At 46.6% G+C, this 72,089-nt stretch overlaps 7 non-coding genes across 7 annotated transcripts; all 7 read left to right on the plus strand.

Annotated features, from left to right (window-relative positions):
* Positions 1 to 22,406: 22,406 nt before the first annotated feature.
* Positions 22,407 to 22,603, plus strand: LOC111590749 (U2 spliceosomal RNA). Its single transcript, XR_004855786.1, has one exon. It is a non-coding gene; the product is annotated as a U2 spliceosomal RNA (small nuclear RNA).
* A 6,953-nt stretch (positions 22,604 to 29,556) lies between these two features.
* Positions 29,557 to 29,753, plus strand: LOC111590790 (U2 spliceosomal RNA). Its single transcript, XR_004855823.1, has one exon. It is a non-coding gene; the product is annotated as a U2 spliceosomal RNA (small nuclear RNA).
* Positions 29,754 to 31,561: 1,808 nt separating this feature from the next.
* LOC111590784 (U2 spliceosomal RNA) lies at positions 31,562 to 31,758 on the plus strand. Its single transcript, XR_004855817.1, has one exon. It is a non-coding gene; the product is annotated as a U2 spliceosomal RNA (small nuclear RNA).
* A 2,204-nt stretch (positions 31,759 to 33,962) lies between these two features.
* LOC111590783 (U2 spliceosomal RNA) lies at positions 33,963 to 34,159 on the plus strand. Its single transcript, XR_004855816.1, has one exon. It is a non-coding gene; the product is annotated as a U2 spliceosomal RNA (small nuclear RNA).
* Positions 34,160 to 42,149: 7,990 nt separating this feature from the next.
* Positions 42,150 to 42,346, plus strand: LOC111590791 (U2 spliceosomal RNA). Its single transcript, XR_004855824.1, has one exon. It is a non-coding gene; the product is annotated as a U2 spliceosomal RNA (small nuclear RNA).
* Positions 42,347 to 44,341: 1,995 nt separating this feature from the next.
* Positions 44,342 to 44,538, plus strand: LOC111590785 (U2 spliceosomal RNA). The gene has a single exon (XR_004855818.1). It is a non-coding gene; the product is annotated as a U2 spliceosomal RNA (small nuclear RNA).
* Positions 44,539 to 65,374: 20,836 nt separating this feature from the next.
* Positions 65,375 to 65,571, plus strand: LOC111590786 (U2 spliceosomal RNA). The gene has a single exon (XR_004855819.1). It is a non-coding gene; the product is annotated as a U2 spliceosomal RNA (small nuclear RNA).
* Positions 65,572 to 72,089: the final 6,518 nt, after the last annotated feature.

The following is a 72,089-nucleotide window of genomic DNA, read 5'->3' on the forward strand; positions in this document are numbered from 1 at the left end:
TTTAGTCTCAAAGGAGGTTTGAAAGGGAAAAGGTGGACTTGGACCATGAAAGACTTCCACTGCACTCCGATGAGAGGGTAACTTATTCCAAGTTCATCTCATGTACTCTTATTGTCTTTGTATTCTTATTGAAGATTTTGGTGAGGCAATGGGGTTCTGGGGCCAAGATTGATCCTGTTTTGGTGCTTGATGCCAAAGGGGGAGAAAATAAAGGCCAAAGCGATAAATGGATCAGCTACCACTTGAGAGATTTTGAAAATATAGAATAAAGCTTTTGGTTTGTCAAAACTCTTTATTGTCTCTCTTGTCAAAAGTTGGCTTCTGGTGGGGAGAAATGTTGATTATGGGAAAAAGGGGAGTTTTTGAAATCTTGAATTAATTTCTCTTGTAAGGACTCTCTTTATGTTTCAACATGTGTGTTTGACTTAGAGATAGAAATTTGAGTTTGATTTGCAAAAACAAACCAAGTGGTGGCAAAAGATGATCCATATATGTCAAAATTGAATCAAAACAATTTGAGTTATTATTTGAATGGATTTTGTATTTGTTCTACTTGCTTTATAGTGTGTTGGCATAAATCACCAAAAAGGGGGAGATTGAAAGGGAAATGTGCCCTTGGGCCATTTCTAAGTGTTTTGGTGATTTAGTGTCCAACACAAGTGCCTAAGTGTAAAATGGTGGACAAAGTACAAATCAAGGATAAAGGTATGTTTCTCAGACTTAGTACATTGTTTTAGAGACTAATATATTGTGTCAAAGTGCTGGAAACAGGAAAAATCGAATTGGAATTGTCTTGGCTCGAGCAGCCAAGACTTTGCTCAGTCTGGGAGCACCGGACTGTCCGGTGGTGCACCGGACAGTGTCCGGTGCGCCAGGCTGGCTCGAGCGAACTGGCCGCTCTCGGGAATTCACCGGCGACGTACGGCTATAATTCACCGGACTGTCCGGTGTGCACCGGACTGTCTGGTGAGCCAACGGTCGGCCGGGCCAACGGTCGGCCGCACGATCTGCGCGGGAGACGTGGCCGAGCCAACGGCTAGAAGGGGGCACCAGACATGTCCGGTGCGCCAATGGCTCTCGAATCTGCAACGGTCGGCTTCGCCATTTAAGGAAAGAAATCGGGCACCGGACACTGTCCGGTGTGCACCGGACTGTCCGGTGCGCCAGTCGACAGAAGGCAAGATCAGCCTTCCTAGAATGCTCTCAACGGCTCCTTGCTGCCTTGGGGCTATAAAAGGGACCCCTAGGCGCATGGAGGAGGACACCAAGCATTCCTACAACATTTCTAAGCACCAAGACCTCGATTCCGCGCATTTGTTTCATTGTGATAGCATATAGAGCTCTAGTGGAGTTGTGAACTCATTGAGTTGTGTTGCGAGCTCTTGTTGCGACTTGTGTGTGTGTGTTGACACTCTGATTCTTGTGTCTTGTGTGCGTTGCTAATCCTCCCTTGCTCTGTGCTTCTTTGAGAACTTCAAGTGTAAGGGCGAGAGGCTCCAAGTTGTGGAGATTCCTCGCAAACGGGATTGAGAAAAGCAAGCAAAACACCGTGGTATTCAAGTGGGTCTTTGGACCGCTTGAGAGGGGTTGATTGCAACCCTCGTCCGTTGGGACGCCACAACGTGGAGTAGGCAAGCGTTGGTCTTGGCCGAACCACGGGATAACCACCGTGCCATCTCTGTGATTGATTTCTTGTGGTTATTGTGTTTTGTTGAGACTCCTCTCTAGCCACTTGGCATTTACTGTGCTAACGCTTAACCAAGTTTTTGTGGCTTAAGTTTTCAAGTTTTACAGGATCACCTATTCACCCCCCCCTCTAGGTGCTCTCAGAACCTATCCAGTCGCTCAGTCAAAAGGATCGACCGTGAGAATCAAAGCACTACCCTTGAGTCAAAGTGAGCAGGAAAGAGGATAGAAGGAGTTATTACCATACAGAGAGGCAAAGATTCTTGGAACCAGAGACCACAAACATCATGGTCATTGACCCCACCACTCACCCATGCCCCCCGCACGCGTGCCCGCCTCTATGCGCACTACCACCGCCCACGCCCCCCTTTGCAGCGCACCCACCGCCTCCATCATCGCCGGCAACACCAGGCCCCCTTCCCCTTGTCGCACCTGCTGCCTCATGTCACCTGCTCCATCACTACCACTCCACACCCAAGCACCCCCACTCACCTATAAACCCCCCCACCAGCTCCCTCAACTCCCAACTCGCTCAAGGCAAAGCACACACCTGATAAATCCCCTCTGCCAAATCGCAAGCAACTCCGTTTTCCAGCCCCTTGCCCCTAATATCACAATGCTTGGTGATTCTTGGGTTGAAGACTGTTGCACATGGTTCATAGTCTTCGGTTTCCTCCTCTGTATGATGGTAATACTCTTTGATAGAATCCTCCAGTGGGAAGAGCAAAGAGAAAGAAAGGGTCAGTGAAAAGAAGATAGTGAAGAGAAGATAAGAAGAAGGTTCTCCCAGAATCAACCCTGTGACAGTCATCTCTCTGCAGCCTGGTGATAGTCGCCTAGAGGGGGGGTGAATAGGGCGAAACTGAAATTTACAAATATAAACACAACTACAAGCCGGGTTAGCGTTAGAAATATAAACGAGTCCGCGAGAGAGGGGGCAAAACAAATCGCAAACAAAAAGAGTGTGACAAGCGGATTTGTTTTGCCGAGGTTCGGTTCTCGCAAACCTACTCCCCGTTGAGGAGGCCACAAAGGCCGGGTCTCTTTCAACCCTTCCCTCTCTCAAACGGTCCCTCGGACCGAGTGAGCTTTTCTTCTTCTCAATCAAACGGGAACAAAACTTCCCCGCAAGGGCCACCACACAATTGGTGCCTCTTGCCTTGGTTACAATTGAGTTTTGATCACAAGAACAAGTGAGAAAGAAAGAAAGCGATCCAAGCGCAAGAGCTCAAAAGAACACGGCAAATCTCTCTCGCTAGTCACTAAAGGCTTGAGTGGAATTGGAGAGGATTTGATCTCTTTGGAGTGTCTAGAATTGAATGCTAAAGCTCTTGTAGTAGTTGGGAAGTGGAAAACTTTGATGCAATGAATGGTGGGGTGGTTGGGGTATTTATAGCCCCAACCACCAAAAGTGGTCGTTGGGAGGCTGTCTGTTCGATGGCGCACCGGACAGTCCGGTGCACACCGGACAGTCCGGTGCCCCCTGCCACGTCATCACTGCCGTTAGAATCTGACCGTTGGAGCTTCTGACTTGTGGCCCGCCTAGGTGTCCGGTGCACACCGGACAGGTACTGTTTGCTGTCCGGTGTGCCAGTATGGGCGCGCCTGACTTCTGCGCGCATTAAATGCGCGGCAGAGAGCCGTTGGCGCGGAGATAGCCGTTGCTCCGGAGTCGCACCGGACAGTCCGGTGCACACCGGACAGTCCGGTGAATTTTAGCGGACTGGCCGTTGGAGTTTCCCGAAGCTGGCGAGTTCCTGAGGCCGCTTCTCCATGGCGCACCGGACACTGTCCGGTGTACACCGGACAGTCCGGTGAATTATAGCGCGAGTGCCTCTGGAAATTCCCGAAGGTGGCGAGTTTGCGTTGGAGTCCTCTGGTGCACCGGACGTGTCCGGTGGTGCACCGGACACTGTCCGGTGGCACATTGGACAGTCCGGTGCACCAGACCAGAGGTGCCTTCGGTTGGCCCTTTGCTTCTTTGTTGAATCCAACTTTTGGTCTTTTTATTGGCTGAGTGTGAACCTTTTACACCTGTATAATCTATACACTTGAGCAAACTAGTTAGTCCAATTATTTGTGTTGGGCAATTCAACCACCAAAATTATTTAGGAACTAGGTGAAAGCCTAATTCCCTTTCAATCTCCCCCTTTTTGGTGATTGATGCCAACACAAACCAAAGCAAATCTCAAAGTGCATAATTGAACTAGTTTGCATAATTTAAGTGCAAAGGTTGCTTGGAATTGAGCCAATATAAATACTTATAAGATATGCATGGATTGTTTCTTTATTATATAACATTTTGGACCACGCTTGCACCACATGTTTTGTTTTTGCAAAATTCTTTTGTAAATTCTTTTCAAAGTTCTTTTGCAAATAGTCAAAGGTAAATGAATAAGAGTTGTAAAGCATTTTCAAGATTTGAAATTTTCTCCCCCTGTTTCAAATGCTTTTCCTTTGACTAAACAAAACTCCCCCTCAAATAAATTCTCCTCTTAGTGTTCAAGAGGGCTTTAGGATATCAAGTTTTGAAAATACTACTTGCTCCCCCTTTAGAACACAAAGAGATACCAATTTTGAAATTTTCAACCAATTGAAAATCATATGTTAAAATTAGGGTTGTGGTGCGGTCCTTTTGCTTTGGGCTCATATTTTCTCCCCCTTTGGCATGAATCGCCAAAAATGGAATCATTAGAGCCCTTTAATAACCTTATCCTCCTTTGGTCATAAAAGAAATGAGTGAGAATTATACCAAAGTTGAAGAGATGCTCGGAGTGACGGCGAAGGATGAGTAGTAGAGTGGAAGCCTTTGTCTTCGCCGAAGACTCCAATTCCCTTTCAATATACCTATGACTTGGTTTGAAATATACTTGAAAACACATTAGTCATAGTATATAAAAGAGATATGATCAAAGGTATACTTATGAGCCATGTGTGCAGGTTTAGCAAAAGAAATTCCTAGAATCAAGAATATTAAGCTCATGCCTAAGTCTGGTAAAAGATTGTTCATCAAGTGGCTTGGTAAAGATATCGGCTAATTGATCTTTAGTGTTAATGTATGAAATCTCGATATCCCCCTTTTGTTGGTGATCCCTAAGAAAATGATACCGAATGGCTATGTGCTTAGTGCGGCTATGCTCAACGGGATTGTCAGCCATTTTGATTGCACTCTCATTATCACATAGCAAAGGGACTTTGGTTAATTTGTAACCGTAGTCCCGCAGGGTTTGCCTCATCCAAAGCAATTGCGCGCAACAATGGCCTACGGCAATATACTCGGCTTCGGCGGTAGAAAGAGCAACCGAATTTTGCTTCTTTGAAGCCCAAGACACCAAGGATCTTCCCAAGAACTGGCAAGTCCCCGATGTGCTCTTTCTATTAATCTTACACCCCGCCCAATCGGCATCCGAATAACCAATTAAATCAAAAGTGGATCCCCGAGGGTACCAAAGCCCAAACTTAGGAGTATAAGCCAAATATCTCAAGATTCGTTTTACGGCCGTAAGGTGGGATTCCTTAGGGTCGGATTGAAATCTTGCACACATGCATACGGAAAGCATAATGTCCGGTCGAGATGCACAAAGATAAAGTAATGAACCTATCATCGACCGGTATACCTTTTGATCCACGGACTTACCTCCCGTGTCGAGGTCGAGATGCCCATTGGTTCCCATGGGTGTCTTGATGGGCTTGGCATCCTTCATCCCAAACTTTGTTAGAATGTCTTGAGTGTACTTCGTTTGGCTAATGAAGGTGCCCTCTTGGAGTTGCTTGACTTGGAATCCTAGAAAATACTTCAACTCCCCCATCATAGACATCTCGAATTTCTGTGTCATAATCCTACTAAACTCTTCACATGTAGACTCGTTAGTAGATCCAAATATAATATCATCAACATAAATTTGGCATACAAACAAGTCATTTTCAAGAGTTTTAGTAAAGAGTGTAGGATCGGCTTTTCCGACTTTGAAGCCATTAGCAATAAGAAAATCTCTAAGGCATTCATACCATGCTCTTGGGGCTTGCTTGAGCCCATAAAGCGCCTTAGAGAGCTTATAGACATGGTTAGGATACTCACTGTCTTCAAAGCCGGGAGGTTGCTCAACATAGACCTCTTCCTTGATTGGTCCATTGAGGAAGGCACTTTTCACGTCCATTTGATAAAGCTTAAAGCCATGGTAAGTAGCATAGGCTAATAATATGCGAATTGACTCAAGCCTAGCTACGGGTGCATAGGTTTCACCAAAATCCAAACCTTCGACTTGTGAATACCCCTTGGCCACGAGTCGAGCTTTGTTCCTTGTCACCACACCATGCTCGTCTTGCTTGTTGCGGAAGACCCATTTGGTTCCTACAACATTTTGATTAGGACGTGGAACTAAATGCCATACCTCATTCCTTGTGAAATTGTTGAGCTCCTCTTGCATCGCCATCACCCAATCCGCATCTTGGAGTGCTTCCTCTACCCTGTGTGGCTCAATAGAGGAAACAAAAGAGTAATGTTCACAAAAGTGTGCAATACGAGATCTAGTAGTTACCCCCTTATGAATGTCGCCGAGGATGGTGTCGATGGGGTGATCTCGTTGGATTGCTTGGTGGACTCTTGGGTGTGGCGGCCTTGGTTCTTGCTCATCCTCCTTTTCTTGATCATTTGCATCTCCCCCTTGATCATTGCCGTCATTTTGAGGTGGCTCATCTTCTTGATCTTCTTGTTCAATATCTTGAGCCTCGTCCTCATCTTGAGTTGGTGGAGATGCTTGCGTGGAGGAGGATGGTTGATCTTGTGCATGTGGAGGCTCTTCGGATTCCTTAGGACACACATCCCCAATGGACATGTTCCTTAGCGCTATGCATGGAGCCTATTCTTCACCTATCTCATCAAGATCAACTTGCTCTACTTGAGAGCCGTTAGTCTCATCAAACACAACGTCACAAGAAACTTCAACCAGTCCTGAGGACTTGTTAAAGACTCTATATGCCCTTGTGTTTGAGTCATATCCTAGTAAAAAGCCTTCTACAGTTTTAGGAGCAAATTTAGATTTTCTACCTCTTTTAACAAGAATAAAGCATTTGCTACCAAAAACTCTAAAATATGAAATATTTGGCTTTTTACCAGTTAGGAGTTCATATGATGTCTTCTTGAGGATTCGGTGTAGATATAACCGGTTGATGGCGTAGCAAGCGGTGTTGACTGCCTCCGCCCAAAACCGATCCGACGTCTTGTACTCATCAAGCATGGTTCTTGCCATATCCAATAGAGTTCGATTCTTCCTCTCCACTACACCATTTTGTTGTGGAGTGTAGGGAGAAGAGAACTCATGCTTGATGCCCTCCTCCTCAAGAAAGCTTTCAATTTGAGAGTTCTTGAACTCCGTCCCGTTGTCGCTTCTAATTTTCTTGATCCTTAAGCCGAACTCATTTTGAGCCCGTCTCAAGAATCCTTTTAAGGTCTCTTGGGTATGAGATTTTTCCTGCAAAAAGAACACCCAAGTGAAGCGAGAATAATCATCCACAATAACTAGACAGTACTTACTCCCGCCGATGCTTATGTAAGCGATCGGGCCGAATAGATCTATGTGAAGGAGTTCTAGTGGCCTGTCACTAGTCATGATGTTCTTGTGTGGATGATGGGTGCCAACTTGCTTCCCGGCTTGACATGCGCTACAAATCCTGTCTTTCTCAAAATGAACATTGGTTAGTCCCAAAATGTGTTCTCCCTTTAGAAGCTTGTGAAGATTCTTCATTCCAACATGGGCTAGTCGGCGGTGCCAGAGCCAACCCAAGTTAGTCTTAGCAACTAAGCAAGTGTCGAGTTCAGCTTTATCAAAATCTACCAAGTATAGCTGACCCTCTAACACTCCCTTAAATGCTATTGAATCATCACTTCTTCTAAAGACAGTAACACCTACATCAGTAAATAGACAGTTGTAGCCCATTTGACATAATTGGGATACGGAAAGCAAATTGTAATCTAATGAATCAACAAGAAAAACATTTGAAATGGAATGGTCAGGAGATATAGCAATTTTACCCAAGCCTTTGACCAAACCTTGATTTCCATCCCCGAATGTGATCGCTCTTTGGGGATCTTGGTTTTTCTCATATGAGGAGAACATCCTTTTCTCCCCTGTCATGTGGTTTGTGCACCCGCTGTCGAGTATCCAACTTGAGCCCCCGGATGCATAAACCTACAAGACAAGTTTAGTTCTTGACTTTAGGTACCCAAATGGTTTTGGGTCCTTTGGCATTAGACACAAGAACTTTGGGTACCCAAACACAAGTCCTTGACCCCTTGTGCTTGCCCCCAACATATTTGGCAACTACCTTGTCGGATTTGTTAGTCAAAACATATGAAGCATCAAAAGTTTTGAATGAAATAGCATGATCATTTGATGCATTAGGAATCTTCTTTCTAGGCAACTTGGCATGGGTTGGTTGCCTGGAGCTAGATGTCTCACCCTTATACATAAAAGCATGATTAGGGCCAGAGTGAGACTTCCTAGAATGAATTTTCCTAATCTTGTTCTCAGGATAACCGGCAGGGTGTAAAATGTAACCCTCGTTATCTTGAGGCATGGGAGCCTTGCCCTTAACAAAGTTAGATAAGTTCTTTGGAGGGGCATTAAGTTTGACATTGTCTCCCCTTTGGAAGCCAATGCCATCCTTGATGCCAGGGCGTCTCCCATTATAGAGCATACTTCTAGCAAATTTAAACTTTTCATTTTCTAAGTTATTCTCGGCAATTTTTGCATCTAATATTGCTATATGATCATTTTGTTGTTTAATCAAAGTCATGTGATCATGAATAGCATTAATATCAACATCTCTACATCTAGTACAAATAGAAACATGCTCAACACTAGATGTAGAGGGTTTGCATGAATTAAGTTCAACGATCTTAGCACGCAAGATATCATTATGATCTCTAAGATCGGAAATTGTAACATTGCAAACATCTAGTTCTTTAGCCTTAGCAATTAAATTTTCATTTTCTATTCTAAGGCTAGCAAGAGAAATGTTTAATTCTTCAATCTTAGCAAGCAAATCATTATTATCATTTCTAAGATTGGGAATTGAAACATTACACACATGTGAATCAACCTTAGCAATTAATTTAGCATTTTCATTTCTAAGGTTGGCAATAGTGTCATGGCATGTGCTTAGCTCACTAGATAATTTGTCACATTTTTCTACCTCTAGAGCATAAGCATTTTCAACCTTAACATGTTTCTTGTTTTCTTTAATTAGAAAATCCTCTTGGGAATCCAAAAGGTCATCTTTTTCATGAATAGCACTAATCAATTCATTTAACTTTTCTTTTTGTTCCATGTTAAGGTTGGCAAAAAGAACGCGCAAGTTATCCTCTTCATTGCTAGCATCATCCTCATCACTAGAGGTTTCATATTTAGTAGATGATCTTGATTTTACCTTCTTCTTTTTGCCGTCCTTTGCCATGAGGCACTTGTGGCCGACGTTTGGGAAGAGGAGTCCTTTGGTGACGGCGATGTTGGCGGCGTCCTCGTCGGAGGAGTCGGTGGAGCTCTCATCCGAGTCCCATTCCCGACAAACATGGGCATCGCCGCCCTTCTTCTTGTAGTACCTCTTCTTTTCTCTCCTCTTTCCCTTCTTGTCGTCGCCCCTATCACTGTCACTAGATATAGGACATTTTGCAATGAAATGACCGGGCTTACCACACTTGTAGCAAACCTTCTTGGAACGGGATTTGTAATCCTTCCCCTTCCGTTGCTTGAGGATTTGGCGAAAGCTTTTGATGATTAAAGCCATCTCCTCATTGTCGAGCTTGGAGGCATCAATTGGTTGTCTACTCGATGTAGACTCCTCCTTCTTCTCCTCCGTCGCCTTGAATGCCACCGGTTGTGCTTCGGGTGTGGAGGATTCATCAAGCTCGTTGATCTTCTTTGACCCCTTGATCATACATTCAAAGCTCACAAAATTCCCGACAACTTCCTCGGGGGTCATTTGAGTATATCTAGGATTACCACGAATTAATTGAACTTGAGTAGGGTTAAGGAAAATGAGTGATCTAAGAATAACCTTAACTACCTCGTGGTCATCCCACTTCTTGCTCCCGAGGTTGCGCACTTGGTTCACCAAAGTCTTGAGCCGGTTGTACATGTCTTGTGGCTCTTCCCCTTGGCGAAGTCGAAAGCGACCGAGCTCCCCCTCGATCGTTTCCCGCTTGGTGATCTTTGTTAGTTCATCACCCTCGTGCGCGGTCTTGAGGAGGTCCCAAATTTCCTTTGCATTCTTCAACCCTTGCACCTTGTTGTATTCCTCTCTATTTAGAGAGGCCAAGAGTATGGTTGTGGCTTGTGAGTTGAAGTGCTCGATTTGGGCCACCTCGTCCTCATCATAATCCTCATCCCCTACGGATGGTACCTGTGCTCCAAACTCAACAACGTTCCATATACTTTTGTGGAGTGAGGTTAGATGAAATTTCATTAAATCACTCCACCTAGCATAATCTTCACCGTCAAAGGTTGGCGGTTTGCCTAATGGAACAGAAAGTAGTGGAGTATGTCTAGATGTACGGGGATAGTGTAAGGGAATCTTACTAAACATCTTGCGCTCTTGGCGCTTAGAAGTTACGGACGGCGCATCGGAGTCGGAGGTTGATGTTGATGAAGTGTTGGTCTCGTAGTAGACCACCTTCCTCATCCTTTTGTGCTTGTCTCCTTTCCGATGCGACTTGTGGGAAGAAGATTTCTCCTTCTTCTCCTTGTGGTGTGAGGAAGAAGATCTTTTCTCCTTCCGTTTGGAGCAGTCCTTCTTCTTCTTCTTCCTCTTGGTGCGGGACTCTTCCGATGAAGTGCTCCCTTGGCTTGTAGTGGGCTTGTCGCCGGTCTCCATCTCCTTCTTGGCGTGATCTCCCGACATCACTTCGAGCGGTTAGGCTCTAATGAAGCACCGAGCTCTGATACCAATTGATAGTCGCCTAGAGGGGGGGGGTGAATAGGGCGAAACTGAAATTTACAAATATAAACACAACTACAAGCCGGGTTAGCGTTAGAAATATAAACGAGTCCGCGAGAGAGGGGGCAAAACAAATCGCAAACAAAAAGAGTGTGACAAGCGGATTTGTTTTACCGAGGTTCGGTTCTCGCAAACCTACTCCCCGTTGAGGAGGCCACAAAGGCCGGGTCTCTTTCAACCCTTCCCTCTCTCAAACGGTCCCTCGGACCGAGTGAGCTTTTCTTCTTCTCAATCAAACGGGAACAAAACTTCCCCGCAAGGGCCACCACACAATTGGTGCCTCTTGCCTTGGTTACAATTGAGTTTTGATCACAAGAACAAGTGAGAAAGAAAGAAAGCGATCCAAGCGCAAGAGCTCAAAAGAACACGGCAAATCTCTCTCGCTAGTCACTAAAGGCTTGAGTGGAATTGGAGAGGATTTGATCTCTTTGGAGTGTCTAGAATTGAATGCTAAAGCTCTTGTAGTAGTTGGGAAGTGGAAAACTTGGATGCAATGAATGGTGGGGTGGTTGGGGTATTTATAGCCCCAACCACCAAAAGTGGCCGTTGGGAGGCTGTCTGTTCGATGGCGCACCGGACAGTCCGGTGCACACCGGACAGTCCGGTGCCCCCTGCCACGTCATCACTGCCGTTGGAATCTGACCGTTGGAGCTTCTGACTTGTGGGCCCGCCTAGGTGTCCGGTGCACACCGGACAGGTACTGTTTGCTGTCCGGTGTGCCAGTATGGGCGCGCCTGACTTCTGCGCGCATTAAATGCGCGGCAGAGAGCCGTTGGCGCGGAGATAGCCGTTGCTCCGGAGTCGCACCGGACAGTCCGGTGCACACCGGACAGTCCGGTGAATTTTAGCGGACTGGCCGTTGGAGTTTCCCGAAGCTGGCGAGTTCCTGAGGCCGCTTCTCCATGGCGCACCGGACACTGTCCGGTGTACACCGGACAGTCCGGTGAATTATAGCGCGAGTGCCTCTGGAAATTCCCGAAGGTGGCGAGTTTGCGTTGGAGTCCTCTGGTGCACCGGACAGTCCGGTGCGCCAGACCAGAGGTGCCTTCGGTTGGCCCTTTGCTCCTTTGTTGAATCCAACTTTTGGTCTTTTTATTGGCTGAGTGTGAACCTTTTACACCTGTATAATCTATACACTTGAGCAAACTAGTTAGTCCAATTATTTGTGTTGGGCAATTCAACCACCAAAATTATTTAGGAACTAGGTGAAAGCCTAATTCCCTTTCACCTGGTCAAGCAGCAACAGCAGAAGAAGGCCCCGTAACACTCTTGTTATGAGGTACTTCAAGGAGTTCAAATCCCCAAGATTCAAGAGTTCTATCCTCATTCTTTTTAAGTGGGATAGTGTTCCAGCAAGGTTCCTGCTATGGAGAAGAAGAAGAAGGCCTGTAGCAAGCTTCTGGATGAGAAGTGGTCACCCAAGTTCCATTGATGAAGCACCAGAAGACCAATCAAGGAAGGAATCCATCTGGGAGTTCGCAAGAGAAAGGGTTGCGTGTTGGCATCGTTGCTTCTTCAATAAGCTAGCTGCCAAGCGAAATCTAGAAGCCTGAAGATGATCTTTGAGTAGCCAGAATCAGCGTTTGCAATCGGCAACCAGATGCTCCTCAAAGGCCAGATTTTGTTGAAGTTCCATCTTCTCGAAGAGTCTACAAAGTGAAGATATGTAGCTGAAGTAAAGCTATACCCATAACCCTTCTAAGCCAAATCTCGAGGACGAGATTCCTTTTAAGTGGGGTAGATTTGTAGCATCCCAAAAATTCAAATCCTGAAATTTTCTCAAACTCGCTCTAAATTCAAAATGAATTTCAAAATGTTTGTTTGTGAGTTGATATCAACAAATAAAATATAGTGGTCTATATTCTCTCCAAAATCCTCCTCCAAATATCCTACAAATATTTCCCCAGTGATCCCCCTCAAATTCTTTCTAGAAATACTATCCAAATATTCCACCGATATATCTCCAAGTATTTTCCTCTTGAGAAATACCTTCAGAATCATTTTTCAAGTCCCTATAAATATTTTCTTCATAACTTTCCTCATGCTCATACGTATACGTATGCCTCCAGTGTCATACGGTGAGCTCTACAAGCTAATTACACTCATAAAAGACAAATCCATGCTAATCTCCCACTAATCCTCTCATCCTCCCACTAATCCTCTCATCCCTCCCCCTAATCCCCCACCATGGCTATAAATAGAGGGGCAAGGGCCTCCTCTCATCCCACCCCAAGCCATTTCATGGCAACTCTCTCCCCCCCACACACACCCATTCCATGTTCCACACAAGCACACACTAGCACAAGGATCGTTCGGTCGTTCTTCGATCGTTCGTCCCCCTGTTCTTAGTTGTTCATCCGTTCGTTCGTCCAAATAATCCTTTTCCTGCCGTTATGCTGCCGAAATTCCGATCGTTCGTTCGTCCGATCGTTTGATCGTTCGTCCGATCGTTCATGGTTCGTTCGTCCGTTCGTCCGATCGTTCGATCGTTCGTCCGTTCGTTCCCCTGTTCTTAGTTGTTCATCCGTTCGTTCGTCCAAATAATCCTTTTCCTACCGTTATGCTGCCAAAATTCCGATCGTTCGTTCGTTCAATCATTCGATCGTTCATCGTTCGTTCATAGTTCCTATTCATCGTTCATCATTCGTTCATACGAACTATTCACCATCACTATTTTACCGTTACTATTTACCGTTACTTTTTACTGTTACTATTTACCGTTACTATTTACCGTTACTTTTTACTGTTACTATTTATCGTTACTATTTACCGTTACTATTTTACCATCACTATTTTACCGTCACTATTTACCGTCACTATTTACCGTCACTATTTTACCGTCACTATTTACCGTTACTATTCACCGTTACTATTCACCGTTACTATTCATCGATCATCCGATCCCCCCAAATTTCAACTACTCATCCATCATGCTGTCCACTCCACTTAAGACCAGCCAGACCCATATTCCAGTTATACAAACTCCGGTGACTGTGATTTTCCTTCCAGTGGGAACTTCCCATCTGGTCACCATCCTAGGTTTCTCCAAGTTGAGCACGCTTAACTTGAGATTCCTTCGAACCAGGCTTCCAAACTCAGATTCCAATAATTCTCGTTTCTAAATTCTTATCAAACTATTCCCTATCCAACCATGTCATCCCTTAAGCATGGTTCATATTCCAGAATACTCCCAAAATACTCTCGTCCCATATTCTGCCTATAACTCTCCTGTTCATACTAAGTCAGACGATTCATTCGTCACTATTCTCACCAACAGTGAACTTCACTGTGCTACACCACATACACCCAGCTACCCTCTCCCTCTCCACACACACTCAACACCCTCAGCCAAGGAAAACACCCCACCCACTCAGTTACTCCGCTCTGCCGGCTACACACATAGTGTCGCTTCGCCTCCAGTCCACCCTTCTGTTATCGGAGTGTTCGTGTCGTCTCATGGAGGCCAGATCTGCAAGTCTACGCCAGGCGATGGAGCCAGAAGCCAGTTCCGCGAGCTCTCCTTCCCCCTTCGTCGAATAAGCACGGCAAGCTCACTGGATCCCTTTGATGCATAAATTACCTATGATTTTTCAACCACAACCCTCAGCCTGTTATTTTATGCATGATATGATTTTGAGACAAGTTATTATGGCCACCCAGCCGCTTGCCGCAATCAATCCCTGATATATTTGTTACAAATGATTTGAGGAAAGGTGTGAGTTTTCAAAAGAAAATGCTTTTCAAAATGTGTATGATGAAGGGTTTTCACCCTTATCACCTTGTGAGTGGGATAATCAGGGACTCCCTGGTTTAGGGGAGGGCCTAAGGTGATGGCTCAGCTGGTTTAGGCGTGAGCAGAAGGATTGTCCCCTCGTATAAGGACCGGTTTGTCATCTTTCACTACCTGTACTCATGATAAGTACAACCACTCGAGACTGTGTGGGCAGTCACTCAATCTGAACTCGTACGGTCCAACCCTAGGGTTATGAAGGCTAGGGAGCACCGGGAGGATAAGGATGGGGAATGTTTTGTCCGGTTTGGACATGGTGGTGGCCTGACTCCTTCCGGATAACCGTTAAGGTTAGGACGTGCAAGGGAAGAAAGAGATTCGGATTCGGATCTCACTGATCATGAGATCGCAGAGCCGGACTAGTGGGTAAAGTGTACACCTCTGCGCAGAGTTTGAAAACCTATTCGAATAGTCCGTGTCCACAGGAATGGACGAGTCTGGTATGGTATGGCAATTAATGTTTTGTTTTCGAAAAAGGGTGCGTTTGAGATAAATGGTTTTTAAAAGGTCCGGCGGTTGAGCCGTGAGCTATGGTGGACGGGAAGTCCAGTAGCTGTTTTTGAAAAGGAAAACCAGTGGGAAACTGCTGAGATACCTGGATGGTTTAGTCCAAGGGATTTTGTTATAATACTGAAAAACTTCCTGCTCCTTTTAGAGAGGATGCGCTTTGCAAAAATACAAAATGTTTTTTTTAAAACAACTCTGCATAAAATATTGCTGTTTCTGCAAAATATCCTGAGCTCCACATATTCCATGCATTATATCTGATTTCCCCATTCCGCGGGTGAAGGTGGGCTGCTGAGTACGTTTGTACTCACCCTTGCTTATTATTTTTTTCAGAAAAAGGAGATCGGGTATGAGTTACGCCTGTTCCCAACCTTGCATGTGGCTGTTGGACCGCTGATTTGCTTCGCTGCGTATATCGGGCTGCTTCAGCCCCACTCTGATGATATGTCCCGAGTTGTGGACCAACTCTTAAAGTTGTTCGCCACCTTTATAGGTTTGTCATTTAAGCAGATCTGTAATCATCTGATGTATAAATGTGTTTACTAGCCTCCTGGGACTAGTAATTGTATCACATTTGAGTCCCAGAGGATTGGGGACGCTTCACAACCAAATCAAAAAAATTTGTTATTAAGTTATCTATTTGTTATGTTAGATCTACTGCATGGTTACTCTTATTTTGATTTTGTTTGTTCTTTATCTTATTTTTATGACTATTTATTTGCATACATGGTCTTGTTATTAGTTATAATTACTTTCCATCATCCACCACCTCCTTTCATTCTGTCTAGAAAACCTGGTTGTTCTTTAAACAAATTCATGGCATAACATGTTTTCTATATAGACATACGATAAATTAATAATTTTTTAGTGTGTTGGTAAATAAATAATTTTTAGTGTGTTCAATCGACAAAAATATGTATTAATTGTCGCATGCCCAACGTCTGCGCCTATGTTCACTACCGAGGCAACCATCAGATGCGTGTCAACACGAGATTGAACAGACTTCGCAGGTTGGGGCACACGTTATCTCCCTCCCTAACACCTTCCCTCCATACTCACTCGTCTCCCCTCTCTCCATACTCACTACTTTCGAGGCATCTCGTGGAATATGTATGTCTCGCATGTCATCCAACTTCATATGATTCTCTTAGGCAAAACCATGTTACACATAACAGATCCAATCTGCATTATATTTTTAGGGAATCTTGAGTTTAAACAAGGGACAACAACAACTATTGTGATAATATATATATAGCCTTGGGCTTCCAATAGTTGGGCGAAAGACCTCACCCGATGTTGTCATTCAGTGCAACCACACCACCTCAAGCGACCCAGGCCCTGGGCATCTATAAAAGTAGCCCAGACCTTAGGGATTAGTGTTTCAATTTCTAGCGGCGGTTGTGATCGCATGAGGCACGAGCGGCAACGAGCGGAGGTTGACGACGATGTCCCGAGGCGCGTGTCGCGAGCATCACGTGAGACGCGAGGGGCGACCAGAGGTGCGACATCGGCGAGCAGGGGCGACGTCGACAAGCAGTAGGCTACGTCGGTGACCATCGCTCGAGACGCGAGCGCCACGACGGTCGTGATCGCCTGATGCGTGAGCGAGGGTGGCGGCCGATCTCTTGTGATACGATCGACGGTGGCGGTGACGACTACCCTAAGCACAAGCAGCGGCAGTGACGGAGACCGCCCACGATGGCGCCTCGTGGCGCGTGCAGCGGAAGACCGCCAACGTCGAGATGCACTAGTCGCGGTTCATCCAGTTCTTGGCGGCCACCGTCGAGCGTCTGGTGCACGACAAGTTGTTGTCGATGATGGAGGCGCTAAGCGAGCGAGGGCTAGGGGCACTACGGTGGTGGACCTGTAGGGACGTGCTGCTCCGCTTCGCTTTCGACATCATCCACGAGCGATGGCGGATCCCAGAGGCGAGCGTGGCGTCGACGACTCCCCTAGATGCGAGAGATGGTCCTGTTTTATGATATTTTCTATACATATTTATGCCAACGTCAAAAGGTTTTTACGACATATATTTCAGTTCACGGCGTCGCTTCCATCTATTGTCTATTTATGATATTTCTATTCACATTTTACGAAAACGATTTATTGATTTTATTCATTATCTTGTTACTTAATCCCGTGTGTATTGGGTTCCTACCACTTATGAAATATGTATAAGATATTTATTTACGACACACACATTTACGCAATGAAATAGAAATTTAGAAAAAGATAACTGCGCGAAGAAATGAAGTCATTTGCCACGATTCCATAAAACTCGGTATGCAATTCTATTTCCTTTCAACGCACATTCTTGTCATCCTAAATCCTAAATTTGTACGCATGCAGCAAAAAAACATATTTTTTATATGGTGTACCACATTGCATTGATATATATAATGTGTAGCATGATTAGTATCAGTATATGTCATAATCTGGTTCTAACGAGTCTAGGTTCATGACTGTTGTAGAGATCCTAGTTTTATGGACGAAATAAAGTATTTAAATCATATTTTTTTGGTTTTCATGCATGCTAATCATTTGCTTTCAACGCACATTTTTGTCATCCTAAATTTGTGCGTATACAACAGGAAATAGATTTTTACGTGGTGTACCATACTGCATAAATATCTACACTGTGTAGCATAAGTAGTATCAGTATATGTCATAAATTTGTTCGATCGAGCCTATCTGCATTGCTGTTGTAGAGAACTTATATTTATGGGGGGAAAGACATTTAAAGCAAAAAATTTTCCATGAATGTCAATCCATTTTTTTCTCAACGCACATTTTTTGTCATCCTAAATTTGTGCAAATGCAGCAGGAAACTATGTTTTACGCAGCGTATCATATTGCATAAATAACTACACCGTGTAGCATAATTAGTATTAGTATATATCATAAAATATTTCTAACGAGCATAGTTGCATGGTTGTTATAGAGATCCTATATTTATAGATGGAATAAATCATTCAAATCATTTTTTGTTTCCATGCATGTCAATTCATTTCATAAATTGTGTGCCTTCCAAAATTTTCGCGGATGCAAATTGAAACAAATGCGCATGCAGGGGCGCGTAGGGGTGGAGGCGGCCGGGTTAGAGGAGATGTTTGACCTGGAGCATGGCGGGAGGACCCACCAGACCACATGTTCCTAGTTGTTAGGTGCGGTCCAGGGTGTGGTTGGGGCTTCCTGTAACTATTGAAAGCCCTGGGCTCCGAATATCCCTATATATAGTTGATGGCCCTATTTGGAACTGCTTCAGCTTCACAAAATTTGGTGAAGTCGATGAAGCGGGTCATTAGGAGCTTTATAAAATTGTAAACCTAAAGTTGCAAATTTTAGAAGACATTGAAATAAGTCATTTTTTGTTTAGATTAAAAATATTTTTAGACCTTTAAATTTGTATTATATACTATAGCTTTATGTTGAAGCTAGAATCTAGAGCAGTGCCAACTACCCCCTATGTATTAGGAGCCCTGGGCTTGAAATAACTAAAAGAATCCCCAACCAATCGAGCAAATCCGGCTTAGCCCAACCCAGTCCAAGCATCTGGTCACGCTGACTGAAACTACCCACAAAACCATGGTGAAAAACCGACCACCCCTAAAACTGTCCCAACCAGTGTTTACCCTATGTGTCACCGTGCCGAGATCCATGGAGGATTGGCCCCTCTCCCCAAGCCTAGATTCAAGGCATCACCTCCTTCCTCGCTCCTGCGGCACCCGGAGGCGGAGACGCCCTGTGGCGGTCGGTCCCGGCTGAGATCATGAGACGGTTCCAAGCGGGCTCGCGTGTCTCTCATGCTTCCAGGCCATAGCAGATCTCGTGCAAGGTCACTGAAAGGGAAATGTGCCCCTGGACCATTTCTATTTATTTTAATGATTTAAAGCCCAACACATTACTATGGACAAACATCTCCTTGTATGAGCATGAACACTGGTGGTTGTAAAGCAAATTGTGAGATATAAGAAAAGGCACCTTTGGGCTTGAAAGTGGGCATATTACTAGGGACAATGTGAAATCGAGCCAAAACGAGAAAAAGAAAGTTGGCACAAAAAGAAACAAGTTGGGCTGAAATGGGCTGCACCGGATGGTTCCGTGTCACCCACCGGACAAATTGGGGTGCATCGGACGGTTCGGTGACCGTCCAGGCAAACATGCCACTCTCGGGCTCGGCCAAGTTTCATCAACTAAAAATCACCAGAGAGTCCGCGCAAAGCGCCAGACAGTCCGGTGTGAAGACAACCAACGACTATTTGCCACGTCAGCCGCAAGTAATGGTCAAATGGTGCACCGGATAGTCTGGTGCCCACCTAAAATAGAAAGTGACCAATCGGAAATCTATTGATCGTTGCATTGTGCAGTGTTCGGTACGCCACCGCACATTCTAGTGCACCCGCAAATAGGGAATGTTGGGAGCTTCCAAATGAAGCTCCAACGGCTCCTAGTTCCCTTAGGGCTATAAAAGGACCTCCTAAGCTTATGGAGATGTTTCCCAAGCATACTTTGAGCACGCTACAACTCCAAAACTCCACGACCACATTTTTTATTTGTTTGAGAGAGATATGAGCATGTTCTTGAGTTGTGACTCTGTCGTTTTTATTCGTGCGCTCTCTTCTTTGCTTGTGTGCGTGTTGTTGTTGCATTATGCCCTTGTTTGCGTCTCTACTCCTCTCCTTACTCCGGATTTGATTGTAATCATTTGTGTAAGGCTTGAGGGACTCTAATCTATGGAGATTCCTCACAAAGGGATATTTCTATAAGGAAGACAATTGTGGCACTCAAGTTTGATCTTTGGATCACTTGAGAGGGGTTGAGTGCAACCCTTGACCAAAGGAGGTCACCACAACGTGGACTAGGCATTGGCCGAACCACGGTAAAAATCGCTATGTCCCTTGTCCATTTTACTTATTGCGATTATGCCTTCTTGAGCTATCATACTCAGTTGTAATATTGCTCCTAAGTTTAATACTCATCTTAAAGGAGCAATCAAGTGAAGAGTTCTCCTTCCTTTCTCTTCTCAACCTAACCTGGTTTTAGTTCTCACTAACACTTTTGTATTAGGGGTGGGCACATTTTTACCATAAACTGAAAATCGAACCGAACCGAATCAAAATTTCAGTTTTTTGGTAGTTTGACTCAGTTTCGATTTTTGTATCTAAGAAGTTCGGTTTTCAATATCTTAATCGATTCACAGTAAACCGAACCGAAATATCAAAAAATCAAATACCAAACTTTATCAATTCTAAATTTTGATTATTCGATTATGTGAACTAAATGTGTGATGCATTTAAATTGTTATTCAATTATTGTATGTGATGTATGATGTATCTCTAAATATTTGTATATATATAATTTTTATTTTTTAAAGTATATGTAATCTATCATATAAACTAGTTGTATGTGTTGTATTGAGTATAAGTTTGGTATTCATGTTTTACCAAAAAACTGAAGTAAAAAATGAAAACCGAACTTCTTGGTTTTTCATTTTCTAGAAAATCGATCAGTTTCTAATGTCTAGAAAACTAAAGTTTTTAAAACAAAAAAAACAGAACCAAAGTTTAAAAAAAATCGAATGCCCAGCCCTACTTTGTATAAACCAACTTTGTGTTGTTTAGAGTTAATTTTGCAAGATCACCTATTCACTCCCCTCTAGGTGCTCTTAGTCGCGTCCTCGCTCCTGTCCCCTAAGAGCGACGAAAACTGAGCGAAGGAGGTAGCGGGTCGGGGGTCTGTGAAGAGGTGGCCGCATTCGCAGGGTCCTGGTGCACGAGGAGCAGGTGGTGCGGGAGGTGGGCCACGACAGTTACCTCTGTGTCCGCCTCCAACCACGTCGCTCCCACATACAGCAAGCCCCGGAGGAAGCTATAGGGTGGATGGCTATGCGACACCAGGATTGAAACAAGGGCACAAAGGTAAGCACATCTATTAGTATTGAATCTATAACACTATCTTAGATGAGTGGCTTTGGCAAGGTTGGGGAAAGAATAGGGCAGTATGGGGGCAGCCGATAGCAATGAAGGTGGATATATTTGAGGAATCTATGATATATTTTCCCCTAAAAACATGGACAACCCTAGGAGCAACTACGTGATGTATATAAGTAAGGTATAGGCACCAACTTTTGCATCAACTATAACTCGGATTTGGGTAGTTTGTGAGCCCCAACGTGATTCGACACCTCACCTTGCGACGGAGGTGGTCCAGGGCATGCCCCATATAGATTGGTACTCATCTGATTGTCCCGCCTCTTTTCAACAATAGGAATTACTTCATCTACTAATCGCTATGTCTTCCAAAGCTTCCTTGATGCTCTTTTTGCATGGTCCATGGCAGCCCACATTTCAGCCATTGTTGGTCTCTAGTATTTTAGCATGACAAGATTTGTACCATTTTTCTTGGTCGTCATCAATTCCTAAATCCTTCCATATCCATAGATAAATCTAGTTATCTTATTTGCTTTGGCAATGCAGCCACTAAACTCATTTATCTTCCCAATAACCTCCAGCATGAGATCCAAGTAGTGGGTAGCACAAGGTGTCCAAATAAGGTAGGAAACTTGTCCATTTGCATCAAACCTACTAGGGTTGAGAGTTGGGTGGGCTCACATATTATCTTTTTTATTACAGCTAAACATAACGAATTTGAACTTAAAATGTTATATATAATCGAATTAAGATGGAAAGAATATGAATGATTTTTTCAGATTTTTTGTAAAGTTTGTTAGTTCATGTGCACCATATGTGCAACAAAGACTCATGTACATAATGTTCCCAAATAAATTTATCTATCCAAGTTAAAATTTTGTCACGTTTTTTAAAGCATCAAATTCACCGCTAGTAATAAAATCGATGAATTTCTATCAAAGTCGTCACCAGATAGTTGTTGTGCGTGCGACGAATTTGAGACTTCACCTTGAGCTTACAAACATCTAGAGCCAAATACATTACAATCACTTGTTGATTTGATAACAGCCTTGTCAAATTGTATAAAAGTTTCATGGTCACCCTTCCATTCTCAACTGCAACCACTAAGGTAGCCTTATAGCTAAAAAACTTATCAAAACACATATACAAAATAAAATGGGAGATGCTTTTATGTGAAATTACTTCATCATATATATTGATATAGAATTGATGACTATGATCAGCTCTCAGATATAATCAAAGCTTTTAATGTGGTCGATCATCGTAGAGGCAAATTATTTTAATCCTTATTGGAGTTAATCAATATACAATTGGAGCGAGAGAGACTCTGCTGACCGGGCCAGCATCGACGTATTGGTAGCCCAGAAAGCCCACGCAGTCATACAGAGGTCTGAATGTATGTGCTTTGTGGTGCTTGAGTTTAGTCCCACCTCGGAGGCTTTCAGCGGGAGAGAGCAAAGAAGGCTTATAAAAGCAGACCTCAGTCAGCATAACAATTCATACCTTTCTCGGCCTTTTGGCTAAGATCAAGTGTAGTATCTGTTCTTATCAGTTTAATATCTGATATGTGGACCATGTGTCCACTTCGATATTAAATTAATATTTTGTGGGGAAGGGTCCACTACAGTGGCTTGCCATTGGGTCCCTTATGTGTCGCTCTAGTGTTACACTATTGCTTGAGCTTGGCACACCCCAACCAAATCAAAAAAATAAATTTGTTACCAAAGTGCTAAATTATCTATTTGTAAGATTAGATCTATTGCATGGTTACTCTTATTCCGATTTTGTTTGTCCTTTATCTTATTTTTATGTCTATTTATATTTGTGTACATGGTCTTGTTATTGGTTATAATTACTTTCCATTATCCACCACATTCTTTCATTCAGTCTAGAAAACGTGGTTTACCATTCTTTAAACAAATTCATGGTATAACATGTTTTCTATATAGACATACAGTAAATAAATAATTTTTAGCGTGTTCAATAGACAAAAATATGTATTAATTGTCGCATGCCCAACATCTGCGCCTATGTTGAGGCAACCGTTAGATGCGTGTGAACACGAGATTGAACAGACTTCGCAGGTCGGGGCACACGTTATCTCCCTCCCTAACACCTTCCCTCCATAATCACTCGTCTCCCCTCCCTCCATACTCACTACCAAATATGCACTTTCGAGGCATCTCGTGGAATATATATGCCTCGCATGTCATCCAACTTCATATGATTATTATAGCCAAAATCATGTTACACATAACAGATCCAATATGCATTATCTTTTTAGGGAATCTTGAGTTTAAACAAGGGGCAACAACAACTATTGTGATTATATATATAGGGCAGATATATTAGGAGCCCCAGGCCGACCACCCCTGCGACCTGGTCCAGCCCGACGCGCCCACTGCACCCACTTGCCAAGCCAGGCTGTCGGGTGCACCCCAAACCCCATGTTTGTGCATGCAAAAAATAGGAAAGCATGCATGAGTCAAACACATTTCCCTGCATGCACATAAATTTAGAAAAAAGATATGTGACAGTTTTTATTTTTAAATGCTTGATTTCCTACATAAATATAGGATCGCTGCAACAGACATGCAGCTAGACTCGTCAGGACTAATTTATGATATATACTGATACTAATTATGGTACACAGTGTAGATATTTATGTAATTCAGTACACTACGTAAAAATATGTTACATGCTGCATGCATAAAATTAGGATGACAAAAATGTATGATGAAAGGAAATGGATTGGCATGTATGAAAATAAAAAATTGTATTTAATGTTTTATTTCCTTCATAAATATAGGATCGCTCCAACTACCATATAGCTAGGCTCGCCAGGATCAGTTTATGATATATACTGATACTAATTATGTTATACGGTGTAGATATTTATGCAATTCGGTACACTACGTAAAAAGTTGTTAACTGCTGCATGCGCACAAAATGAGGATGACAAAAATATACGATGAAAGAAAATATATTGGCATGCATGGAAACAAAAAACGTATTTAATGCTTTATTTCCTCCATAAATATAGAATCGCCCCAACAGCCATGCAACTAAACTCGTTAGAAATAGTTTATGATATATACTTATACAAATTATGTTACATGGTGTAGGTATTTATGCAATATTGTACACTGCGTAAAAAATCTGGCATGTGGTTCACTGGTGGACGCATCTCCAGGTTCGAGCGTAAAAATCTTAAGTTTTGAGCATAAAACCCTCGGTTATAAGCATAAATACCGAGACAATGTGAGGCTGATATCTCTGGTGGGTTGTATTCACAATCCTATTTTTATGGCAGTTCTGAAAAATATGGGAGCCACATCCCTAGGGTTTCTATTTTTATGTAGATCCAAAAATAATGGCAGATCGTTAGAGTTCCCATTGCATGCGCGAAAATTTTAGATGATATTTTCGTTTCCACTGCACGCATGCAAAAAATAGGATGACTTTGTTCACGCAGAGCATAAATTCATATACAAAGTCGCATAAATATATACATTGTGTAGCATAATTGATAAAAAAACTAATATTGGTTCAACTAACAGCCCCCGCGGGAATTAGGGACAATTTTATGGCAACATAAAATCGTATTCATCGTCGTAATATACAATATATATAAAGCCTTGGGCTTCCAATAGCTAGGTGAAAGCCCTGACCCAATGTTATCATCTGGTTCAACCACACCACCTCAAGCGACCCAGGCCCTGGGCATATATAAAAGCACCCTAGACCCCAGGGATTAGTGTTTAAATTTCTACCAGCGGTTATGATCGCATGAGGCGCGAGCGGACGTTAACGATGATGTCCCGAGGCGTGAGGCGCGAGCGTCGAGCGTCGGTGGGAGACGCAAGGGGTGGCTATAGGTGCAACATCGGTGAGCAGGGACAACATCGATGAACGGCAAGTGACGTCGGTGACAATCGCTTGAGACGCGAGTGCCACGACGGCCACGACCGCCTGATGCGTGAGTGGTGCTGGTGGCCGACCTCTTGTGATACGATCAACGGTGGCGGCGACAACTACCCGAGGCACGAGCAACGCTGGCGACGAAGACCGCCCACGACGGTGACTCGTGACGCGTGCAGCGGAAGGCCGCGTCGAGATGCACTTGGCGCGGTTCGTCCAGTTCTTAGCGGCCACCGTCGAGCTTCTGGTGCACAGCAAGTTGCTGCCGATGATGGAGCTGAGCGAGCGAGGGCTAGGGGCGTTGCGGTGGTGGACCAGCAGGGACGTGGTGCCCCGCTTCACGTTCGGCATCATCCGCGAGCGACAGCGGATCCGAGAGGCGCGCGTGGCATTGAAGGCTCCCCTAGACGCCAGCGATGGCCCTGTTTTTATGATATTTTATATACATATTTATGCCAACGTTAAAAGGTTTTACGTCTGCTTATGATATTTCTATTCACATTTTACGCAAACGATTTATTGATTTTATTCATTATCTTGTTACTTAATCTCGTGTGTATTGGGTTCATACCATTTACGGCATATGTATAAGATATTTACAACACACACATTTACGCAACGAAATAGAAATTAGAAAAAGGTGACTGCTCTAAGAATTGAGGTCATTTGTCATGATTCCATAAATCTCGCGTATGCCAATCTATTTCCTTTCAACGCGCATTCTTGCCATCCTTAAATTTGTGCGTATGCAGCAAGAAACAGATTTTTTACATGGTGTACCACACTGCATTAATATCTATACCGTGTTGCATGATTAGTATCAGTATATGTCATAATATGGTTCCAACGAGTCTAGTTGCATGGCTGTTGTAGAGATCCTATTTTTATGAACGAAATAAAGCATTTAAATTAGATTTTTAAGGAAGCCCTGGGCACCCAATATCCCTATATATATATAGTTGATGGCCCTGTTTGGAACTGCTTCAGCTTCACAAAATTTGGTGAAGTTGATGAAGCAAGTCATTAGGAGCTTTAGAAAATTGTAAAGCTGAAGTTGCAAATTTTTAGAATACATTTAGATAAATCATTTTTTATTTAGATTAAAACATTTTAAAACCTTTAAATTTGTATTATATACTATAGCTTTATGTTGATGCTAGAATTCAGAGAAGTGCCAAACACCCCTATGTGTTAGGAGCCCTGGGCTTGAAATAACTAAAAAATCCCCAACCGATCGAGCAAATCTGGCTTAGCCAACCCAGTCCAAGCATCTTTTCACGCTGACTGAAACTACCACGAAACCATTGTGAAAAACCAACCACCCCTAAAACTCTATCCCAACCATAGTTTACCCTGCGTGTCACCATGTCGAGATCCATGGAGGATTGGACCCTCTCTCCAAGCCTAGATTCAAGGCATCGCCTCCTTCCTCGCTCCTGTGGCACCTGGAGGCGAAGAATCCTATGGCGGCCGGTCCCGATCGAGATCATGAGACGGTTCCGCGTGGGCTCGCGTGTCTCTCATGCCGCCAGGCCATAGCAGATCTCGCGCAAGGTCACTAAAAGGGAAATGTGCCCTTGGACCATTTCTATTTATTTTGGTGATTTAAAGTTCAACACATTACTATGGACAAACATCTCCTTGTATGAGCATGAGCACAGGTGGTTGTAAAGAAAAATGAGAGATATAAGAAAAAGCACCTTTTGATTTGTTGGAGAGAGATTTCAGTGCGTTCTTGAGCTGTGACTTTGTCGTTTTGATTTGTGCGCTCTCTTCTTTGCTTGTGTATGTGTGTGTTGTTGTTGCATTGTGCTCTTGTGTGCGTCTCTACTCCCTTACTTACTCCGCATTTGATTGTAATCATTTGTGTAAGGCTTGAGGGACTCCAATATGTGGAGATTCCTCACAAAGGGATAATGATATAAGGAAGACAACTGTGGCACTCAAGTTTGATTTTTAGATCACTTGAGAGGGGTTGAGTGCAACCCTTGACCAAAGCAGGTCACCACAACGTGGAGTACGCATTGGCCGAATCATAGTAAAAATTGCTATGTCCCTTGTCCATTTTACTTATTGTGATTGTTGTCTGCTTGAGCTATCATACTCACTTGCAATATTGCTCCTAAGTTTAATACTCATCTTAAAGGAGCAATCAAGTGATGAGTTAGCCTTCCTTTCTCTTCCCATCGTAACTTGGCTTTAGTTCTCGCTAACACTTTGTATTAGGGGTGGGCACTTTTTTACTATAAACCGAAAATCGAACTGAACCGAATCAAAATTCCAGTTTTTTGGTAGTTCGATTCGGTTTTGGTTTTTGTATCTAAGAAGTTCGATTTTCAGTATCGTAATCGGTTTTCACCGTATACCGAACCGAAATACCACAAAATCGAATACCAAACTTTATCAATTATAAAATTTGACTATTCGATTATGTGAACTAAATATGTGATGCAATTAAATTGTTATTCACTTATTGTATGAGATGTATGATGCATCTCTAAATATTTGTATATATATAATTTTTATTTTTTAAAAATATTTTTAATCTATCATATAAACTTGTTGTATGTGTTGTCTTGAGTATAAGTTTGGTATTCGGTTTTTACCGAAAAACGGAAGTAAAAAATCGAAACTGAACTTCTCGATTTTTCATTTTCTAGAAAATCGATCATTTTCTAATGTCTGGAAAACCAAAGTTTTTAAAACCAAAAAACAAAACCAAAGTTTCAAAACAAATCAAATGCCCAGCCCTGCTTTGTATAAACCAACTCTGTGTTTTTTAGAGTTAATTTTGCAAGATCACCTATTCACTCCCCCTCTAGGTGCTCTCAGTCACTTCCTCGCTCCTGCCACCTAAGAGTGACGAAGTCTGAGTGGAGGATGTAGCGGGCCGGGGGTCAACGAAGAGGTGGTCGCATTCATGGGGACCTGGTGCACGAGGAGCAGGTGGTGCGGGAGGTGGGCAACGACCGTTACCTCCGCGTCCGCCTCCAACCACGCCGCTCCCACATCCAGCAAGCCTCGGAGGAAGCCATGGGGTGGATGGTTGTGCGACACCAGGATTGAAACAAGGGCACAAAGGTAAGCACATCTATTAGTATTGAATATGTAACACTGTCTTAGATGACTGGCTTTGGCAAGGCTGGGAAAGAATAGGGCAGTATGGGGGGCAGTCGACAGCAATGAAGGTGGATATTGTTGAGGAATCCAGGATATATTTCCCCCTAAAAACCTGGACAAACCTAGGAGCAACTACATGATGTATATAAGCAAGATATAGGCACCAAATTTTGCATCAACTATAACTCGGATTTGGGTAGTTTGTGAGCCCCAACGTGATTCAACAGCTCACCTTGCGACGGAGGTGGCCTAGGGCATGTCCCATATAGATTGGTATTCATTTGATTGTCCCACCTCTTTTCCACAATATAAATTACTTCATCTGTTAATCGCTATGTCTTCCAAAGCTTCCTTGATGCTCTTTTTGCATGGTCCATGCCAGCCTGCATTCCAGCCATTGTTGGTCTCTAGTATTTTAGCCTGACAAGATTTGTACCATTTCCTTGGTCGTCATCAATTCTTAAATCCTTCCATATCTGGCATAGATAAATATGGTTATCTTCTTTGCTTTGGCAATGCAGCCACTGAACTCATTTATCTTCCCAATAACCTCCAGCATGAGATCCAAGTAGTGGGTAGAACAAGATGTCGAAATAAGGTAGGAAACTTGTGCATTAGCATCAAACCTACTAGGGTTGAGAATTGGGTGGGATCACATATTATCTTTTTTTTATTACATCTAAAGCATAATGAATTTGAACTTAAATGCTATATATAATCGAATTAAGATGGAAAGAATATGCATGGTTTGTCATATTTTTTTTGTAAAGTTTGTTAGTTCATGGGCACCATATGTCCAACAAAGGCTCATGTGCACATGATATGTTCCCAAATAAATTTATCTATCCAAGTTAAAATTTTGTCACAATTTTTAAAGCATCAAATTCATCGCTAATAATAAAATCGATGAATTTCTATCAAAGTCGTCACCAAATAGTTATTGTGTGCGCGACGAATTTGATACTTCACCTTGAGCTTACAAACATCTAGAGCCAAATACATTGCGATCACTTGTTGATTTGATAAAAACCTTGTCAAATTGTGTAAAAGTTTCATGGTCACCCTTCTAGTCTCAACTGCAATCACTGAGGGAGCCTTATAGCTAAAAAATTTATCAAAACACATATACAAAATAAAATGGGAGATGCGTTTATGTGAAATTACTTGATCATATATATTGATATAGAATTGACGGCTGTGATCAACTCTCAAGATATAATCAAAGCTTTTAATGTGGTCGATCATCGTAGAGACAAATTATTTTAATCCTTGTTGGAGTTAATCAATATACAATTATATGACATTAGTTAATTTTATTAATTTATCACCTATGCTATATGCAAACTATAACATGCATGTGTATATATACTATGATATTTTTCACCTTATAATATTTGATAAATTAATTGACCCCATCTATGCCGTAATTCTGGCTTCACCCCTGATCAAGCTATCGTACCTTAAATGCGTCGTTTCACGTTTTTCACCTTGTTGGAGGTCTGAATGTCTGTGCTTTGTGGTGCTTCAATTTAGTCCCACCTTGTCGGCTTTCAACGGGAGGGAGCGGAGAAGGCTTATAAAAGCAGACCCTAGTCAACATAACAATTCATACATTTCTCGGCCTTTTGGCTAAGATCAAGTGTAGTATCTGTTCTTATCAATTTAATATATGATATGTAGGCCATGTGTCCACTTTGATATTAAATTATTTTTTTGTGGGGAAGGGTCCACTACACTGGCTTGCCATTGGGGCCCTTATGTGTCGCTCGGGCGTTGCACTATTGATTGAGCCTGGCGCACCCTAACCAAATCAAAGAAAAAACTATTAATAAAGTGAAACATTATAAGAAAATGAAACTGAATTGGTAGAACAAGGTTTACTAAAAAACTATCTGGTTAAATTATTAATAAAGGGTAATGAAATGATTATTCCAAAACATGGGTCGTGAATTCGGAATTAAATGATATACGTAATTGGAACTCAATTTAATGCACCAAAGTTAGATTGTGTAACTCATATCATAGCATGCATATATCAGATGAAGAAAACAATACACAAGAATGGCCAATGGAGTTATATGATATGTGTAAATGACTCTAAAGTAGGATACCTGAACTAACAATTTCACTCATAGCTATGGGAAAAAGTGTTGGCACTTCCATTTTCATTCTAGCTAGGTGTCTCATCAAACATTTGTCGCAACATCTGTCCAGGGTAAAAATTTAAAAAAACGTCCCCACAATTAAAACTAAATGAAGAATATGCACATCTTAGTCATTGGTGCCATGAATTTGTAATAATCCGCATCGGATCTCTCTAGATCGGCGTTCCAATAATGCCTTTGGTGGCAAAGAACAATGTCGGATCACTTCACACCACGGCTGCATCGCTAACTATGCCTGCTTAGGAACAAGAAGTGAACGAATAAAATATATTAGCATGTAGCTAGTGCCTAAGAAGGCAAGAAATTTTCAAGTAGGAAACCAAGAAGTCCGAGAATCAACACAAACATTGTGCGTCCTTTGCGCATGGCATTCGTAAGTAACGTCTACTTAAGAAAGCCAAGGGGAAACTCGATTGTGCTCTCGATCGATCGTACATCCGAGACATTTAGACCTTGTTCGGTTCCGTCTGGATCAAGAGGGATTAAAAGATCATCTCATATTCAATTTTGATTAGAGAGGTATTTAATCCACTCAAATCATTTCGATTCATACATAACCGAACAAACCCTTGAGTGGGTGATAATAACATAGTATTTGGAAACAGACAAGTAACGGTGTGGAAACCGTTTAATACTACCACATACACGATGAAGTACATACCTGATACATGACAATGTTTTTTATTAGAATACAAATAAACTTTTAATACTTTTGTAAAAAGTACCTTTTTAGAATAAATCGGTGCATATAAAACCAAATAACAAAACAATTATTTGTAGTCAAATATTTACAAGTTTAATTCAAACATTGTCCAAAACGACTGATAATTTAAACCTAGAGCGAAGTCCGTTGTAAATGATTATTTACATCATTGCATAATTTAAACATTGTCCAAAACAATTATCTGTGTCCGTGAACCCACACAGATGACGTGCGCTATTTGTGCATGGCCTTTGTAAATGATTATTACGTCTACCTAGCAAAGCCGAGCAATACTTGAAAAAAAGGAAAAGAAAAAGAAAAATACAGACTCCGTGATTATTACGTCTACCTAAGAAAAATACAGCATTTGTAAAAAGAAAACGCCGAGCAATCCTTGGAACGGTTCCGTGTGGCTTCCCTCCTGGAACGGTTCCATTCATGTACGTACGGTCATCATACAAACAAAGAAGATTTTGTTTCAAACATGGATGGAGTTCAGCCTCGACGTCTGGGAAACAAAGCGGACGGCGGGTGGCCTGTGTCCAGCCAGCTGCGGTGGAAACGACTGCGGACCGAGCCAGCATCGACGTATTGCCGTATTGGTAGCCCAGAAAGCCCACGCAACCGGACAGAGGTCTGAATGCCTGTACTTTGTGGTGCTTCAGTTTAGTCCCACCTCGGTGGCTTTCAGCGGGAGAGAGCAGAGAAGGCTTATAAAAGCAGACCTCAGTCAATATAACAATTCATACCTTTCTCGGCCTTTTGGCTAAGATCAAGTGTAGTATCTGTTCTTATCAGTTTAATATCTGATATGTGGGCCATATGTCCACTTTGATATTAAATTAATATTTTGTGGGGAAGGGTCCACTACAGTGGCTTGCCATTAGGTCCCTTGTGTGTCGCTCTAGTGTTGCACTATTGCTTGAGCCTGGCGCACCCCAAACAAATTAAAAAAAATGTTATTAAGTTATCTATTTGTTATATTAGATCTACTGCATGGTTACTCTTATTTTGATTTTGTTTGTTCTTTATCTTATTTTTATAATTATTTATTTGCATACATGGTCTTGTTATTAGTTATAATTACTTTCCATCATCTACCACCTCCTTTCATCCTGTCTAGAAAACCTGGTTGTTTTTAAACAAATTCATGGTATAACATGTTTTCTATATAGACATACGGTAAATAAATAATTTTTTAGTGTGTTCAATCGACAAAAATATGTATTAATTGTCGCATGCCCAACATCTGCGCCTATGTTCACTACCGAGGCAACCATCAGAAGCGTGTTAACATGAGATTGAACAGACTTCGCACGTTGGGGCACACGTTATCTCCCTCCCTAACACCTTCCCTCCATACTCACTCGTCTCCCCTCCCTCCACACTCACTACTTTCGAGACATCTTGTGGAATATGTATGTCTCGCATGTCATCCAACTTCATATGATTCTCATAGGTAAAACCATGTTACACATAACATATCCAATTCGCATTATCTTTTTAGGGAATCTTGAGTTTAAACAAGGGACAACAACAACTATTGTGATAATATATATATATATATTGTCGGGGACCATAATTAGGGGTAACATCAAGGCTCCTAAATCTCAGCTGGTAACCCCCATCAGCACAAAGCTGCAAAGGCCTGATGGGTGCGATTAAGTCAAGGATCGGTCCATTCAAGGGACGCGATCACGCCTCGCCCGAGCCCAACCTCGGGCAAGGGCAGCCGACCCCGGAGGATCTACGTCTCGCCCGAAGACCCCTTCCAGCAACGGGCATACCCTCGGCTCGCCCGAGGCCCAGTCTTCACCGAGAAGCAACCTTGGCCAACTCGCCACGCCAACCGACCAAATCGCAGGGGCATTTAATGCAAAGGTGGCCTGACACCTTTATCCTGACGCACGCCCCCCAGTCGACACAGCCGAAGTGACCGTAGTCACTTCGCCGCTCCACTAACCGGTCTGACAAGAGGACAGCGCCGCCTGCGCCGCTCCGACTGCTGTGCCACTCGGCAGAGTGAGGCTGACAGCAGCCAAGTCCGGCCTCAGGCGCCATAGGGAACTCCGCTCCGCCCGACCCCAGGGCTCGGACTCGGGCTCAGCCCCGGAAGACGGCGAACTCCGCTCCGCCCGACCCCAAGGCTCGGACTCGGGCTCAGCCCCGGAAGACGGCGAACTCCGCTCCGCCCGACCCCAGGGCTCGGACTCGGGCTCAGCCCCGGAAGACGGCAAACTCCGCTCCGCCCGACCCTAGGGCTCGGACTCGGGCTCAGCCCCGGAAGACGGCGAACTCCGCTCCGCCCGACCCCAGGGCTCGGACTCGGGCTCAGCCCCGGAAGACGGCGAACTCCGCTCCGCCCGACCCCAGAGCTCGGACTTGGGCTCAGCCCCGGAAGACGACGAACTCCGCCTCGCCCGATCCCAGGGCTCGGACTCGGGCTCAGCCCCGAAGGACGACGAACTCCGCTTCGCCCGACCCGAGGGCTCGGACTCAGCCCTGGCATCAGCCGACGGTCTCCGCCTCGTCCGACCCGGGGGCTCGGACTCGACCTCGACCTTGGGAGATAGACAAGACCTCGACCTCGGAGGAGCCTCCACCTCGCCCAACCTAGGGCACAGACCGACCACGTCAACAGGAGGCACCATCATTACCCTGCCCCAAGCTGACTCAGGCTACGGGGAACAAGACCGGCGTCCCATCTGGCTCGCTCCGCCAGACAAGTAATGATGGCGCCCCGCACGCTCTATGACGACGGCGGCTCTCAGCCCCCTTACGGAAGCAAGAGGACGTCAGCAAGGACTCGACAGCCCCGACAGCTGTCCTTCCGCCAGGCTCCAGCGCTCCTCCGACGGCCACGACACCACACGAACCGGGTGCCAAAACCTCTCCGGCTGCCACGATGGCATGTACTTAGGGCGGACGGCGGGTGGCCTGTGTCCAGCCAGCTGCGGTGGAAACGACTGCGGACCGGGCTAGCATCGACGTATTGCCGTATTAGTAGCCCAGAAAGCCCACGCAACCAGATAGAGGTCTGAATGCCTGTACTTTGTGGTGCTTCAGTTTAGTCCCACCTCGGTGGCTTTCAGCGGGAGAGAGCAGAGAAGGCTTATAAAAGCAGACCTCAGTCAACATAACAATTCATACCTTTCTCGGCCTTTTGGCTAAGATCAAGTGTAGTATCTGTTCTTATCAGTTTAATATCTGATATGTGGGCCATATGTCCACTTTGATATTAAATTAATATTTTGTGGGGAAGGGTCCACTACAGTGGCTTGCCATTGGGTCCCTTATGTGTCGCTCTAGTGTTGCACTATTGCTTGAGCCTGGCGCACCCCAACCAAATTAAAAAAATTGTTATTAAGTTATCTATTTGTTATATTAGATCTACTGCATGGTTACTCTTATTTTGATTTTGTTTGTTCTTTATCTTATTTTTATAATTATTTATTTGCATACATGGTCTTGTTATTAGTTATAATTACTTTCCATCATCTACCACCTCCTTTCATCCTATCTAGAAAACCTGGTTGTTCTTTAAACAAATTCATGGTATAACATGTTTTCTATATAGACATACGGTAAATAAATAATTTTTTAGTGTGTTCAATCGACAAAAATATGTATTAATTGTCGCATGCCCAACATCTGCGCTTATGTTCACTAGTCACTACCGAGGCAACCATCAGAAGTGTGTCAACACGAGATTGAACAGACTTCGCAGGTTGGGGCACACATTATCTCCCTCCCTAACACCTTCCCTCCATACTCACTCGTCTCCCCTCCCTCCACACTCACTACTTTCGAGGCATCTCGTGGAATATGTATGTCTCGCATGTCATCCAACTTCATACGATTCTCATAGGTAAAACCATGTTACACATAACAGATCCAATCCGCATTCTCTTTTTAGGGAATCTTGAGTTTAAACAAGGGACAACAACAACTATTGTGATAATATATATATATATATATATATATATATATATATATATATATATATATATATATATATATATATATATATATATATATATATATATATATATAGCCTTGAGCTTCCAATAGTTGGGCGAAAGACCTCACCCGATGTTGTCATTCGGTGCAACCACACCACCTCAAGCGACCCAGGCCCTGGGCATCTATAAAAGTAGCCCAGACCTTAGGGATTAGTGTTTCAATTTCTAGCGGCGGTTGTCCGCCAACGTCGAGATGCACTTGGCGCGATTCGTCCAGTTCTCGGCGGCCACCGTCGAGCGTCTGGTGCACGACAAGTTGTTGTCGATGATGGAGGCGCTGAGCGAGCGAGGGCTAGGAGCGCTGCGGTGGTGGACCTATAGGGACGTGCTGCTCCGCTTCACGTTCGACATCATCCCCGAGCGACGACGGATCCCAGAGGTGCGCGTGGCGTCGACGGCTCCCCTAAATGTTTTATTCTTGTTAAAAGAGGTAGAAAATCTAAATTTGCTCCTAAGGCTATAGAAAGCTTTTTACTTGGTTATGACTCAAACACAAGGGCATATAGAGTCTTCAACAAATCCACTGGATTAGTTGAGGTTTCTTGTGACATTGTGTTTGATGAGACTAATGACTCTCAAGTAGAGCAAGTTGATCTTGATGAGCTAGATGATGAAGAGGCTCCGTGCGTCGCACTAAGGAACATGTCCATTGGGGATGTGTGTCCTAAGGAATCCGAAGAGTCTCCACAAGCACAAGATCAACCATCATCTTCCATGCAAGCATATCCACCAATCCAAGATGAGGATCAGGCTCAAGACAATGAAGAAGATGAGCCACTGAAAGGGAATTAGGCTTACACCTAGTTCCTAAATAATTTTGGTGGTTGAAATTGCCCAACACAAATAATTGGACTAACTAGTTTGCTCTAGTGTATAAATTATACAGGTGTAAAAAGGTTCACTCTTAGCCAATAAAAAGACCAAGTATTGGGTTCAACAAAAGAGCAAAGGGACAACTGAAGGCACCTCTGGTCTAAGGCACCGGACTGTCCGGTGTACACCGGACAGTGTCCGGTGCACCAGAGGACTCCAACTTAAACTCGCCACCTTCGGGAAATTCCAGAGGCAACTCCACTATAATTCACCGAACTGTCCGGTGCTCTAGGGAAGAGCGACCTCAGGAACTCGCCAGCTTCGGGAAACTGCAACGGCTGCTCCGCTATAATTCACCGGACATGTCCGGTGTACACCGGACTGTCCGGTGTAACTGCGGGGTAACGGCTACTTCGCGCCAACGGTCACCTGCAACGACATTTAATGCGCTCCAGAACGCGCAGAAGTCAGGCACGCGCGTAGTGGCGCACCGGACACTCTACAGTACATGTCGGGTGCGCCACCGGACATCCAGGCGGGCCCAGAAGACAGAGCTCCAACGGTCAGAACCCAATGGCTTTGGTGACGTGGCTGGCGCACCGGACATGTCCGGTGTGCACCGGACTGTCCGGTGCACCATGCGACAGACAGCCCCACCAAACAGCTAGTTTGGTGGTTGGGGCTATAAATACCCCCAACCACCCACCATTCATGGCATCCAAGTTTTCACACTTCCAACCACTTACAAGAGCTAGGCATTCAATTCTAGACACACCCAAGTGATCAAATCCTCTCCCAACTCCACAAAAGCATTAGTGACTAGTGAGAGTGATTTGCCGTGTTCTTTTGAGCTCTTGCGCTTGGATCGCTTCTTTTCTTTCTCACTTGTTCTTGTGATCAAAACTCCATTGTAATCAATGCAAGAGGCACTAATTGTGTGGTGGCCCTTGCGGGGAAGTTTTGTTCCCGGTTTTTGATTTGAGAAGAGAAGCTCACTCGGTCGGAAGGACCGTTTGAGAGAAGGGTAAGGGTTGAAAGAGACCCGGCCTTTGTGGCCTCCTCAACGGGGAGTAGGTTTGCAAGAACCGAATCTCGGTAAAACAAATCCGCGTGTCACACTCTTCATTTGCTTGCGATTTGTTTTGCACCCTCTCTCGCGGACTCGATTTTATTTCTAACTCTAACCCGGCTTGTAGCTGTGATTAATTTTGTAAATTTCAGTTTCGCCCTATTCACCCCCCCTCTAGGCGACTATCAGCCACCTCAAGAGGAGGGCAATGAACAAGGGGGAGATGACCATGACAAAGACAAGGAAGATGATCAAGAAGTACAGGGTCAAAGATCGCCACACCCAAGAGTCCACCAAGCGATACAACGAGATCACCACGTGAACTCCATCCTTGGTGATATTCATAAGGGGGTAACAACTCGATCTCGAGTCGCTCATTTTTGTGAACATTACTCTTTTGTGTCTTCTATTGAGCCGTACAAGGTGGAAGATGCATTAAGAGATTCAGATTGGGTGTTGACAATGCAAGAGGAGCTCAACAACTTCACGAGGAATGAGGTATGGCATCTTGTTCCACGTCCTAACCAAAATGTTGTAGAAACCAAGTGGGTATTCCGCAACAAGCAAGATGATCATGGTGTGGTGACAAGGAATAAAGCTCGACTTGTAGGCAAAGGATATTCATAAGTCGAAGGTTTGGATTTCGGTGAAACCTATGCACCCATAGCTAGGCTTGAGTCAATTCATATATTACTTGTCTATGCTACTTACCATGGCTTTAAGCTTTACCAAATGGACGTGAAAAGTGCCTTCCTCAATGGACCAAACAAGGAGGAGGTCTATGTTGAGCAACCTCCCGGCTTTGAAGATAGTGAGTACCCTAATCACGTTTATAAACTCTCTAAGGAGCTTTATGGGCTCAAGCAAGCCCCAAGAGCATGGTATGAATGCCTAAGAGATTTCCTTATCACTAATGGCTTCAAAGTCGGTAAAGCCGAACCTACACTCTTTACTAAAACCATTGCAAATGATTTGTTTGTATGCCAAATTTATGTTGATGATATCATATTTGGGTCTACTAACAAATCTACTTGTGAAGAGTTTAGTAGGATAACGATTCAAAAAATCAAGATGTCTATGATGGGGAGTTGAAGTATTTCCTAGGATTTCAAGTGAAGCAACTCCAAGAGGGCACCTTCATCAGCCAAACCAACTACATTCAAGATATACTTCATCTAGGGGGAGTTTTGTTAAGTCAGAGGAAAAGCACTTGAAACAGGGGAGAAATTTCAAATCTTAAAAATGCTTCCTGAAATTTTATTCCTATACCTTTGACTATTTGCAAAAAGATTATGAAAAGATTTTTCAAAAGAATTTGCAAAAACAAAACAAGTGGTGCAAATTTGGTCTAAAATGTTAAAATTATCATATCAAGCTTAACTGCTTAGAAATGCTTTCATTTTCAAATAACTTATGCACATCTGTCAAAATGCAAACTAGTTACATTTCTACACTTTGTATTTGCTTTGGTTTGTGTTGGCATCAATCACCAAAAAGGGGGATATTGAAAGTGAAATAGTCCCAATATTTCCTATAATCGATTTTGGTGTTTGACGACCATCACAAACCTTGTGGACTAACCAGTTTGTCTAGTTGATCATTCCACAGGTGCATAAGTTCATCTACAACTATTCTAAAGTCGTCTGTCCGGAATACCGTAGATTATTCCAGACAGGAGAAGCTTTTTGGAAAATCACCTAAGCGCGGACAGTTCAAGCCCTTACGGTGGACCGTCCGTGACACTAGGGTGAGCCTCGGACAGAACCAATGCAAAAGCACAAGTATACACTACGGATCGTCCGACGGAAAAGCAAGCACCGTCCGAGACCGAGCGCGGACCGTCTGGTCGGCGCAGAAGCGAAAAACCCGAAGGTGACGGGTTCGGTAAAATGAATTATAGCGTCCTCGCGGACCGTCCGGGGTGTACGACCGGACCGTCCACAGCTGCCTTTATCTGACATCTGACGACGCATTAAATGCATTATAGCTGTTGATATAGCCGTTACTGCTGACCGTTGGGATTTCAGTCGTTGGTGTGCAGGGGCGGACCGTCCGGACCAGGGGCGCGGACCGTCCGCGTTTGGCAGAAATGAAGCAACAGCTAGGAAGTGGTTGGGGGCTATAAATACAACGGCTAGCAAGTAATGGTCAGATGGTGCACCGGATAGTCGGTGCCCACCTGAAACAGAAAGTGACCAATCGGAAATCTATTGATCGTTGCACTGTGCAGTGTTCGGTATGCCACCGCACATTCTAGTGCACCCACAGATAGGGAATGTTGGGAGCTTCCAAATGAAGCTCCAACGGCTCCTAGGTCCATTGGGGCTATAAAAGGACCTCCTAAGTGTATGGAGATGTTTCCCAAGCATAATTTGAGCACACTACAACTCCAAAACTCCACGACCACATTTTTTATTTGTTTGAGAGAGATATGAGCATGTTCTTGAGTTGTGACTTTGTCATTTTTATTCGTGTGCTCTCTTCTTTGCTTGTGTGCGTGTTGTTGTTGCATTATGCCCTTGTGTGCGTCTCTACTCCCCTCCTTACTCCGGATTTGATTGTAATCATTTGTGTAGGGCTTGAGGGACTCTAATCTGTGGAGATTCCTCACAAAGGGATATTGTTATAAGGAAGACAACTGTGGCACTCAAGTTTGATCTTTGGATCACTTGAGAGGGGTTGAGTGCAACCCTTGACCAAAGGAGGTCACCACAACGTAGACTAGGCATTGGCCGAACCACGGTAAAAATCGCTATGTCTCTTGTCCATTTTACTTATTGCGATTGTTGCCTTCTTGAGCTATCATACTCAGTTGTAATATTGCTCCTAAGTTTAATACTCATCTTAACGGAGCAATCAAGTGAAGAGTTCTCCTTCCTTTCTCTTCTCAACCTAACTTGGTTTTAGTTCTCACTAACACTTTGTATTAGGGGTGGGCACATTTTTACCATAAACCGAAAATCGAACCGAACCGAATCAAAATTTCAGCTTTTTGGTAGTTCGATTCAGTTTCGGTTTTTGTATCTAAGAAGTTCGGTTTTCAGTATCTTAATCGATTTTCACAGTAAACCGAACCGAAATATCAAAAAATCGAATACCAAACTTTATCAATTCTAAAATTTGACTATTCGATTATGTGAACTAAATGTGTGATGCAATTAAATTGTTATTCAGTTATTGTATGTGATGTATGATGTATCTCTAAATATTTATATATATATATATATTTTATTTTTTAAAGTATATGTAATCTATCATATAAACTTGTTGTATGTGTTGTATTGAGTATAAGTTTGGTATTCAGGTTTTACCGAAAAACTGAAGTAAAAAATCAAAACCGAACTTCTCGGTTTTTTCATTTTCTAGAAAATCGATCAGTTTCAAATGTCTAGAAAACTAAAGTTTTTAAAACCAAAAAACAGAACCGAAGTTTCAAAAAAATCGAATGCCCATCCCAACTTTGTATAAACCAACTTTGTGTTGTTTAGAGTTAATTTTGCAAGATCACCTATTCACTCTCCTCTAGGTGTGGTTAGTCGCTTCCTCACTCCTGTCCCCTAAGAGCGACAAAGACTAAGCGAAGGAGGTAGCGGGCCGGGGGTCTATGAAGAGGTGGTCGCATTCGCGGGGACCTGGTGCACGAGGAGTAGGTGGTGTGGGAGGTGGGCAACGACAGTTACCTCCGTGTCCGCCTCCAACCACGTCGTTCCCACATACAGCAAGCCTCGGAGGAAGGCATGGGGTGGATGGCTATGCGACACCAGGATTGAAACAAGGGCACAAAGGTAATCACATCTATTAGTATTGAATCTGTAACACTATCTTAGATGACTGGCTTTGGCAAGGCTGGGAAAGAATAGGGCAGTATGGGGGGCAGCCGACAACAATGAAGGTGGATATTGTTGAGGAATCTAGGATATATTTCCCCCTAACATCCTAGACAAACCTAGGAGCAACTACATGATGTATATAAGCAAGATATAGGCACCAAATTTTGCATCAACTATAACTCGGATTTGGGTAGTTTGTGAGCCCCAACGTGATTCGACAGCTCACCTTGCGACGGAGGTGGCCTAGGGCATGTTCCATATAGATTGGTATTCATCTGATTGTCCCACCTCTTTTCCACAATAGAAATTACTTCATCTATTAATCGCGATGTCTTCCAAAGCTTCCTTGATGCTCTTTTTGCATGGTCCATGGCAGCCCGCATTCCAGCCATTGTTGGTCTCTAGTATTTTAGCCTGACAAGATCTGTACCATTTTCCTTGGTCCTCATCAATTCTTAAATTCTTCCATATCCATAGATAAATATGGTTATCTTCTTTGCTTTGGCAATGCAGCCACTGAACTCATTTATCTTCTCAATAACCTCCAGCATGAGATCCAAGTAGTGGGTAGAACAAGATGTCGAAATAAGGTAGGAAACTTGTGCATTAGCATCAAACCTACTAGGGTTGAGAGTTGGGTGGGATCACATATTATCTTTTTTATTACATCTAAAGCATAATGAATTTGAACTTAGAATGCTATATATAACCGAATTAAGATGGAAAGAATATGCATGATTTTTCATAATTTTTGTAAAGTTTGTTAGTTCATGTGCACCATATGCCCAACAAAGGCTCATGTGCACATGAAATGTTCCCAAATAAATTTATCTATCCAAGTTAAAATTTTGTCACAATTTTTAAAGCATCAAATTCGTCGCTAATAATAAAATCGATGAATTTCTATCACAGTCATCACCAGATAGTTATTGTGTGCGCGACGAATTTGATACTTCACCTTAAGCTTACAAACATCTAGAGCCAAATACATTACGATCACTTGTTGATTTGATAAAAAGCCTTGTCAAACTGTGTAAAAGTTTCATGGTTACCCTTCTAGTCTCAACTGCAACCACTGAGGGAGCCTTATAGCTAAAAAATTTATCAAAACACATATACAAAATAAAATGGGAGTTGCGTTTATGTGAAATTACTTGATCATATATATTGATATAGAATTGACGGCTATGATCATCTCTCAAGATATAATCAAAGCTTTTAATGTGGTCGATCATCGTAGAGGCAAATTGTTTTAATCCTTGTTGGAGTTAAACAATATACAATTATATGACATTAGTTAATTTTATTAATTTATTATCTATGCTATATGCAAACTATAACATGCTTGTGTATATATACTACGATATTTTTCACCTTATAATATTTGATAAATTAATCGGCCCCTTCTATGCCATAATTCTGGCTTCACCCCTGATCAAGCTATCCTACCTTAAATACATCGTTTCACGTTTTTTCACCTTGTTGGAGGTCTGAATGTACGTGCTTTGTGGTGCTTCAATTTAGTCCCACCTCATCGGCTTTCAACGGGAGGGAGAGGAGAAGGCTTATAAAGGCAGACCCTAGTCAATATAACAATTAATATCTTTCTCGACCTTTTGGCTAAGATCAAGTGTAGTATATGTTCTTATCAGTTTAATATATGATATGTAGGCCATGTGTCTACTTCAATATTAAATTATTTTGTTGTGGGGAAGGTTCCACTACAGTGGCTTGCCATTGAGGCCTTTATGTGTCGCTCGGGCGTTGCACTATTGCTTCAGCCTGGCGCACCCTAACGAAATCAAAGAAAAAACTATTAATAAAGTGAAACATTATATAAAAAATGAAACTGAATTGGTAGAACAAGGTTTACTAAAAACTATCTGATTAAAATATTAATAAAGGGTAATGAAATGATTATTCCAAAACATGGGCCGTGAATTCGGAATTAAATGATATACGTAATTGGAACTCAATTTAATGCACCAAAGTTAGACTGTGTAACTCATATCATAGCATGCATATATCAGATGAAGAAAACAATTCACAAGAATGGCCAATGGAGTTATATGATTTATGTAAATGACTCTAAAGTAGGATACCTGAACTAGCAATTTCACTCATAGCTATGGGAAAAAGTGTTGGCACTACCATTTTCATTCTAGCTAGGTGTCTCAGCAAACATTTGTCGCAGCATCTGTCCAAGGTAAAAAATTTAAAAAAACGTCCCCACAATTAAAACTAAATGAACAACATGCACATCTTAGTCATTGGTGCCATGAATTTGTAATAATCCGCATCGGATCTCTCTAGATCGGCATTCCAATAATGCCTTTGGTGGCGAAGAACAATGTCAGATCACTTCACACCACGGCTGCATCGCTAACTATGCCTGCTTAGGAACAAGAAGTGAACGAAGGAGGATTCACTCCTGTTGTGTCCAAAGCTCCAATGTGAAGGCACTGAATTTTCATGCCTATAAATTATTAAGGTGGTTGTAATCCGATAATTTTTAAGGTGGTTGTTGGAATAAGTTTTTTTTTTGAGGATTAAGCTATTGGACGTTAATTACACCGTTGCACCTTTTTTGTGTATTCGAGAGAATAAAATATATTAGCATGTAGCTAGTGCCTAAGAAGGCAAGATATTTTCAAGTAGGAAACCAAGAAGTCAGAGAATCAACACAAACATTGTGCGTCTTTTGCGCATGGCATTCGTAAGTAACGTCTACTTAAGAAAGCCAAGGGGAAACTCGATTGTGCTCTCGATCGATCGTACATCCGAGACATTTAGACCTTGTTCGGTTCCGTCTAGATCAAGAGGGATTAAAAGATCATCTCATATTCAATTTTGATTAGAGAGGTATTTAATCCACTCAAATCATTTCGATTCATACATAACCGAACAAACGCTTGAGTGGGTGATAATAACATAGTATTTGGAAACAGACAAGTAACGGTGTGGAAACCGTTTAATACTACCACATACACGATGAAGTACATACCTGATACATGACAATGTTTTTTATTAGAATACAAATAAACTTTTAATACTTTTGTAAAAAGTACCTTTTTAGAATAAATCGGTGCATATAAAACCAAATAACAAAACAATTATTTGTAGTCAAATATTTACAAGTTTAATTCAAACATTGTCCAAAACGACTGATAATTTAAACCTAGAGCGAAGTCCGTTGTAAATGATTATTTACATCATTGCATAATTTAAACATTGTCCAAAACAATTATCTGTGTCCGTGAACCCACACAGATGACGTGCGCTATTTGTGCATGGCCTTTGTAAATGATTATTACGTCTACCTAGCAAAGCCGAGCAATACTTGAAAAAAAGGAAAAGAAAAAGAAAAATACAGACTCCGTGATTATTACGTCTACCTAAGAAAAATACAGCATTTGTAAAAAGAAAACGCCGAGCAATCCTTGGAACGGTTCCGTGTGGCTTCCCTCCTGGAACGGTTCCATTCATGTACGTACGGTCATCATACAAACAAAGAAGATTTTGTTTCAAACATGGATGGAGTTCAGCCTCGACGTCTGGGAAACAAAGCGGACGGCGGGTGGCCTGTGTCCAGCCAGCTGCGGTGGAAACGACTGCGGACCGAGCCAGCATCGACGTATTGCCGTATTGGTAGCCCAGAAAGCCCACGCAACCGGACAGAGGTCTGAATGCCTGTACTTTGTGGTGCTTCAGTTTAGTCCCACCTCGGTGGCTTTCAGCGGGAGAGAGCAGAGAAGGCTTATAAAAGCAGACCTCAGTCAATATAACAATTCATACCTTTCTCGGCCTTTTGGCTAAGATCAAGTGTAGTATCTGTTCTTATCAGTTTAATATCTGATATGTGGGCCATATGTCCACTTTGATATTAAATTAATATTTTGTGGGGAAGGGTCCACTACAGTGGCTTGCCATTAGGTCCCTTGTGTGTCGCTCTAGTGTTGCACTATTGCTTGAGCCTGGCGCACCCCAAACAAATTAAAAAAAATGTTATTAAGTTATCTATTTGTTATATTAGATCTACTGCATGGTTACTCTTATTTTGATTTTGTTTGTTCTTTATCTTATTTTTATAATTATTTATTTGCATACATGGTCTTGTTATTAGTTATAATTACTTTCCATCATCTACCACCTCCTTTCATCCTGTCTAGAAAACCTGGTTGTTTTTAAACAAATTCATGGTATAACATGTTTTCTATATAGACATACGGTAAATAAATAATTTTTTAGTGTGTTCAATCGACAAAAATATGTATTAATTGTCGCATGCCCAACATCTGCGCCTATGTTCACTACCGAGGCAACCATCAGAAGCGTGTTAACATGAGATTGAACAGACTTCGCACGTTGGGGCACACGTTATCTCCCTCCCTAACACCTTCCCTCCATACTCACTCGTCTCCCCTCCCTCCACACTCACTACTTTCGAGACATCTTGTGGAATATGTATGTCTCGCATGTCATCCAACTTCATATGATTCTCATAGGTAAAACCATGTTACACATAACATATCCAATTCGCATTATCTTTTTAGGGAATCTTGAGTTTAAACAAGGGACAACAACAACTATTGTGATAATATATATATATATATATATATATATATATATATATATATATATATATATATATATATATATATATATTGTCGGGGACCATAATTAGGGGTAACATCAAGGCTCCTAAATCTTAGCTGGTAACCCCCATCAGCACAAAGCTGCAAAGGCCTGTTGGGTGCGATTAAGTCAAGGATCGGTCCATTCAAGGGACGCGATCACGCCTCGCCCGAGCCCAGCCTCGGGCAAGGGCAGCCGACCCCGGAGGATCTACGTTTCGCCCGAAGACCCCTTCCAGCAACGGGCATACCCTTGGCTCGCCCGAGGCCCAGTCTTCACCGAGAAGCAACCTTGGCCAACTCACCACGCCAACCGACCAAATCGCAGGGGCATTTAATGCAAAGGTGGCCTGACACCTTTATCCTGACGCACGCCCCCCAGTCGACACAGCCGAAGTGACCGTAGTCACTTCGCCGCTCCACTGACCCAGGGCTCGGACTCGGGCTCAGCCCCGGAAGACGGCGAACTCCGCTCCGCCCGACCCCAAGGCTCGGACTCGGGCTCAGCCCCGGAAGACGGCGAACTCCGCTCCGCCCGACCCCAGGGCTCGGACTCGAGCTCAGCCCCGGAAGACGGCAAACTCCGCTCCGCCCGACCCTAGGGCTCGGACTCGGGCTCAGCCCCGGAAGACGGCGAACTCCGCTCCGCCCGACCCCAGGGCTCGGACTCGGGCTCAGCCCCGGAAGACGGCGAACTCCGCTTCGCCCGACCCCAGGGCTCGGACTTGGGTTCAGCCCCGGAAGACGACGAACTCCGCCTCGCCCGATCCCAGGGCTCGGACTCGGGCTCAGCCCCGAAGGACGACGAACTCCGCTTCGCCCGACCCGAGGGCTCGGACTCAGCCCTGGCATCAGCCGACGGTCTCCGCCTCGTCCGACCCGGGGCTCGGACTCGACCTCGACCTTGGGAGATAGACAAGACCTCGACCTCGGAGGAGCCTCCACCTCGCCCAACCTAGGGCACAGACCGACCACGTCAACAGGAGGCACCATCATTACCCTGCCCCAAGCTGACTCAGGCTACGGGGAACAAGACCGGCGTCCCATCTGGCTCGCTCCGCCAGACAAGTAATGATGGCGCCCCGCACGTTCTATGACGACGGCGGCTCTCAACCCCCTTACGGAAGCAAGAGGACGTCAGCAAGGACTCGACACCCCCGACAGCTGTCCTTCCGCCAGGCTCCAGCGCTCCTCCGACGGCCACGACACCACACGAACCGGGTGCCAAAACCTCTCCGGCTGCCACGATGGCATGTACTTAGGGCGCTAGCTCTCCTCCGCTAGACACGTTAGCACACTGCTACACCCCCCCATTGTACACCTGGATCCTCTCCTTACGCCTATAAAAGGAAGGACCAGGGCCCTCTTACAGAGGGTTGGCCGTGCGGGGAAGGACGGGACGACGCTCGTGTGAGGCCGCTCGCTCTCTCCCGCGTGGACGCTTGTAACCCCCTACTGCAAGCGCACCCGACCTGGGCGCGGGACAAACACGAAGGCCGCGGGATTCCACCTCTCACGCCCGTCTCCCTCCGGCTTCCTCCCCCCTTCGCGCTCCGTCTCGCGCCGACCCATCTGGGCTGGGGCACGCGGCGACAATTTACTCGTCGGTCCAGGGACCCCCCGGGTCTCGAAACGCCGACAGTTGGCGCGCCAGGTAGGGGCCTGCTGCATGTTGACGAACAGCTTCCCGTCAAGCTCCAGATGGGCAGTCTCCAGCAACCTTTCCAGCCCGGGACGGTACTCCGTTTCGGGAGTCTTAAGTTCATGTCCCTCGACGGCAGCTACGACATGATACTCCTTCCCCCGCCGCGCGACAGCGACAATGGCGGCCGACAGCCCGCCCGCCGGCGGCGGAATCGACGACGTCTTCCCCGCATGGTGGAAGAACAACATTAGAGCTCGCCCCATCCCCTCCCCCGCCGACGGAGGAGGAGGCGGGGCAACCAAGGCCAAGCAGGAGGCGGCACCTCGTCGGCTGTCGAGCGAGTCGACGGCGCCGGCGCCCCAACGGGGGGCACGTCGAGCATCGACCTCGCGTCTGAGACGAAGACGAGTGCCGTCTCCCCGCAACACGCCAACCCCAAGCCAACGGACGACGCCAGCACGCTCGCGAAGGACTTGCTGGGCGTCACCCTCGTACCTGTGACGACGGTGCAGTCAGCCTCTGACGTGACTTCATCACCGCCCGTCGACCAAGAGGTACCAACCGGTTCCCATCTCATGCCTTTTGGATTCAGCCTCGACCCACCAAGCGACTTCGCTTTGGTGGACGCTCTCATAGAGGCGAGTCCCAACCCTCTGGGGTATCGTATGCGGTCACCCTGGGACCGACTGACAGACGTCTCGACCTACGGTCCCTCGGGGTCCGAGGAAGATGACGAGCCTGACTTCTGTTGGGATTTCTCCGGACTTGGCAACCCCAGTGCCATGCGGGACTTTATGACCGCGTGCGACTACTGCCTTTCCGATTGTTCTGACAGTAGCCGCAGCCTCGGCGACGAGGACTGCGGCCCAAGTCGTGAATGTTTCCACGTCGATTTAGGGGGTCCCAACGAAGGCAACCATCTTGGTATGCCGGAGAACGGTGATCTCCCTAGGCCTGTGCCTCGCGTTGACATCCTACAGGAGCTAGCTGTGGTCCCCGTCCCGGCGGGGGGTCATGACCCACAGCTCGAGCAAATCCGCGAGATGCAGGCCAGGCTCGACGAGGGGGCAGGAACACTTGAGCCGATCCGCCGGGACATCGGGCAGGAATGGGCGGGCCAACCTCCGGCCGGATAAGTGCGTCACCTACCCCAGGGTATCCAGCACCGCATCGCCGACGATGTCAGGGTAAGGCCGCCACCGACTTCCAGTGGAGTCGGCCAGAACCTGGCTACAGCGGCAATGCTTCTCCGCGCGATGCCGGAGCCATCAACCACCGAGGGGCGGCGTATCCAGGGAGAGCTCAAGAATCTCCTGGAGGACGTCGCGGTCCGACGGGCCGAAAGCTCTGCCCCCCGAAGGCAGGCGTACCCCTCGGAACATCGCGCCGCGACTTCCCGATTCATGCGGGAAGCCTCGGTCCACACTGGGCGCAACACAGCGCCTGCGGCCCCGGGTCGCCTCGGCAACGAGCACCACCACCGCAACCGTCGGGCCCACCTCGACGAGAGGGTGCGCCGAGGCTACCACCCCAGGCGTGGGGGACGCTACGACAGTGGGGAGGATCGGAGTCCCTCGCCCGAACCACCCGGTCCGCAGGCTTTCAGCCGCGCCATACGACGTGCGCCGTTCCCGACCCGGTTCCGAACCCCGACTACTATCACAAAGTACTCGGGGGAGACGAGACCAGAACTGTGGCTCGCGGACTACCGGCTGGCCTGCCAACTGGGTGGAACAGACGATGACAACCTCACCATCCGCAACCTCCCCCTGTTCCTCTCCGATACCGCTCGCGCCTGGCTGGAACACCTGCCTCCAGGGCAGATCTCCAACTGGGACGACCTGGTCCAAGCCTTCGCCGGCAACTTCCAGGGCACATACGTGCGCCCTGGAAACTCCTGGGATCTCCGAAGCTGCCGACAGCATCCGGGAGAGTCTCTCCGGGACTACATCCGGCGATTCTCGAAGCAGCGCACCGAGCTGCCCAACATCACCGATTCAGATGTCATCGGCGCGTTCCTCGCCGGCACCACCTGCCGCGACCTAGTGAGCAAGCTGGGTCACAAGACCCCCACCAGGGCGAGCGAGCTGATGGACATCGCCACCAAGTTCGCCTCTGGCCAGGAGGTGGTTGAGGCCATCTTCCAGAAGGACAAGCAGCCCCAGAGCCGCCCTCCGGAAGATGTCCCCGAGGCATCAACTCAGCGCGGCGCCAAGAAGAAAGGCGAGAAGAAGTCGCAAGCGAAACGCGACGCCGCCGACGCGGACCTTGTCGCCGCCGCCGAGTACAAGAACCCTCGGAAACCTCCTGGAGGTGCCAACCTCTTCGACAAGATGCTCAAGGAGTCGTGCCCCTATCATCAGGGGCCCGTCAAGCACATCCTTGAGGAGTGCGCCATGCTTCGGCGCCACTTTCACAAGGCCGGACCACCCGCGGAGGGTGGCAGGGCTCGCGACGACGACAAGAAGGAAGATCACCAGGCAGGAGAGTTCCCCGAGGTCCGCGACTGCTTCATGATCTACGGTGGGCAAGTGGCGAATGCCTCGGCTCGGCACCGCAAGCAAGAGCGTCGGGAGGTCTGTTCGGTAAAGGTGGCGGCGCCAGTCTACCTAGACTGGTCCGACAAGCCCATCACCTTCGACCGAGACGACCACCCCGACCGCGTGCCGAGCTCGGGGAAATACCCGCTCGTTGTTGACCCCGTCATCGGCGACGTCAGACTCACCAAGGTCCTCATGGACGGAGGCAGCAGCCTCAGCATCATCTACGACGAGACCCTCGGGCTCCTGCGGGTCGATCTGTCCTCGGTCCGGGCAGGCGCTGCGCCTTTCCACGGGATCATCCCCGGGAAACGCGTCCAGCCCCTCGGGCAACTTGATCTACCCGTCTGCTTTGGGACGCCCTCCAACTTCCGAAGGGAGTCCCTCATGTTTGAGGTGGTCGGGTTCCAAGGAACCTACCACGCCGTGCTGGGGAGACCATGCTACGCCAAGTTCATGGTTGTCCCCAACTATACCTACCTCAAGCTCAAGATGCCGGGCCCCAATGGGGTCATCACCGTCGGCCCCACGTACCGACACGCGTACGAATGCGACGTGGAGTGCCTGGAGTACACCGAGGCCCTCGCTGAATCTGAGGCCCTCATCGCCGACCTGGAGAGCCTCTCTAAGGAGGCGCCAGACGTGAAGCGCCACGCCGGCAACTTCGAGCCAGCAGAGACGGTTAAATCCGTCCCTCTCGACCCCAGCAGCGACGCCTCCAAGCAGATCCGGATCGTCTCCGAGCTCGATCCCAAATAGGAAGCAGTGCTCGTCGACTTTCTCCGCACAAACGCCGACGTTTTCGCGTGGAGTCCCTCGGACATGCCCGGCATACCGAGGGATGTCGCCGAGCACTCGCTGGATATCTGAGCTGGAGCCCGACCCGTGAAGCAGCCTCTGCGCCGATTCGTCGAAGAAAAGCGCAGAGCCATAGGCGAGGAGATCCACAAGCTAACGGCGGCAGGGTTCATCAAAGAGGTATTCCATCCCGAATGGCTTGCCAACCCTGTGCTTGTGAGAAAGAAAGGAGGGAAATGGCGGATGTGTGTAGACTACACTAGTCTAAACAAAGCATGTCCGAAAGTTCCCTACCCTCTGCCTCGCATCGATCAAATCGTGGATTCCACTGCTGGGTGCGAAACCTTGTCTTTCCTCGATGCCTACTCAGGGTATCACTAGATCAGGATGAAAGAGTCCGACCAGCTCGCGACCTCTTTTCATCACACCCTTCGGCATGTACTGCTATGTTACCATGTCGTTCGGCTTGAGGAATGCGGGTGCAACGTACCAATGGTGCATGAACCATGTGTTCGGCGAACACATTGGCCGAACGGTCGAGGCCTACGTCGATGACATAGTAGTCAAGACGAGGAAAGCCTCCGACCTCCTTTCTGACCTTGAAGTGACATTCTGATGTCTCAAGGGGAAAGGCGTGAAGCTCAATCCCGAAAAGTGTGTCTTCGGGGTTCCCCGAGGCATGCTTTTGGGGTTCATCGTCTCCGAGCGGGGCATCGAGGCCAACCCGGAGAAGATCGCAACCATCACCAGCATGGGGCCCATCAAGGACTTGAAAGGCGTACAGAGAGTCATGGGATGCCTTGCGGCTCTGAGCCGCTTCATCTCACGCCTCAGCGAAAGAGGTCTGCCTCTGTACCGCCTCTTAAGGAAGGTCGAGTGCTTCACTTGGACCCCTGAGGCCGAGGAAGCCCTCGGGAACCTGAAGGCGCTCCTTACAAACGCGCCCATCTTGGTGCCCCCCGCTGCCGGAGAAGCCCTCTTGATCTACGTCGCCGCGACAACTCAGGTGGTTAGCGCCGCGATTGTGGTTGAGAGACGAGAAGAGGGGCATGCATTGCCCGTCCAGAGGCCAGTCTACTTCATCAGCGAGGTACTGTCCGATACCAAGATCCGCTACCCACAAATTCAGAAGTTGCTGTACGCGGTGATCCTGACGCGGCGGAAGTTGCGACACTACTTCGAGTCTCATCCGGTAACTGTGGTGTCATCCTTCCCCCTGGGGGAGATCATCCAGTGCCGCGAGGCCTCGGGTAGAATTGCAAAGTGGGCGGTGGAAATCATGGGCGAGACGATCTCGTTCGCCCCTCGGAAGGCCATCAAGTCTCAGGTGTTGGCGGACTTCGTGGCTGAATGGGTCGACACCCAGCTCCCGACAGCTCCGATCCAACCAGAACTCTGGACCATGTTCTTCGACGGGTCGCTGATGAAGACAGGTGCAGGTGTAGGCCTGCTCTTCATCTCGCCCCTCGGGAAGCACCTACGCTACGTGCTACGCCTCCACTTCCCGGCGTCCAACAATGTGGCTGAGTACGAGGCTCTGGTCAACGGTTTGCGCATCGCCATCGAGCTAGGGGTCCGACGCCTCGACGCTCGTGGTGACTCGCAGCTCGTCATCGACCAAGTCATGAAGATCTCCCACTGCCGCGACCCGAAGATGGAAGCATACTGCGATGAGGTTCGGCGCCTGGAAGACAAGTTCTATGGGCTCGAGCTCAACCACATCGCCCGACACTACAACGAGACTGCGGACGAGCTGGCTAAAATAGCCTCGGGGCGAACAACGGTTCCCCTGGACGTCTTCTCCCGAGACCTGCATCAACCCTCCGTCAAGACCGACGACACGCCCGAGCCCGAGAAGGCCTCGGCCCAGCCCGAGGCACCCTCGGCTCGGTCCGAGGTACCCTCGGCACAGTCTGAAGTACCCTCGGCTCGGCCCGAGGCACCCTCGGCTCAACCCGAGGCACCCTCGGCTCGGCCCAAGGTACCCTCGGCCCCCGAGGGTGAGGCACTGCGTGTCGAGGAGGAGCGAGCAGGGTCACGCCCAAACGAAACTGGCAGACCCCGTACCTGCAATATCTCCACCGAGGAGAGCTACCCCTCGACCGAGCCGAAGCTCGGCGGTTGGCGTGGCACGCCAAGTCGTTCGTCTTGCTGGGAGACGGGAAGGAGCTCTACCACCGCAGCCCCTCAGGCATCCTCCAGCGATGCATTTCCATCGCCGAAGGTCAGGAGCTCCTACAAGAGATACACTCGGGGGCTTGCGGCCATCACGCAGCGCCTCGAACCCTTGTTGGAAACGCCTTCCGACAAGGTTTCTACTGGCCGACGGCGGTGGCCGACGCCACTAGAATTGTCCGCACCTGCGAAGGGTGTCAGTTCTATGCAAGGCAGACCCACCTGCCTGCTCAGGCCCTGCAGACCATACCCATCACCTGGTCGTTTGCTGTGTGGGGTCTGGACCTAGTCGACCCCTTGCAGAAGGCACCCGGGGGCTACACGCACCTGCTGGTCGCCATCGACAAATTCTCCAAGTGGATCGAGGTCCGACCCCTAAACAGCATCAGGTCCGAACTGGCGGTGGCGTTCTTCACCAACATCATCCATCGCTTTGGGGTCCCGAACTCCATCATCACCGACAATGACACCCAGTTCACCGGCAGAAAGTTCCTGGACTTCTGCGAGGATCACCACATCCGTGTGGACTGGGCCGCCGTGGCCCACCACATGACAAATGGGCAGGTAGAGCGTGCCAACGGCATGATTCTACAAGGACTCAAGCCTCGGATCTACAACGACCTCAACAAGTTTGGCAAGCGGTGGATGAAGGAACTCCCCTCGGTGGTCTGGAGCCTGAGGACAACGCCGAGCCGAGCCACGGGCTTCACACCGTTCTTTCTAGTCTATGGGGCCGAGGCCATCTTGCCCACAGACTTAGAATACGGTTCCCCGAGGACGAGGGCCTACGCCGACCAAAGCAGTCAAGCTAATCGAGAAGACTCACTGGACCAGCTGGAAGAGGCTCGGGACATGGCCTTACTACACTCGGTGCGGTACCAGCAGTCCCTGCGACGCTACCATGCCCTGAGGGGTTCGGTCCCGAGACCTCCAGGTGGGCGACCTGGTGCTTTGGCTGCGACAAGACGCCCGAGGGCGGCATAAACTCACGCCTCCCTGGGAAGGGCCGTTCGTCATCGCCAAAGTTCTGAAGTCCGGAATGTACAAGCTGGCCAACAGTCAAGGCGAGGTCTACAACAACGCTTGGAACATCCAACAGCTACGTCGCTTCTACCCTTAAGATGCTTTCAAGTCGTTCGTATGCCTCGTTCCCACGCAAAGTTTAGTCATCAAGGAAGGGTCAGCCTTGCCTCGGCAAAGCCCGACCCTCCCTTGGGGGCTAAAAGGGGGGAACCCTCTCTGCGCCAAAATTTTCCTCGGAAAAAGATCTTTTTCGCCAGAATGTCTTTCGTGCTTTTCGACTACTTCGAAAGTGGATCCTGAAAACGACGGAGTACACGTAAGCAGCGAAGGCTGACCGAGCCGAGGGACTCTTACGCCTCCGGGATACGGATACCTCACTCATCACCTTCTGCGATAAGTAACTCACGCTCGGATAAGTGATTCCGCGGACCGAACAAGTCTTCGCGCTCGAAAGCTCCTCTGCCGGAACGATTTTTCGGGCCTTCTCGACTGCGTCGGTGACAGAACCCTATGGACGAGTAAGAGTGCGCGTAAGCGGCAAGGCCGACCGAGCCGAGGGATTCCTACGCCTCCGGGATACGGATACCTCACTCATCACCTTTCGTGAAATGCAACTCTCGCTCGCACAAACAATTCTGTTACCGACAAATAAGTCCAGACACTCGAAACAAGAGGAAAAGAAACGCAGCTTTACAACACGACGATGGTATGTTTGGGCCTCGGCGGCCGCATACAACATACACACACTACAAGATAATCCGATCCTGCAGGCTCGGATCTTGACAGTTGAAGGGAGCAGCAGCACCCTCGGCGTCAACTACACCTTCGGCGAGCTCCGACCTAGCCTCGGACGGCGACGCGGTCGGAGGATCTCCACTCTGAAGGACGACATCAGCACCACGCCCAGGCCATCGCCGCCAGGGTCTTCTCCAGGAATCTGGCTCGAGCAGACGGCTCGGCCGGCCACCCCGAGGCCTCGGCCGGCTGTCCCCCGAAGACATAAGCCCGGCCTGTGGCCTCGGCAACTCAACTCCGGCGTCGGTCCCGCCAGCGGACGACCCGGCCAGGCTCTGGCCGACCAAGTCTTCTTTTCGAAGCCAACTCTGCCTCTGTTCGAGCTGACACTGCTACCCCCGGCTTCGGCTCATCGAAGGGCGGCCGAGGGGTCCCTTTAACTAAGCAAGAGAAGCCTCGAACAGCAAGGCCGACCGAGCCGAGGGACTCCTACGCCTCCGGTATACAGATACCTCACTCGTCACCTTCGCACGAGGCGACTCACGCTTGGTGAAGCGGTTCAGATAACCAACAGGCGAGTCTTAGTGCTCGAAAATGAGGAAAAACACGGCTCCACGCCGAAAATACATACATGTTCAGGCCCCGACAGCCACAATGAACAGAAGACCGACATTCAAGGTGCCATTACAAACGGAACCCCGGTTCCACCTCCACAGGTACGAACAACCCCACACGATTGGGGGGTCTGCGGAGCAACAGAAGACCGACGAACGGCTCGCCGTCGCTCGCTCCAGCAGCGGCGACGACGACGACTTCTGCTCCAGGGGCCGAACAGCAGCAGCGATGACCTCAGGGCGGATGTTGCTGCCATGAGGCCCTCGCCCATGCCCTCACTCGAGAGGCAAGGACGGGTAGAAGGCCATAGAGTTGGAGGTCAGTCCGTGGGCGGCACCGGCTATCTCGTCGGCGGAGAAACCTCGTCTGGCTGCCGTGGCAGAAGGCGGCGCCGGGAGCGGCTCCGAAGCCACTCGGCTCAGAGAGCCAGGCACGCGGCAGCTGCCAACGCCACGAACGGCGAACGCCCTTCCCCCCGATCACTGAGAGAAGGAGCGGGCTGCCGCCCGCGCAGGGACCGACCCCAACTCAGCACACTCCCCTCCCCAGCACTGATGATGAAAATCCTTGAAGCTGAGGGAGGGGCAGAGGCCGCAGCCCGGCTCGCTTTTCCCCGCCATCGAACTGGAGGTCACCGTCTTGGGTGACCACCGGCTAGGGGATGCGGCCGGGCTTCATGATGAAAACCCTCGAAGCCGAATGATGGCTGAGAGGTACCAACTTCCACGAAGTTGCGTTCCTCCAACGACAAGGCGGAAGGATTGCGGGTGTTCCCCATCCGGGGGCTCGGAAGGTGGAAAGACACGATGCATAAGGGAGCGCGAAGACATGGTCACCTTCCAAGGGGGTCACCCTCCTTTTAAAGGCGACTCTCCCTACTTGCGTCCCCAGCCGTCGTGGGCTGAGTCTTCTCCAACACGCTCCAAGATCCTCCCCCTACGGCGCGGGGGCTGGGTCCCACGCGTCATGCAAGCTGGCCCAAAGCAGAAGAAGCCAAACCGCCGCGCGCGGTGCAGGCAACCGCCCAGCGGTTACGAGCATTCCTCCACTCTCGCCCAGACCAGCGGGTGAAAGGGCGGGCAGCCATGCAGGCGGCATGCAACCACGCCAAGTGGGCGCACCCTTCCGACTTCCAACGCACCCAGCATGGAGGCCCAGGCCCACGCGTCATGCAACCTGCGCGCCGGTTGCTACGTGCGAGCAACTGCACCGCCACTCGCACCACTACCACGCCTCCTCGACTGTGGAACTGGTACCGTGACTCGAGGCAACCCTGCGTATGACCCAGCAGTGCCAGCCAGGCGCGACGGTCAATACGGCCAAAAATGGGCCGGCAGTAATGGCGGTGGCAGGCGGGCAGGAGCAGCGGTCATGTCATCAGCCAAGCTTACGTCCCATCCAGGGGCAGCGAGAGAACCCTCTCTCACGGCGTGAAGACGGCGCGCCCGTGTTCCGTTCCTCGAATGGCTCGCGCACGCGCAACGGCCGCCCCGCGAACCACTCGCCCCGTCGCGTTAACTCCGCGGCGGGACAGGCGACGCCTCAGACAGGAGAAGCAAGCGATGCTTCGCCATAATGACCGCGTCAAAAAAGGTACGCCACATCATTCGATTTCGTATCCTTTTCCTTTTCCTCTTTCTCTCTCTTACAACAGGGACCGGGAAAGGGGGATACCCCAAAAAGGATCCTTCTCCGTGAAGGAAACAGGCCCCGAGCCTCCCTACTGATCAGAGGTTCAAAGGCTGGCCCCTCGGAGGGGTTCAACAGCCGCCTCAGAGTGCTCGGGTTCCGCGCCCACTACTGGTCAGAGGTTCGAAGGCCAACCCCTCAGAAGGGTTCAACGGCCGCCTCAGGCCACTCGGGCTCCGCGCCCACTACTGATCAGGGGTTTGTAGGCTGGCCCTCGAAGGGTTCACAGCCGCCTCAGACACAGAGCGAGGGATGACCCTGGCTACGTTCGATACATAACCAAGGCTCGGGCTACGCTCCCAAGGTACCCTAGGACATTTCCGAGACCAGAGGGAACGATCTTGTAACGGAATCCCATCAGAGGGAGGCATCGAGCCTTCGGATTTTGTCGAAAGGGGACCGGGTCCGGCAGATCACCCGCAGGTACTTTTGGAGCGCGCCTCCGGGCCTCTAGCCGATCCCTAACAAATGGGGCACGGGCGTCCACTCGGATTACCCGTCAGCAGCTCACCGGAGACACCATGTTCGGCGCCCTCCGAGGGCAACATGGCGCTTTCCCCCCTCCTTGCGGAAAGGCGCCGCAGGGGTGTATGTAAAAAAGTCGAGTCTGTCCTTGACCGTCCTCTCGCCCTGTGCAGAGGCTCGGGGGCTGCTCTCGCGAACCCGGCTCTGGTCAAACCGTTGACAGCGTCAACATACCAGCCCGTGAACTTGGGACCCGACCGTGCACCCGGGCTACGGCCAGCTCGCATGAGGGAACAACCCGACCAGCCGAAGTGTTGCGAAATGCATTAAGACCTCGAAGGAGTCAAACCACTCCTCCGAGGCCTCGGGGGCTACACCCGGCAGGTGCGCTCGCGCGCATCCACCGGAACAAAACGCAACCGAGAAAGGCTGGTCCCCTTGCAAAAAAGTGTGACAAAAGCCTCCAAGCGAGTATTAACACTCCCTTCGAGGCTCGGGGGCTACTGTCGGGGACCATAATTAGGGGTACCCTCAAGGCTCCTAAATCTCAGCTGGTAACCCCCATCAGCACAAAGCTGCAAAGGCCTGATGGGTGCGATTAAGTCAAGGATCGGTCCATTCAAGGGACGTGATCACGCCTCGCCCGAGCCCAACCTCGAGCAAGGGCAGCCGACCCCGGAGCATCTACGTCTCGCCCGAAGACCCCCTCCAGCAACGGGCATACCCTCGACTCGCCCGAGGCCCAGTCTTCACCGAGAAGCAACCTTGGCCAACTCGCCACGCCAATCGACCAAATCGCAGGGGCATTTAATGCAAAGGTGGTCTGACACCTTTATCCTGACGCACGCCCCCCAGTCGACAGAGCCAAAGTGACCGTAGTCACTTCGCCGCTTCACTGACCGGTCTGACAAGAGGACAGTGTTGCCTGCACCGCTCCGACTGTTGTGCCACTCGGTAGAGTGAGGCTGACAGCAGCCAAGTCCGGCCTCAGGCACCATAGGGAACTCCGCTCCGCCCGACCCTAGGGCTCGGACTCGGGCTCAGCCCCGGAAGACGGCGAACTCCGCTCCGCCCGACCCCAGGGCTCGGACTCGGGCTCAGCCCCGGAAGACGGCGAACTCCGCTCCGCCCGACCCCAGGGCTCGGACTCGGGCTCAGCCCCGGAAGATGACGAACTCCGCTCCGCCCGACCCTAGGGCTCGGACTCGGGCTCAGCCCCGGAAGACGGCGAACTCCGCTCCGCCCGACCCCAGGGCTTGGACTCAGCCCTGGCATCAGCCGACGGTCTCCGCCTCATCCGACCCGGGGGCTCAGACTCGACCTCGACCTTGGGAGACAGACTCGACCTCGACCTCGGAGGAGCCTCCACCTCGCCCAACCTAGGGCACGGACCGACCACATCAACAGGAGGCGCCATCATTACCCTGCCCCAAGCTGACTCAGGCTACGGGGAACAAGACCGGTGTCCCATCTGGCTCGCTCCGCCAGACAAGTAATGATGGCGCCCCGCACACTCTATGACGACGACGGCTCTCAGCCCCCTTACGGAAGCAAGAGGACGTCAGCAAGGACTCGACAGCCCCGACAGCTGTCCTTCCGCCAGGCTCCAGCGCTCTTCCGACGGCCACGACACCACACGAACCGGGTGCCAAAACCTCTCCGGCTGCCACGATGGCATGTACTTAGGGCGCTAGCTCTCCTCTGCTAGACACGTTAGCACACTGCTACACCCCCCATTGTACACCTGGATCCTCTCCTTACGCCTATAAAAGGAAGGACCAGGGCCCTCTTACAGAGGGTTGGCCGCGCGGGGAAGGACGGGACGACGCTCGCGTGAGGCCGCTCGCTCCCTCCTGCGTGGACGCTTGTAACCCCCTACTGCAAGCGCACCCGACCTGGGCGCGGGACAAACACGAAGGCCGTAGGATTCCACCTCTCACGCTCGTCTCCCTCCGGCTTCCTCCCCCCTTCGCGCTCCGTCTCGCGCCGACCCATCTGGGCTGGGGCACGCGGCGACAATTTACTCGTCGATCCAGGGACCCCCGGGTCTCGAAACGACGACATATATATATATAGCCTTGAGCTTCCAATAGTTGGGCGAAAGACCTCACCCGACGTTGTCATTCGGTGCAACCACACCACCTCAAGCGACCCAGGCCCTGGGCATCTATAAAAGTGGCCCGGTCCTTAGGGATTAGTGTTTCAATTTCTAGCGGCGGTTGTGATCGCATGAGGCACGAGCGGCGACGAGCGGAGGTTGACGACGATGTCCCAAGGCGCGAGTCGCGAGCATCACGTGAGACACGAGGGGCGACCAGAGGTGCGACATCGGCGAGCAGGGGCGACGTCGACGAGCAGTAGGCTACGTCGGTGACCATCGCTCGAGACGCGAGCGCCACGATGACCGCGATCGCCTGATGCGTGAGCGGGGGTTGCGGCCGATCTCTTGTGATACGATCGACGGTGGCGGTGACGACTGCCCTAGGCACGAGCAGCGGCGGCGACGGAGACCACCCACGACGGCGCCTCGTGGCACGTGTAACGGAAGGTGGCCAACGTCGAGATGCACTTGGCGCGGTTCGTCCAGTTCTCGGCGGCCACCGTCGAGCGTCTAGTGCACGATAAGTTGTTGTCGATGATGCAGGCACTGCGGTGGTGGACCTGTAGGGACGTGCTGCTCCGCTTCGCGTTCGACATCATCCGTGAGCGACGGCGGATCCCAGAGGCGCGTGTGGCGTCGACGGCTCCCCTAGATGCGAGGGATGGTCCTGTTTTATGATATTTTGTATACATATTTATGCCAATGTCAAAAGGTTTTTGCGACATATATTTCAGTTCACGGCGTCACTTCCATCTATTGTTTGTTTATGATATTGCTATTCACATTTTACGCAAACGATTTATTGATTTTATTCATTATCTTATTACTTAATCCTGTGTGTATTGGGTTCCTACCATTTACGAAATATGTATAAGATATTTACGACACACATATTTACGCAACGAAATAGAAATTTAGAAAAAGGTAACTGCACTAAGAAATGAAGTCATTTGCCACGATTCCATAAAACTCGGTATGCCAATCTATTTCCTTTCAACGCACATTCTTGTCATCCTAAATCCTAAATTTGTACGCATGCAGCAAGAAACAGATTTTTTACATGGTGTATGACATTGCATTAATATCTATAATGTGTAGCATGATTAGTATCAGTATATGTCATAATCTGATTCTAACGAGTCTAGGTTCATGACTGTTGTAGAGATCCTATTTTTATGGACAAAATAAAGTATTTAAATCATTTTTTGGTTTCCATGCATGCTAATCGTTTGCTTTCAACGCACATTTTTGTCATCCTAAATTTGTGCGTATACAACAGGAAATAGATTTTTTACGTGGTGTACCATAACTGCATAAATATCTACAGTGTGTAGCATAAGTAGTATCAGTATATGTCATAAATTGGTTTGACCGAGCCTATCTGCATTGTTGTTGTAGAGAACTTATATTTATGGGGTGAAAGACATTTAAAGCATAAATTTTCCATGAATGTCAATCCATTTTCTCTCAACGCACATTCTTGTCATCATAAATTTGTGCACATGCAGCAGAAAACTATGTTTTACGCAGCGTACCGTATTGCATAAATACCTACACCGTGTAGCATAATTAGTATTAGTATATATCATAAAATGTTTCTAACGAGCATAGATGCATGATTGTTATAGAGATCCTATATTTATAGATGGAATAAATCATTCAAATCATTTTTTGTTTCCATGCATGTCAATTCATTTCATAAATTTGTGTGCCTTCCAAAATTTTCGCGTGTGCAAATTGAAACAAATGCGCATGCAGGGGCGCGTAGGGGTGGAGGCGGTCGGGTTAGAGGAGATATTTGACCTGTTGCATGGCGGGAGGACCCACCAGACCACATGCGCCTAGTTGTTAGGTGCGGACCATGGTGTGGTTGGGGCTTCCTGTAACTATTGAAAGCCCTCGGCTCCGAATATCCCTATATATAGTTGATGGCCCTGTTTGGAACTGCTTCAGCTTCACAAAATTTGTCCCAACCATGGTGAAAAACCAACCACCCCTAAAACTGTCCCAACCAGTGTTTACCCTGTGTGTCATCGTGCCGAGATCCATGGAGGATTGGTCCCTCTCCCCCAAGCCTAGATTCAAGGCATCACCTCCTTCCTCGCTCCTGCGGCACCCGGAGGCGGAGACGCCCTGTGGCGGCTGGTCCCGCTGAGATCACGAGACGGTTCCGCGCGGGCTCGCGTGTCTCTCATGCCGCCATAGCAGATCTCGTGCAAGGTCACTGAAAGGGAAATGTGCCCTTAGACCATTTCTATTTATTTTAATGATTTAAAACCCAACACATTACTATGGACAAACATCTCCTTGTATGAGCATGAACAATGGTGGTTGTAAAGAAAATTGTGAGATATAAGAAAAGGCACCTTTGGGCTTGAAAGTGGGCACATTACTAGGGACAATATGAAGTCGAGCCAAAAGGAGCCAAAGAAAGTTGGCACAAAAAGAAACAAGTTGGGCTGAAATGGGCTGCACCGGATGGTTCCGTGCCACCCACCGAACAAATTGGGGTGCATCTGACGGTCCGGTGACCGTCCAGCCAAACAGGCCACTCTTGGGCTCGGCCAGGTTTCATCGACTAAAAATCACCAGAGAGTCCGCGCGAAGCGCCGGACAGTCCGTTGTGAAGACAACCAACGACTATTTGCCACGCCAGCCGCAAGTAATGGTTAGATGGTGCATCGAATAGTCGGTGCCCACCTGAAACAGAAAGTGACCAGTCGAAAATCTATTGATCGTTGCACTGTGTAGTGTTCGGTACGCCACCACACATTCTAGTGCACCCACAGATAGGGAATGTTGGGAGCATCCAAATGAAGCTCCAACGGCTCCTAGGTCCCTTGGGGCTATAAAAGGACCTCCTAAGCGTATGGAGATGTTTGCCAAGCAAACTTTGAGTACACTACCACTCCAAAACTCCACGACCACATTTTTTATTTGTTTGAGAGAGATATGAGCACGTTCTTGAGCTGTGACTCTGTCATTTTTATCCGTGCGCTCTCTTCTTTGCTTGTGTGCGTGTTGTTGCTGCATTATGCCCTTGTGTGCGTCTCTACTCCCCTCCTTACTCTAGATTTGATTGTAATCATTTGTGTAAGGCTTGAGGGACTCTAATATGTGGAGATTCCTCATAAAGAGATATTGATATAAGGAAGACAACTGTGGCACTCAAGTTTGATCTTTGGATCACTTGAGAAGGGTTGAGTGCAACCCTTGACCAAAGGAGGTCACCACAACATGGACTAGGCATTGGCCGAACCACGGTAAAAATTGCTATGTCCCTTGTCCATTTTACTTATTGCGATTGTTGCCTTCTTGAGCTATCATACTCAATTGTAATATTGCTCCTAAGTTTAATACTCATCTTAAAGGAGCAATCAAGTAAAGAGTTCTCCTTCCTTTCTCTTTCTCAACCTAACTTGGTTTTAGTTCTCACTAACACTTTGTATTAGGGGTGGGCACATTTTTACCATAAACCAAAAATCGAACCGAACCGAATCAAAATTTCAGTTTTTTTGGTAGTTCGATTCAGTTTTGGTTTTTGTATCTAAGAAGTTCGGTTTTCAGTATCTTAATCGATTTTCAAAGTAAACCGAACCGAAATATCAAAAAATCGAATACCAAACTTTATCAATTCTAAATTTTGACTATTCGATCATGTGAACTAAATGTGTGATGCAATTAAATTGTTATTCAATTATTGTATGTGATGTATGATGTATCTCTAAATATTTGTATATATATAATTTTTATTTTTTAAAAGTATATGTAATCTATCATATAAACTTGTTGTATGTGTTGTATTGAGTATAAGTTTGGTATTCAGGTTTTACCGAAAAACTGAAGTAAAAAATCAAAATCGAACCTCTTGGTTTTTCATTTTATAGAAAATCGATCAGTTTCTAATGTCTAGAAAACAAAAGTTTTTAAAACCAAAAAACAGAACCGAAGTTTCAAAAAAATCGAATGCCCACCCCTACTTTTTATAAACCAACTTTGTGTTGTTTAGAGTTAATTTTGCAAGATCACATATTCACTCCCCTCTAGGCGCTCTTAGTCGCTTCCTCGCTCATGTCCCCTAAGAGCGTCGAAGACTGAGCGAAGGAGGTAGCGGGCCGGGGGTCTGTGAAGAGGTGGTCGCAATCGCGGGGACCTGGTTCACGAGGAGCAGGTGGTGCGGGAGGTGGGCAACGACAGTTACCTCCGTGTCCGCCTCCAACCACGTCGCTCCCACATACAGCAAGCCCCGAAGGAAGCCATGGGGTGGATGGCTATGCGACACCAGGATTGAAACAAGGGCACAAAGGTAAGCACATCTATTAGTATTGAATCTGTAACACTATCTTAGATGGGTGGCTTTGGCAAGGTTGGGGAAAGAATAGGGCAGTATGGGGGCAGCCGACAACAATGAAGGTGGATATCTTTGAGGAATCCAGGATATATTTTCCCCTAAAAACATGGACAAACCTAGGAGCAACTACATGATGTATATAAGGTATAGGCACCAACTTTTGCATCAACTATAACTCGGATTTGGGTAGTTTGTGAGCCCCAACGCGATTCGACACCTCACCTTGCGACAGAGGTGGCCCAGGGCATGCCCCATATAGATTGGTACTCATCTGATTGTCCCACCTATTTTCAACAATAGGAATTACTTCACCTATTAATCGCGATGTCTTCCAAAGCTTCCTTGATGCTCTTTTTGCATGGTCCATGGCAGCCCGCAGTTCAGCCATTGTTGGTCTCTAGTATTTTAGCGTGATAAGATCTGTACTGTACCATTTTTCTTGGTCGTCATCAATTCTTAAATCCTTCCATATCCATAGATAAATCTATTTATCTTCTTTGCTTTGGCAATGCAGCCACTAAACTCATTTATCTTCCCAATAACCTCCAGCATGAGATCCAAGTAGTGGGTAGCACAAGGTGTCCAAATAAGGAAGGAAACTTGTCCATTTGCATCAAACCTACTAGGGTTGAGAGTTGGGTGGGCTCACATATTATCTTTTTTTTATTACAGCTAAACATAACAAATTTGAACTTAAAGTGTTATATATAATCGAATTGAGATGGAAAGAATATGAATGATTTTTTCAGATTTTTTTGTAAAGATTGTTAGTTCATGTGCACCATATGTGCAACAAAGGCTCATGTGCACAGGATATGTTCCCAAATAAATTTATCTATCCAAGTTAAAATTTTGCCACGTTTTTTAAAGCATCAAATTCACCGCTAGTTATAAAATCGATGAATTTCTATCAAAGTCGTCACCAGATAGTTGTTGTGCGTGCGACGAATTTGAGACTTCACCTTGAGCTTACAAACATCTAGAGCCAAATACATTACAATCACTTGTTGATTTGATAAAAGCCTTGTCAAATTGTATAAAAGTTTCATGGTCACCCTTCCATTCTCAACTGCAACCACTAAGGTAGCCTTATAGCTAAAAAACTTACCAAAACACATATACAAAATAAAATGGGAGATGCTTTTATGTGAAATTACTTCATCATATATATTGATATAGAATTGACGACTATGATCAACTCTCAGATATAATCAAAGCTTTTAATGTGGTCGATCATCGTAGAAGTAAATTATTTTAATCCTTATTGGAGTTAATCAATATTCAATTACATGGTATTAGTTTTTTTATTAATTTATTATCTATGCTATACGTAAATTAGTATATGCATATGTATATATACTACGATATTTTTCATCTTATAATATTTGATAAATTGATGGGCCCCTTCTATGCCGTAATTCTGGCTCCACCCGTGATCAATCTATCCTACTTTAAATACATCGTTGCACGTTTTTTTTGTGTATTCCTGAGAAAAGGATATTAGCCTGAAACTAAGAAAGCATGAATTTGTTTATGGCCTTTGTAAATGATTACGTCTACCTAGGAAAGCCGAGCAATCCGTGAAAAAGGAAGAAAAATGCAGCATTTATACAGGTGGGAGGTGGCCACGTACTACCGTACGTCGAGCCTCGTAGGCGAACGAACGATGGCCGGAGCAAGGGGTTGCAACTAGAATGGAGATCAGACTCCGTGTGGCCAACTGGCCTCCCTCCTGGAACGTTTCCATTCATGTACGTACGATCATCATTCAACTAGAATGGAGTTCAGCCTCGACGTCTGGGAAACAAACCGGACGGCGGGTGGCCTGTGTCCAGCCAGCTGCGGTGGAAACGGAGTCCAGAACTTGGAGCGAGAGAGACTCTGCTGACCGGGCCAGCATGGACGTATTGGTAGCCCAGAAAGCCCACGCAACCAGATAGAGGTCTTAATGCCCTTTCTTTGTGGTGCTTTAGTTTAGTCCCACCTCGACGGCTTTCAGCGGGAGGGAGCAGAGAAGGCTTATAAAAGAAGATCTCAATCAAATTAACAATTCATACCTTTCTCGGCCTTTTGGCTAAGATCAAGTGTAGTATCTGTTCTTATCAGTTTAATATCTGATTTGTGGGCCATGTGTCCACTTCGATATTAAATTATTTTTTTGTGGGGAAGGGTCCACTACAATGGCTTGCCATTGGGTCCCTTATGTGTCGCTCTAGTGTTGCACTATTGCTTGAGCCTGGCGCACCCCAACCAAATCAAAAAAAAATATTGTTAACAAAGTGCTAAATTATCAATTTGTTAGATTAGATCTATTGTATGGTTACTCTTATCCACCACCTCCTCCTTTCATTCTGTCTAGAAAACGTGGTTTACCGTTCTTTAAACAAGTTCATGGTATAATATGTTTTCTATATAGACATAAGGTAAATAAATATTTTTTAGCGTGTTCAATCGACAAAGATATGTATTAATTGTCGCATGCCCAACATCTGCGCCTATGTTCACTACCGAGGCAACCGTCAGATGCGTGTCAACACGAGATTGAACAGACTTCGCAGGTTGGGGCACACGTTATCTCCCTCCCTAACACCTTCCCTCCATACTCACTCGTCTCCCTCCCTCCATACTCGCTACTTTCGAGGCATCTCGTGGAATAAGTATGTCTCACATGTCATCCAACTTCATATGATTCACATAGGCAAAACCAAGTTACACATAACAGATCCAATCCGCATTATATTTTTAGGGAATCTTGAGTTTAAACAAGGGACAACAACAACAATTATTGTGATAATATATATAGCTTTGGGCTTCCAATAGCTAGGTGAAAGACCTAACCTGATGCTGTCATCCGGTGCAACCACACCACCTCAAGCGACCCAGGCCCTAGGCGTCTATAAAAGTATCCCAGACCTTGGGGATTAGTGTTTCAATTTCTAGCGGCGGTTGTGATCGCATGAGGCATGAGCGGCGACGAGCGGAGGTTGACGATGATGTCCTGAAGTGCGAGGCGCGAGCCGCGAGCATCACGTGAGACGCGAGGGGCGACCAGAGGTGCGACATCGACGAGTAGGGGGCGACGTCGACGAGCGGTAGGCTACGTCGGTGACCATTGCTCGAGACGCGAGCGCCACGACGACCGCGATCGCCTGATGCGTGAGCGAGGGTGGCAGTCGATCTCTTGTGATACGATCGACGGTGGTGGTGACGACCGCCCTAGGCACGAGCAGCGGCGGCGATGGAGACCACCCATGACGGCGCCTCGTGGTGCATGCAGCGGAAGGCCGCCGGCGTCGAGATGCACTTGGCGCGATTCGTCCAGTTCTCGGCGGCCACCGTCAAGCGTCTGGTGCACGACAAGTTGTCGTCGATGATGGAGGCTCTGAGCGAGCGAGGGCTAGGGGCGCTGCGGTGGTGGACCTGTAGGGACATGCTGCTCCGCTTCACGTTCGACATCATCCGCGAGCGACGACAGATCCTAGAGGCGCGCGTGGCGTCGACGGCTCCCCAAGATGCGAGCGATGGTCATGTTTTTATGATATTTTGTATACATAATTATGCCAACATCAAAAGGTTTTTACGACATATATTTCAGTTCATGGCATCACTTCCATCTATTGTCTGTTTATGATATTTATATTCACATTTTACAAAAACGATTTATTGATTTTATTCATTATCTTGTTACTTAATCCCGTATGTATTGGGTTCCTACCATTTACAAAATATGTATAAGATATTTACGACATACACATTTACGCAACGTAATAGAAATTTAGAAAAAAGGTAACTGCTCTAAGAAATGAGGTCATTTGCCACGATTCCATAAAACTCGCGTATGCCAATCTATTTCCTTTCAACACACATTCTTGTCATCCTAAATCCTAAATTTGTACGCATGCAGCAAAAGCAGATTTTTTACATGGTGTACCACACTGCATTAATATCTATAACGTGTAGCATGATTAGTATCAGTATATATCATAATCTGGTTCTAACGAGTCTAGGTTCATGACTGTTATAGAGATCCTATTTTTATGGACGAAATAAAGTATTTAAATCATATTTTTTTGGTTTCCATGCATGCTAATCATTTGCTTTCAACGCATATTCTTGTCATCCTAAATTTGTGCGTATACAACAGGAAATAGATTTTTTACGCGGTGTACCATACTGCATAAATATCTACACTGTGTAGCATAATTAGTATCAGTATATGTCATAAACTGGTTCGACCGAGCCTATCTGCATTGCTGTTGTAGAGAACTTATATTTATGGGGGGAAAGACATTTAAAGCAGATTTTTTTCCATGAACGACAATCCATTTTCTCTCAACCCACATTCTTGTCATCCTAAATTTGTGCACATACAGCAGGAAACTATGTTTTACGCAGCGTACCGTATTGCATAAACCATGTAGCAAAATTAGTATTAGTATATATTGTAAAATGTTTCTAATGAGCATAGCTGCATGGTTGTTATAGAGATCCTATATTTATAGATGGAATAAATCATTCAAATCATTTTTTGTTTCCATGCATGTCAATTCATTTCATAAATTTGTGCGCCTTCCAAAATTTTCGCGTGTGCAAATTGAAAAAATGCGCATGCAGGGGCGCGTGAGGGTGGAGGCGGTCGGGTTAGAGGAGATGTTTGACCTGGTGCATGGAGGGAGGACCCACCAGACCACATGCACCTGGTTGTTAGGTGCGGTCCAGGGTGTGGTTGGGGCTTCCTGTAACTATTGGAAGCCCTGGGCTCCGAATATATATAGTTGATGGCCCTGTTTGGAACTGCTTTAGCTTCACAAAATTTGGTGAAGTTGTCAAAGCGGGTCATTAGGAGCTTTAGAAAATTGTAAACCTGAAGTTGCAAATTTTAGAAGACATTGAGATAAGTCATTTTTTGTTTAGATTAAAAATATTTTTAAACCTTTAAATTTGTATTATATACTATAGCTTTATGTTGAAGCTAGAATCTAGAGCAGTGCCAAATACCCCCTATGTATTAGGAGCTCTGGGCTTGAAATAACTAAAAGAATCTCCAACCAATCGAGCAAATCCGGCTCAACCCAACCCAGTCCAAGCTTTTGGTCACGCTGACTGAAACTACCCATGAAACCATGGTGAAAAAACCAACCACCCCTAAAATTGTCCCAACTAGTGTTTACCCTGTGTGTCACTGTGCCGAGATCCATGGAGGAATGGCCCCTATCCCCAAGCCTAGATTCAAGGCATCACCTCCTTCCTCGCTCCTACGGCACCCAGAGGCGGAGACACCCTATGGCGGCCGGTCCCGGCTGAGATCACGAGATGGTTCCGCGCGGGCTCGCGTGTCTCTCATGCCGCTAGGCCATAGCAGATCTTGTGCAAGGTCACTGAAAGGGAAATGTGCCCTTGGACCATTTCTATTTATTTTGGTCATTTAAAGCTCAACACATTACTATGGACAAACATCTCCTTGTATGAGCATGAGCACATGTGGTTGTAAAGCAAATTGAGAGATATAAGAAAAAACACCTTTGGGCTTGAAAGTGAGCACATTAGTAGGGACAATATGAAGTCGAGCCAAAAGGAGCAAAAGAAAGTTGGCACAAAAAGAAACAAGTTGGGCTGAAATGGGCAGCACCGGATGGTCCCGTGCCACCCACCGAATAGTTCAGGGTGCATCAGAATGTATGATGATTGTCCAACCAAACATGCCACTCTCGGGCTCAGCCAGGTTTCATCGACTAAAAATCACCGGAGAGTCTGCGCGAAGCACCGAACAGTCCGGTGTGAAGACAACCAACGACTATTTGCCACGTCAGCCACAACCAAGGGTCAGATGGTGCACCGGATAGTCTGGTGCCCACCTGAAACGGGAAGTGACCAATCAGAAATCTATTGACCGTTGCACTGTGTAGTGTTTGGTACGCCACCGGACAGTCCTGTGCACCCGTAGACAGGGAAGGTTGGGAGTTTCCAAATGAAGCTCCAACGGCTCCTAGGTCCCTTGGGGCTATAAAAGGACCTCCATGCATACTTTGAGCACACTACAACTCCAAAACTCTGCTACTATTGTTTTTGATTTGTTGGAGAGAGATTTGAGCGCGTTCTTGAGATGTGACTCTGTCGTTTTGATTCGTGCACTCTCTTCTTTGCTTGTGTGTGTTGTTGTTGCATTGTGCTCTTGTGTGCTTATCTACTCCCCTCCTTACTCCAGATTTGATTGTAATCATTTGTGTAAAGCTTGAGGGACTCCAATCTGTGGAGAATCATGACAAAGGGATATTGATATAAGGAAGACAACTGTGGCACTCAAGTTTGATCTTTGGATCACTTGAGAGGGGTTGAGTGCAACCCTTGACCAAAGGAGGTCACCACAACATGGAGTAGGCATTGGCCAAACCATGGTAAAAATCGCTATGTCTCTTGTCCATTTTACTTATTGCGACTGTTGTCTTCTTGAGCTATCATACTCAGTTGCAATATTGCTCCTAAGTTTAATAGTCATCTTAAAGGAGCAATGAAGTGAAGAGTTCTCCTTCCTTTCTATTCTCATCCTAACATGGTTTTAGTTCTCACTAAGGGTTGATTTGGTCACAAGGGGATCACGGGGGGATTGGAGGGGATTGAGGGGGAAATTCGCCCCTCAATCCTCTCCACACCCCCCCCCCCGTGATCCCTAGACACCAAATCAGTCCTAACACTTTGTATTAGGGGTGGGCACTTTTTTACCATAAATTGGAAAATCGAAGGTTCGGTCTACTTTGTATAAACCAACTTTGTGTTGTTTAGAGTTAATTTCGTAGGATCACCTATTCACTCCCCCTCTAGCTGCTCTCAGTCGCTTCCTCGCTCCTGTCCCCTAAGAGCAAGGAAGACCGAGCGGAGAAGGTAGCGGGCCGGGGGTCTGCGAAGAGGTGGTCGCACTCGCGGGGACCATGTGCACGAGGAGCAGGTGGTGCGGGAGGTGGGCAACGACCGTTACCTCAGCGTCCGCCTCCAACCACGCCGCTAACACATCCAGTAAGCCCTGGAGGAAGCCATGGGATGGATGGTTGTGTGATACGAGGATTGAAACAAGGGCATAAAGGTAAGCACATCTATTAGTATTGAATCTGTAACATTATCTTAGATGTCTGGCTTTGGCAAGGTCGGGGAAAGAATAGGGTAGTATGGGGGGCAACCGGCATCAATGAAGGTGGATATTGTTGAGGAATCTAGGATATATTTTCCCCTAAAAACCTGGACAAACCTTGGAGCAACTACATAATGTATATAAGTAAGATATATGCACCATATTTTGCGTCAGCTATAACTCAGATTTGGGTAGTTTGTGAGCCCCAACGCGATTCGACAGCTCACCTTGCGACGGAGGTTGCCCAGGGCATGCCCCATATAGATTGGTATTCATCTGATGGTCCCACATCTTTTAAACAATAGAAATTACTTCATCTGTTAATCATTATATCTCCCAAAGCTTCCTTGATGCTCTTTTTGCATGGTCCAGGGTAGCCCGCATTTCAGTCATTGTCGGTCTCTAGTATTTTAGCCTAACAGGATATGTACCATTTTTCTTGGTCGTCATGAATTCTTAAATTCTTCCATATCCGTAGATAAATCTGGTTATCTTCTTTGCTTTAGCAATGCAGCCACTAAACTCATTCATCTTCCCAATAACCTCCAGCATGAGATCCAAGTAGTGGGTAGCATAAGGTGTCCAAATAAGGTAGGAAACTTTTCAATTAGCATCAAACCTACTAGGGTTGAGATTTGGGTGGGCTCACATATTATCTTTTTTTTATTACAGCTAAAGCGTTACTAAAAGTAGATGTTTACATACCTTAAAAGATATATAAGATAGTTAGGTGCCCGTATGTTGCAACGTCATACAAAAATATTCGATAAAATGTAAATGCACAACGATTACATAAAAATGAACAACATATATTATCGACCTCAATATTTTAGAAACTTTTTTTATCACAATCAATACAGAACTAAATTGACACAAATCAAATTATATTACAATGCGAATATAAAAAAACAAAATCTAAGAAGTACAAAATCTAAGAAGTGAGTAAATGCCCGTACGTTGTGATAGCTACTAGCTCCCGCTTTTGTCCCTCGGTCCGCTTAGCGCTTAGTTGGAAGCATGCACTAAAACCAAAGTGATCAAAGAAAAGCATAGCTATAGAAGATGGCACCAGATTTCGAACATTCAGACTTCACAAAAATATTGAACTTAAGCAGCAGGAGACATGACTTAGAGTGAACTATGCCTACTCCCAACCTTGTTTATGTGGAAGCATGCAGATTAGTTCAAAAAAGGCAGGAGGAAACAAATTATAAATTACCATCTTATGTCCAAGTGAATAGAAACAAAGAGGGTGTCTCTATCCAAGTGAACAGAAATAAATTAGCAATCGTCATAGATTAGTCTAAGTGAACAGAAACAAAGAGGGATGCTACTATCCTAGTGAACATAAATAATAGTAACAATCGTCACATTAGTTTAGAAAAAGACAAGTCTCATACCTCGCTCAAGAAGGATGTCAATGATTAGAGAGAGAGTTGTCAGAGAGCGAAAAGGTGCCCACCCCTCCTCGCCCTTCGCGTTCAGCAAGCTTGAGAGCCCTAAAACAAAGTTATCAAAGCAAACAGGACATTATTGTCGCGAAACACAGCTCATCAGGTGACACTAATCAGATCACTGTATATGGTACACATAAGTTAATAAAATTCAAAAAACAATAGTAGTGTCAATAACAATAAAGTTATTT

The sequence above is a fragment of the Zea mays genome, chromosome 1, assembly GCF_902167145.1.
Source record: "Zea mays cultivar B73 chromosome 1, Zm-B73-REFERENCE-NAM-5.0, whole genome shotgun sequence".
Lineage (NCBI taxonomy): Eukaryota > Viridiplantae > Streptophyta > Magnoliopsida > Poales > Poaceae > Zea > Zea mays.